We start from the raw sequence: 72,089 nt of genomic DNA on the forward strand, positions 1-72,089 counted from the left end.
GGGTGGACCCTCTTCCAACACACATTACTAAATTGTTATTCACATTGTGTTTGCCCAAATAGTGAATTACATTAGTAGATTAGTAGATGCCATTTATCTTCAGTATTCCCCTGGTGTCCTGCTCTCTTCATCTATCAGTTACTCTTCTTCAGTCCTTCATGTCCACCAAAGTAGTTCTATTAGCAAAGGAATAAAACCACACATGGGAAGTTAAGTAAAATTTGATTTATATAGATACTACCGTCATGTTAGATACTGTCCACTTACCGAAGAGATGGTCTTTTTACGGAATCCTCTAAAACAAGTAAAGAATGCTTTTCAGTTTCACATATATCAGGGAATTATATTCAGTATAGAGAAATGTAAAGCTATATACGTAGGTATGCTACTATGCAGTAGTGCTTATGCATTTACCTGAAACTTCATTATCAAGCATGTACTTTTTAATCATGTAGAGCTTGCTGCCAATAAAACAGATAGCAAAGAAGAGCCCGATCCCTGCCCCAATCCAAGCATATGTGGCATCTGAGAAAAACCAACACACAATGTTAAGAATGTAATATGCAGACTAAGTCATCAACAGCATGTTGTGAAAGCAGCTGCAATCAGTTGCTTGTATTGCTCAAGAGGACAGTTTACACGTGAGAGCTGCCGAATGCAATGTGTTGACTTTTTCTTCAGTCTGATTAAAAGAAAGGTCCAGTTAGGTCCTCAGTCTCTGTATGAACCTGTGTTGATTTGAAATGGTTCGAGTGCATCAGTGCTTCTCAATTGGGATCAGAAGGCCTTGAATTGTAATAGGGGATTGGCTTGTTTGGCATGTCAGTGTTTGTGCTGCATAGGTCACTTACTAAATGGGAGCCTGTTGAATGTTCTCAACTAAAAGTCTACTGACTATAGATATGACTTTTGAGGAAACTTTCTTTCTTACCTGGTTCTTCATTGCTTTCCAGTTCATTTCCTCTCACATTTGTCAACATAGACTCTGAAACACAGGGATAAACTTTGTTATAGAACAAGCTAATGCACTTCTCTAATATCTGTCTCAGACAGTCACCCGTCCTCAACTCTTTGTAAGGATGATACTGATAGCTGAAAACAGGATGTTCATGTAGATAAGACAGATGAGGACAGTGGTATTTAATCCAATGTGAAACAGAGCAGAAAAACACTTTCACAGATTGAACTTGATGATGTTTTTAGTCCATAATAGTAGTAGTAGTGTAGTAGTAGCAGTAGTAGAAGTAGTAGTAGCAGCAGTAGCAGCAGTAGCAGCAGCAGTGCAGTAGGAGTAGTAGTAGTAGTAGCAGTAGTAGTAGTAGCAGTAGTGATAGTAGCATAGTAGTAGCAGTAGTAGTAATAGTAGTAGTAGTAGTAGTAGTAGTAGTAGCAGTAGTGGTCGTAGCATAGTAGTAGCAGTAGTAGTAATAGTAGTAGTAGTAGTAGTAGTAGTAGCAGTAGTGGTCGTAGCATAGTAGTAGCAGTAGTAGTAATAGTAGTAGTAGTAGTAGTAGTATTAGCAGTAGTATTAGTAGTAGTAACAGTAGTAGTAGTAGTAGTAGCCTAATAGTAGCAGTTGCAGAGTAGTAGTAGTAGTAGTAGTAGTAGTAGTTGTAGCAGTAGTAGCCTAGTAGCAGTATTATTAGTAGAGCAGAAAAACACTTTCACAGATTGAACTTGATGTCTTTAGTCCGTAGTAGTAGTGTAGTAGTAGCAGTAGTAGCACCAGTAGTAGTAGCAGTAGTAGTAGTAGTAGCAGCAGCAGTAGTAGTAGTAGTACTACTAGTATTAGTATTATTAGTAGTAGTAGCTTGTACCATGTTTGTACCATGTTTTGTGTTGCTACCATGTTGTTGTTATGTTGTGTTGCTACCATGCTGTGTTGTCATGTGTTGCTGCTTTGCTATGTTGTTGTCTTAGGTCTCTCTTTATGTAGTGTTGTCTCTCTTGTTGTGATGTGTGTTTTGACCTATATTTATATTGTATTTATTTATTTATTTTTATCCCAGGCCCCCGTCCCCGCAGCAGTCCTTTGCCTTTTGTTAGGCCGTCATTGTAAATAAGAATTTGTTCTTAACTGACTTGCCTAGTTAAATAAGGATTAAATAAAACGTTTTAATAAATAAAATAAAAAAAGTAGTAGTAGCCTAGTAGTAGCCAAGTAGCAGTAGTAGCCTAGTAGTAGCCAAGTCGCAGTAGTAGCCTAGTAGTAGTTGTAGCAGTAGTAGCCTAGTAGTAGTTGTAGTAGTAGTAGCCTAGTTGTAGTAGTAGCCTAGAAGCAGCAGTAGTAGTAATAGTAGTAGTAGTAGAAGTAACCAAGTAGCAGTATTATTAGCAGTAGCAGTAGTATTTTAGTAGTAGTGTAGTAGTAGTAGTAGTAGTAGTATTAGTAGTAGTAGTAGAAGTAGTAGTAGATCTTATTAAAAGTTAAACAGTTACAGTTGAAGTCGTAAGTTTACATACACCTTAGCCAAATACCTTCAAACTCAGTTTTTCACAATTCTTGACATTTAATTCTAGTAAAAATTCCCTGTTTAGGTCAGTTAGGATCACCACTTTATTTTAAGAATGTGAAATGTCAGAATAATGGAAGAAAGAAGGATTTATTTCAGCTTTTGTTTCTTTCATCACATTCCCAGTGGGTCAGAAGTGTACATACTGTACACTCAATTAGTATTTGGTAGCATTGCCTTTAAAATGTTTAACTTGGGTAAAATATTTTGGGTAGCCTTCCACAAGCTTCCCACAATAAGTTGGGTGAATGTTGGCCCATTACTCCTGACAGAGCTGGTGTAACTGAGTCAGGTTTGTAGGCCTTCTTGCTCACACACGCTTTTTCAGTTCTGCCCACAAATTGTCTATGGGATTGAGGTCAGGGCTTAGTGATGGCCACTCCAATACCTTGACTTTGTTGTCCTTAAGCCATTTTGCCACAACTTTGGAAGTATGCTTGGGGTCATTGTCCATTTGGAAGACTCACAAGCTTTAACTTCCTGACTGATGTCTTGAGATGTTGCTTCAATATATCCACATAATTTTCCTCCCTCGTGATGCCATCTATTTTGTGAAGTGCACCAGTACCTCCTGCAGCAAAGCACCCCCACAACATGATGCTGCCACCCCCGTGCTTCACGGTTGGGATGGTGTTCTTCGGCTTGCAAGCGTCACCCTTTTTCCTCGAAACACAATGATGGTCATTATGGCCAAACAGTTCTATTTTTGATTCATCAGACCAGAGGACGTTTCTCCAAAAAGTACGATCTTTGTCCCCCATGTGCAGTTGCAAAACGTAGTCTAGCTTTTTTATGGTGGTTTTGGAGCAGTAGCTTCTTCCTTGCTGAGTGGCCTTTCAGGTTATGTTGATATAGGACTCGTTTTAATGTGGATATAGATACTTTTGTACCTGTTTCCTCCAGCATCTTCACAATGTCCTTTGCTGTTGTTCTGGGATTGATTTGCACTTTTCGCACCATCTTTAGGAGACAGAACGCGTCTCCTTCCTGAGCGGTATGATGGCTGTGTGGTCCCATGGTGTTTATACTTGCGTACTATTGTTTGTACAGATGAACGTGGTACCTTCAGGCGTTTGGAAATTGCTCCCGAGGATGAACCAGGCTTGTGGAGGTCTTGGCTGATTTTTTTAGATTCTCCCATAATGTCAAGCAAAGAGGCACTGAGTTTGAAGGTAGGCCTTGAAATACATCCACAGGTACACCTCCAATTGACTCAAATGTCAATCCTGTCCACCGGACGTGCTACCTGTCCCAGACCTGCTGTTTTCAACTCTCTAGCGACCGCAGGAGCGGTAGAGATACTCTTAATGATCGGCTATGAAAAGCCAACTGACATTTACTCCTGATTATTATTTGACCATGCTGGTCATTTATGAACATTTGAACATCTTGGCCATGTTCTGTTATAATCTCCACCCGGCACAGCCAGAAGAGGACTGGCCACCCCTCATAGCCTGGTTCCTCTCAGTTTCTTTCTAGGTTTTGGCCTTTCTATGGAGTTTTTCCTAGCCACCGTGCTTCTACACCTGCATTGCTTGATGTTTGGGGTTTTAGGCTGGGTTTCTGTACAGCACTTCGAGATATTAGCTGATGTACAAAGGGCTATATAAAATAAACTTGATTTGAATTAGCCTATCAGAATTTCTAAAGCCATGACATAATTTTCTGGAATTTTCCAAGCTGCTTAAAGGGACGGTCAACTTAGTGTACGTAAACTTCTAACCCACTGGAATTATGATACAGTGAATTATAAGTGAAATAATCTGTCTGTAAACAATTGTTGGAAAACTTAATTGTGTCATGCACAAAGTAGATGTCCTAACCGACTTGCCAAAACTGTAGTTTGTTAACAAGACATTTGTGGAGTGGTTGAAAAACGAGTTTTAATGACTCCAACCTAAGTGTACGTAAACTTCCGACTTCAACTGTATATTTGAATGGACAGTGCATTTCCTATTCAAGGTCATAGCCTTTCCATACAAGAGCCTTATGGTAACAAAACTAAATATATCTAAGGAACTGCTTCAAGGTGTTACTGAAACACACATAAACAGAGCTCACATATCTATTTTGGAGCCAGTCTTGTTGAGGCCGACTCTGTTGACAGTGTGTGATTGCCAGATAGATTGAACAATAATGTTGCAACATGGGGCACATGACACTAGCACACCACCCAACACCAGACCCCCAGACCCAATACTTTCACTGTCAAACCACTAGCACTGGAGACTGGGTAGTTAACACTGTAAACAGCCGACCCTCCCTAGTCACATTCCATTGGCAGCCATGAGGAGACCATGGTTTGGTCCTTTGTAGCTCAAGTTTGTAAATCACGCGCTTGTAATGCCAGGGTTTAAGGTTTGATTTCCGGGACCACCCATACGTAAAATGGATGCACACAAGTCGCTTTGGATAAAATCGTCTGCTAAATGGCATATGCATATATTATATTACTTCTGACGTAACATGTTCGAGAAGAGTGGTGATTCTTAACTCGCTCTCTGCTCAACAGACATGTAAACGCAAACAGAGTGTCTGCAGCCAATCGATGAGTATAACAACTAAGTGCTCTTTCAAAAAAAATAAGCCCTCTCCAAGCTTGATCATTTAGGCAAATTTACTCGTGAAATATGCAAGACGATCATATTACGAAGTTATTCACAATCAAAAAATTCTGCATGTTTTTTCCGTGACTGGAGATACAAACATACAGTATTTAAATATACAGGAGTCACTCACCAATTGTAAAGATAATTGTTTTGACGGACAAACATAGACCATTGTGAAGCGTCTTCATCTCTTTAGACTTTCTTTACCATTTATTTTGTTCATTCGCTCTGATAGCTGCTTGGAAGGCGCTGTCTCATTGAAAAATAAACATTTCCTGTGTTAGTTTAGAACGTGGTTAATGATGAAATTAGATAATATCCCCGGAGCTCAGCACGTCTTAATGCATCCATTTACGGTGCATTCGGAAAGTATTCAGACCCCTTGACTTTTTCCACATTTTGTTACATTACAGCCTTATTCTAAAATGTATTCAATTTTTTTCTCTCACCAATCTACACACAATAACCCATAATGACAAAGCAAAAACAGGTTTTTATAAATGTATTACAAATGTAAAATTTAAATGTCACATTTACATAAGTACTCAGACCCTTTTTGACCTGCTGTATACATTTTGGAGAGGAGCAGACATGTACAATGGCAAAGGTAGCTTTGTGCGCCCAGCTGCATAGGATGCCTTGGCACGGGCCCAGAGCCCCCCTCACGGCACCTGCCAGACCATTTACTCAGTACTTTGTTGAAGCACCTTTGGCAGCAATTATAGCATAGAGTCTTCTTCGTATGAAACTACAAGTTTGGCACACCTGTATTTGGGGAGTTTCTACTATTCTTCTCTGCAGATCCTCTCAAGCTCTGTCAGGTTGGATAGGGACCGTCACTGCACAGCTATTTTCAGGTCTCTCCAGGAATGTTAAATCGGGTTCAAGTCCGGGCTCTGGTTGGGCCACTCAAGGACACTTAGAGACTTGTCCCAAAGCAACTTGTCTTGGCTGTGTGCTTAGGGTCGTTGTCCTGTTGGAAGGTGAACCTTCGTCCCAGTCTGAGCGCTCTGGAGCAGGTTTTCATCAAGGAACTCTCTGTATTTTGCTCCGTTCATCTTTGCCTCGATCCTGACTTGTCCCCCCGTCCCTGCCGCTGAAAATGATACCCACAGCATGATGCTGCCACCACCATACTTCACCGTAGGGATGGTCAGAGGTTTTCTCCAGATGTGACGCTTGGCATTCAAGCCGAAGAGTTCAATCTCAGTTTCATCAGACCAGAGAATCTTGTTTCTCATGGTCTGAGAGTCCTTTAGGTGCCCTTGGCAAACTCCAAGCGGGCTGTCTTGTGCCCTTTACTGAGGAGTGGCTTCCATCTGGCCACTCTACCATAAAGGCCTGATTGGTGGAGTGCTGCAGAACTCTAGAGCTCAGAGTGACCATTGGGATCTTGGTCACCTCCCTGACCAAGGCCCTCCTCCCTCGATTGCTCAATTTGGCCAGGCGGCCAGCTCTCGGGAAGAATCTTGGTGATTCCAAACTTCTTCCATTTAAGAATGATGGAGGCCATTGTGTTCTTTATTGCTGCACACATTTTGCCTCGACACAATCCTGTCTAGGAACTCTATGGACAATTCCTTCGACCTTATAGCTTGGTTTTTTCTCTGACATGCACTGTCAACTGTGGGACCTTATATAGACAGGTGTGTGCCTTTTCAAATCATGTCCAATCAATTGAATTTACCACAGGTTGACTCCAATCAAGTTGTCGAAACATCTCAAGGATGATCAGTGGAAACAGGATGCACCTGAGCTCAATTTTGAGTCTCATAGCAAAGGGTCTAAATACTTATCTAAATAAGGATTTTTTATTTTTTATTTTTAATACATTTGCTAAAATGTCTAAAAAACAGTTTTCACTTTTTCATTATGGGGTATTGTGTGTAGATTGCAGATTTGTTTATTTTTATTTATTTATGTATTTTTTTATTTTTTATTTAATCAATTTTAGAATAAGAATGTAATGTAACAAAATGTGGAAAAATCAAGGGGTCTGAATACTTTCCGAAGGCACTGTATAAACACTTGGACTAAGTAGGACTAAGTAGGACTAAGTAGTACTAAGTAGTTGAGAGGTTGTTAGGATGTCGGATATCTGTTTTTGCTTCTCATTGTGTGGTGTCTCCAAATAAGCTAGGAATCCCCTGTACCCTCGAGTTTCCCACATCAAGCAGTTACATGATTAAACTGGGAAGTGAATTTCTGGGTCAAGCCAAATGCGTTACTTGTCGTAACTTAATTGTTTCAGAAATGTAGTAGGTTAGTATTAGGCTTGACGAGAAGTTCACTACACTTACAGTGGCAAGAAAAAGTATGTGAACCCTTTGAAATTACCTGGACTTCTGCATAAATTGGTCATCAAATTTGATCTGATATTCATCTGAGTCACAACAATAGACAAACATACTGTGCTTAAACTAATAACACACAAATTATTGTATTTTTCTTGTCTATATTGAATACATCATTTAAACATTCACAGTGTAGGTTGGAAAAAGTATGTGAACCCCTAGGCTAATGATTCTCCAAAAGCTAATTGGAGTCAGTAGTCAGCTAACCTGGAGTCCAATCAATGAGACACGATTGAAGATGTTAGTTAGAGCTGCCTTGGCCAATAAAAAACACACAAAAAATGTGAATTTGCTATTCACAAGAAGCATTGCCTGATGTGAACCATGCCTCGAACAAAAGAGATCTCAGAAGACCTAAGATGAAGAATCGTTGACTTGCATGAAGCTGGAAAGGGTTACAAAAGTATCTCTAAAAGCCTTGATGTTCATCAGTGTATGGTAAGAGAAACTGTCTATAAATGCAGAAAGTTCAGCACTGTTTATAATCTCCGTAGGAGTGGCCGTCCTGCAAAGATGACTGCAAGAGCACAGCGCAGGGCCTGGACAGCTTGCCACCATCGACGGAAAAATGTATTACGTTTATCAAGACATTTTGCAGGAGAATGTTAGGCTGTCCGCCAACGACCCAAAACAGAGAAGTAAAACAACAACAGAATGGCTTCAGCAGAAGAAAATACGCCTTCTGGAGTGGCCCAGTCAGAGTCCTGACCTCAACCTGATTGGGATAATGTGGCATGACCTCAAGAGAGCAGTTCACACCAGACATCCCAAGAATATTGCTGAACTGAAACAGTTTTGTAAAGAGAAATGGTCCAAAATTCCTCCTGACCGTTGTGCAGGTCTGATCCTCAACTACAGAAAATGTTTGGTTGAGGTTATTGCTGCCAAAGGAGGGTCAACCAGTTACTAAATCCAAGGATTCACATACTTTTTCCACCCTGCAATGTGAATGTTTACACAATATGTTCAATAAAGACATGAAAACGTATAATTATTTGTGTGTTATTAGTTTAAGCAGACTGTTTGCATATTATTGTGACCTTGATGCAGATCAGATCAAATGTTATGACAAATTTATGCAGAAATCCAGGTATTTCCAATGGGTTCACATACTTTTTCTTGCCACTGTATGCTTGATAATGGCACGTTTGTTTTTAAATATAATTATAAATATGTATATGATTATGAAAACGGTTGACACGTTCACATTTGTAATTTCTTGGCTAGCCTATGATTTGTAAAGATTTGTAAACTACACAGGGCCATGCAACACAGTAGTCAATGCACAGGGAGTATATTCACTTTGCAAAATGGATCGTTAAGTTATAGATTGTAAAGAAAACATTGGGTCCTACTGGTGTGGTGTATATTACAATAATATGTGTTATTGTTTATCTGGATTGAAATCTACATGTATGAACTTGCACGTAGTGGAATGCTGTTGCTTTTTGATTACACAGCAGTCATTGACACTTGGATGTTGGGTATGTTGGGTACCCAGTACTTGGTATTTTGGAAAGAATTCTGCCTGGCATGTGGGCCAGACGGGCAGAGACATGTTCCACCATAATATACAGCACATAAATCCCAAGGGCAACTGTAGAGCATGCCACCCACCGGCAGACAATCCTCTTTGGCAGTTAACAATTTTCTGAGCTGTTTGTGTTTTGCTCAACAACAACCGGACAGTGACCTTAAGGGGAGTTTACCCCGGCCCCCTCTCAACCCTCCCATTCCCTTCTCCATGACCCAGAGAAGTCTGGTCCTGGAGAGGCCCGGGGTGTCAGGTTCGTAACATGGGTCCTTCAGGGCACACCGAGGTGAGCTTACCCCTTCTCAGTGCTCGGGTCATGGTTGGGTTTAATAGCAGGCAGCAATGTTCAAACTCTCCCAGCTTTCCCTTGTAAAGACACAGTCTACTGCTGCATTAATAGCAACAGCCTGGTCCGTATCACCAGGTATCTCTTGATTATTTTTGACCTGCTGTGTAAATTTTGGAGAGGCGCAGACATGTACAATGGAAAGGGTAGCTTTGTGCGCCTAGCTGCCTAGGATGCCTTGGCACGGGCCCAAAGCACCCCCCATGGCCCCTGCCAGCCAGCCAGCAACGACCAACCCACTAACCTCAACCCCCCACCACTCCACTGCAGCTCCCTACACTGGAGAGGTGTGGGAGATAAGGAGAGAAGACAATATTAACATGAGCTGGGTCTTTGCAGGTTGTTAGTAGGGACAAGGGGGGATTTTGGAAGCCTTGATTAGATGAAGGTAATGAACAAACAAACAGAGGGGTGGGTGTGCCATGTATTGGATAAACTACAGTGATTAGGTGACAAAACAACAAGTATTTTGGTAATGTTTGCAATCATGTTTCCTAGCCTTTCATACCACACAATTCAGTATACAAAATCTGTGCATTATTTTGCTCAAATAAATCCTTGAATTAAACGGAGATGGCAGACAATGCACTGGGACACGTGAATACCTACAGTATTACATGTTATTCTACCCATGTGAATCCTGGCTCCCATGATTACATGCCACTTTATAGGCCAAGCCACATGGTCCTCCTAAACCATGGAGGCCAATGAGGCCTCCTCAGACTGTGACCTTGTGTCGTTGGCATAGTTTAAATACAGTCTGTTGCCTCTCCAGTTTCTTCTGGCTTCCTGGAATTATGATGGCCTCCGGTGTGATTCCAGACCTAGACACATGCCACAGACAGTATCACACTGGAGCCTTGTCTCACGGGAGCCCTGTCTCCACTGCTCCACACACTCTTGAGACCACGGATTGAATGTGGTTGAGTTAAGTATGCATTTTAGTATCTTGATCCATGAAACCAAACAAATGAACAAGGTATCATGGTTTCTATCCCAGGAGGTTGGTGGCACCTTAATTGGGGAGAACGGGCTCATGGTAATGGCTGGAGCGGAATTAGTGCAATGGAATCATATACATCAAACACATAGTTTCTATGGTTTCCATGTGTTTGATGCCATTCCATTCGTGCCGTTCCAGCCATTATTATGTGCCGTCCTCCCCTCAGCAGCCTCCACTGGTTTTTGTGGATTGTACAGTAAGCTTGATAATCAGAGGTTAGTTTTGCTTGTCCTGTTCGAACAGACGCTAATCTATTTTGATATAATGTTTCTCTATAAAGGTTATAAATGTGTTTCTCTGACCAGTTCCAACTTGCTTCATACAGTAATGGTGGCCTCATTCCTAGCTTGTCAAACTATCGATGTCACCTCAGAGGTGTCAGAATGTCTGGGCTGTCCTTGGCTGACCAATTGGTCAGGCTGTTTCAGTAACACACTGCTTTTCTATCTATCTGATCCAGGGAACCATGGGCCTACTGAATGTATCCAAGAGGAGTTGGACAGACTATCAACTAGCTAATCCCAGCTGTGCTAACTGCATCAGCGGACAGGAATGAGGGGCATTCCGCCAGCTGTGCACATCGTCCTCATACCGCTGCCAACCGAACAGAAATGCCTGTTTTTACTGGGCTGCCATGACAGCCAGTCAGTTAGTCATGTGCTTGCTTGCATGGTCCCCAGTGGCTGTGACTGATAACTAGCCCCCCACTGCTGCCCAGCACAGACCCATGTGTGTGTGTCCATCAGATAGGGTCTGGGCCCTGCATCCCTGCCGGCCTGCATGACTATGTCCCTGATTGCCTGACTAACACTCCAGCGGAAAGCAGCCCGCGCCGCTCCAATCTCCTATTTTAGCATTAGCTGGCTGCAGGGAGAAGGGCAGCAAGAGGAACTGACACGAGAGCCCATTTGTATCTGGGTTGGAGGCTGGGTTGCTAGGGGAGACCCTCCTGCTGACACCATGTGACCTGATTCCGGGAAAGGTTGAGTGGCTGGCTACAGATAGTAATAGGGAAATGCACTCGGATTGCACTCTACTTTTAAATCATCCCATCAATCTCTCCAAAACAATGAAGGGAATTTCCCCTCTGAGATAAATTTTCCAGTATATTCCATACACATTTAAAACAGTAAAAAGTGATAGCGCTGACATCATCCATGTTTTCCTATGGAAAACTCCCATAAACCTGGAACTATTTTAATTTGAAGTGCACCATTTTGCATAATGGGGCTGAAAAATTTCTAAGGATCATGGTGAAAGTGGCCATAACTAGCAAAGGATCATGGGTGATGTAGTAATTTTCATCCTGACTGAGAGAGTCAACCTTAATGTCTATGGCATGAGGGCGCAAGCCTCCTCATAGCCTGCCGGCACAAAACGGTAGTCCCTGTTGGCCATTGTGGCGATCGTAATGGGCTTTCTAGGGCAGACTAGGGCTTATGGCACCGCTAGGTTGCTACGCAATAGCCGGCCAGCAGAGCTCGTGAATTCATGCTTTTTTTCCTGTCAAACCATCGAGGTAATGTTAAAATAAAAGTCTGTCACCTTTGCTTGCAAACAGAAAAGTTGTGTAAAATCACACATTTCTCAAATTTTCCTTGAAATCTTGCTTTTTCAAAGATACAGTCCTTCCAATCCCGTGTCTATACTTTCTGCAACAACTCTTCACACTGTATCTCTCAAGTCAGCAAAGGCATTGAAGATACTGTTTCCAGCCCCTGGAATCACATTGGACCTTGCTTGCTGCCAGTAACAGGTGTTGTTGGCCTGACATTTGACTGATTAGCTGAGATATGGAAGGTGTGACAGAACGAGAGGCAGGTTGTTACTCTATGAAATACAACATGACAGAAATAGACCTGCTTAAATAGAGGACCTTGGTACAGTAAGTCAGGAGAAGTTCATGGAAAAACAAACCAAGGAACAAAAACAAAGAAATCAGGTTTGAATAAGTTACTTTTTAAATGTAAATCCATTACAGTTACTAAATACATGTCCAGTAATGTAACTTTTGGATTACCCAAACTCAGTAACTTAATCTGATTACTTTGTTACTTTGGGATTACTTTCCCCTTAAAGCAGCAATCAGCAGTTGAAACAATAACAAATAATTTTTGCCTCCCCTGTTTCAGTGAAAAGCTGAGGGATGGAGCTGCAGAAATGTAACCACTCTCTAATTCATAGATGGGGGTATGGATGCAAGGATTTACCATCCATAATCATTTTAACCATGTTTGTTTAAATGTACTTTGTTTAGAAACATTGGGGAAAAACAAGCTTATATGTTGGGTACTGATTGGGTATGACAGTTGAACTAAGTTCATGGGAAATGTATAAAATATATTCTTAAAGAATCAATGGGTACATATCATTAATTTAAAAGGAAAAAATGGCCTTGCGAGTGGTGCAGCGGTCTAAGGCACTGCATTGAAGTGTAGCGGCATCCCAACAGCCTGGGGTTCGATTCGGCCATGACTGGGAACCCCGTAGGGCGGCACACAATTGGCTCAGCGTCATCCGGGTTACGGGAGGGTTTGGCCGGTGGGGCTTTACATGGCTCATCGCCAAGTAGCTACTCCTTGTGGCGGGCCGGATGCCTGCAAATCAAATGTGATTTGTCACATGCGCTGAATACAACAGGTTACAGTGAAATGCTTACTTACAAGCCCTTAACCAACAATGCAGTTTTAAGACAATGCAGGGGGTACCAGTACAGAGTCAATGTGCGGGGGCACCAGTTACTCGAGGTAATTGAGGTAATATGTACATGTAGGTAGAGTTATTAAAGTGAGATAATAACAGAGAGTAGCAGCAGCATAGAAGAGGGGGGGGGGGGGTTAATGGAAATAATCTGGGTAGCCATTTGATTAGCTGTTCAGGATTCTTATGGCTTGGTTGGTAGAAGCTGTTTAGAAGCCTCTTGGACCTAGACTTGGCGCTCCGGTACCGCTTGCCGTGCGGTATCAGAGAGAACAGTTTATGATTAGGGTGGCTGGAGTCTTTGACAATTTTTAGGGCCTTCTTCTGACACCGCCTGGTATAGAGGTCCTGGATGGCAGGAAGCTTGGCCCTGGTGATGTACAAGGTCATACGCACTACCCTCTGTAGTGCCTTGCGTTCGGAGGCCGAGCAGTTGCCATACCAGGCAGTGATGCAATCCGTCAGGATGCTCTCGATGGAGCAGCTGTAAAACCTTTTGAGGATCTGAGGACCCATGCCAAATATTTCCAGTCTCCAGAGGGGGAATAGTTTTAGTCGTGCCCTCTTTAAGACTATCTCGGTGTGCTTGGATCATGATAGTTTGTTGGTGATGTGGATGCCAAGGAACTTGAAGCTCTCAACCTGCTCCACTACAGCCCCATCATTGAGAATGGGGGCGTGCTCGGTCCTCCTTTTCCTGTAGTCCACAATCATCTCCTTTACCTTGATCATGTTGAGGGAGAGGTTGTTGTCCTTGCACCACACGGTCAGGTCTCTGACCTCCTCCCTATAGTCTGCCTCATCATTGTTGGTGATCAGGCCTGGGATGGGATGGTGTTCTTCCGCTTGCAAGGATCCCCCTTTTTCCTCCAAACATAACGATGGTCATTATGGCCAAACAGTTCTATTTTTGATTCATCAGACCAGAGGACATTTCTCCAAAAAGTACGATCTTTGTCCCCATGTGCAGTAGTCCCAAAACCGTAGTCTGGCATTTTTATGGGGGTTTTGTACCAGTGGATTCTTCCTTGCTGAGTGAGTGGCCTTTCAGGTTCTGTCGATATATGACTCCTTTTACTGTGGATATAGATACGTTTGTACCTGTTTCCTCCAGCACCTTCACAAGGTCCTTTGCTGTTGTTCTGGGATTGATTTGCACTTTTCGCACCAAAGTACGTTCATCTCCAAGAGACAGAATGCATCTCCTTCCTGAGTGGTATGACGGCTGTGTGGTCCCATGGTGTTTATTCTTGCGTACTATTGTTTGTACAGATGAACGTGGTACCTTCATGCGTTTGGAAATTGCTCCAAAGGATGAACCAGACTTGTGGAGGTCTACAATTTTTTTTCTGAGGTCTTGGCTGATTTCTTTTGATTTTCCCTTGATGTCAAGCACTGAGGCACTGAGTTTGAAGGTAGGCCTTGAAATAAATCCAAAGGTACACCTCCAATTGACTCAAATTATGTCAATCAGAAGCTTCTAAAGCCATCACATAATTTTCTGGAATTTTCAAAGACTCAGGTCCTCCGAGAGAGAGAAAGAAAGAAAGAAAGAGAGAAAGAGAGAAAAAGAGAGAAAGAGAGAGAGAATTAGAGAGAGCATAATTACGTTCACACAGGACACCAGATAAGAGAGGAGAAATACTTGAGAATTTAAAGACTGACCCTAGTCCCCCGACACATGAACTACTGCAGCATTAATACTGGAGGCTGAGACAGGAGGGGTCGGGAGACACTGTGGCCCCGTCCGACGATACCCCCGGACAGGGCCAAACAGACAGGATTTAACCCCACCCACGTTGCCAAAGCACAGCCCGCACACCACTAGAGGGATATCTTCAACCACCAACTTACCATCCTGAGACAAGGCCGAGTATAGCCCACGAAGATCTCTGCCACAGCACTACCCAAGGGAAGAACATGTTAGTGACTCAACCCACTCAAGTGACGCACCCCTCCTAGTGACGGAATGGAAGAGCACCAGTAAGCCAGTGACTCAGCCCCTGTAATAGGGTTAGAGGCAGAGAATCCCAGTGGAGAGAGAGGAACTGGCCAGGCAGAGACAGCAAGGGCGGTTCGTTGCTCCAGTGCCTTTCCGTTGACCTTCACACTCCTGGGCCAGACTACACTCAATCATAGGACCTACTGAAGAGATGAGTCTTCAATAAAGACTTAAAGGTTGAGATCGAGTCTGCATCTCTCACATTGATAGGCAGACCATTCCATAAAAATGGTGCTCTATAGGAGAAAGCCCTGCCTCCAGTTGTTTGCTTAGAAATTCTAGGGACAGTAAGGAGGCCTGCGTCTTGTGACCGTAGCGTACGTGTAGGTATGTACGGCAGGACCAAATCGGAAAGATAGGTAGGAGCAAACCCATGTCATGCTTTGTAGGTTAGCAGTAAAACCTTGAAATCAGCCCTTGCTTTAACAGGAAGCCATTGTAGAGGCTAGCACTGGAGTAATATGATAATTTTCTTTGGTTCCATTCAAGATTATAGCAGCCGTGTTGAGCACTAATTTAAGTTTATTTAGTGCTTTATCCGGGTAGCTGGAAAGTAGAGCATTGCAGTAGTCTAACCTAGAAGTGGCAAAAGCATGGATACATTTTTCTACCACATTTTTGGACAGAAAGTTAAGGATTTTTGCAATGTTATATAGATGGAAAAAAGCTGTACTTGAAACAGTCTTGATATGTTTGTCAAAAGAGAGATCAGGGTCCAAAGTAACGCCGAGGTCCTTCACAGTTTTATTTGAGATGACTGTACAACCATCAAGATTAATTGTCAGATTCAACAGAAGATCTCTTTGTTTCTTGGGACCTAGAACAAGCACCTCTGTTTTGCCCGAGTTTAAAAGTAGAACATTTGCCGCTATCCACTTCCTTATGTCTGAAACACAGTTTTCCAGGTAGTGCAATTTTGTGGCTTCACCATGTTTCATTGAAATGTACAGCTCTGTGTCATCCGCATAGCAGTGCTAGTTACCATTATGTTTCCGAATGACATCACCAAGAGATAAAATACATAGTGAAAACAATAGTGGTCCTAAAACGTAGCCTTGAGGAACACCGAAATTTACAGTTGATTTGTCAGAGGACAAACCATCCACAGAGACAAACTGATATCTTTCCGACAGATAAGATTTAAACCAGGCCAGAACTTGTCCTTGTAGACACATTTGGGTTTCCAATTGCTCCAAAAGAATGTGGTGATCGATGATATCAAAAGCAGCACTAAGGTCTAGGAACACGAGGACAGATAGATGACCTGGAGCCAGTGGGTTTGGCAACGAATATGAAGCGAGGGCCAGCCAACGAGAGCATACAGTGGTGGGTAGTATATGTGGCTTTGGTGACAAAACGGTTGGCACTGTGATAGACTGCATCCAATTTGCTGAGTAGAGTGTTGGAGGCTATTTTGTAAATGACATCGCCAAAGTCAAGGATCGGTAGGATAGTCAGTTGTACGAGGGTATGTTTGGCAGCATGAGTGAAGGATGCTTTGTTGCGAAATGGGAAGCCGATTCTAGATTTAATTTTGGATTGGAGATGCTTGATGTGAGTCTGGAAGGAGAGTTTACAGTCTAGCCAGACACCTAGGTATTTGTAGTTGTCCACATATTCTAAGTCAGAACCGTCCAGAGTAGTGATGCTAGACGGGCGGGTGTGTTCAGCGATTGGTTGAAGACCATGCATTTAGTTTTACTTGCATTTAAGAGCAGTTGGAGGCCACAGAAGGAGAGTTGTATGGCATTGAAGCTCGTCTGGAGGTTAGTTAACACAGTATCCAAAGAAGGGCCAGAAGTATACAGAATGGTGTCGTCTGCGTAGAGGTGGATCAGAGAATCACCAGCAGCAAGAGCGACATCATTGATGTATACAGAGAAAAGAGTCGGCCCGAGAGTTGAACCCTGTGGCACCCCATAGAGACTGCCAGAGGTCCGGCCACAGGCCTTCCTATTTGACACACTGAACTCTGTCTAAGAAGCAGTTGGTGAACCAGGCAAGGCAGTCATTTGAGAATGCATAAAATTGCATTGAGTTCATCTGGTAGAAAGGTATTGTTGGGCAGATCCCGGCTGGGTCTTCCTCTGTAATCCGTAGTGAACTTTAGCCCCTGCCACATGCGGAGGGCGTCAGAGAGTAGTAGGATTCCTCCTTATTCCTATTTTGTGCTTTTGCTCATTTGATGAGTCATTTTTTCAATGCTGATTTGAATGTCATTGAGAAAACAGAAAGGTGTCATATTGTTTTCTTTCTTCTCGCAAACATGTTTCTAAATGTAAAAGTAATCCAATAAATAATCTAGTTTTTCAAAAGTATCTATAATCTGATTATAATATTTGTGATGCTAACGTAATTTATTACAGTTAAAAAAAGTTGATAACATGGATTACATGGAATTACATGGAATTGATTACATGCAATCAGCTACTGCTCAAACCTGAATGAAAGTGTGGTATTGACAATAAAAGGGGGAAATGTATTAATTGTAGGAACGATTCAAATCTAAATTTGTCTGAGCTATTGAGAGCTATTGAGCTCAAGAGCTATTGAGCTTTTCACTGGCACCTTTATGTGTGTACTAATCAAGTCCTTATTTTCCTTACCAAAGCAATTATGAAAGTTCCACCAATGTGGTTGAACAATGATTGACTAAATTGAGTAAAAGTTACTAGAAACTAGACGCATCTCACTGAAACAACAGAAGCTTCAAACACACAGACCACACAGCTTATCCCAGTAAACAAAGCACGGACAATGTGTGTGTGTGGGGAAAACCAAACCCGTCATGGTAATCAGATGCCATTTGTCTCTCATTCTCCGCTTTAAGGAGTGTGACACTTGTGTGGATGACGCAATGAGCTATGTTTGATACCTTGTTTGTATGGCGAGACCATGGGAGAGACAAGTGAGTCACAGACTAAAAGCCATCACCCCATGAGTCCATCAGGAGCTAGAGACTATTCCACTCAACCCCTCACGTGAACAGCCACTGTAGTCTTTGAAGGCGCTTAAAGATAAAGCTAGCGTGCTGCTATGGACACATGCTCTTAGATACTAAAATTAGTGTTACTGCTCAGTTTGGCCACACCGTCTTCTGTGTCTATTTCGGTAGCCACTCTTCCATGCTTAGCTTTTAGGGTCCTTTGCCCCGCTGCATTTACCACATGGAACTCAGGACTTGAGTAGGTTCAAGGATTTATCTTTGGTTATTTATTTATTCAAAGTCAACTTTTTTCCTGCTTGTAAACTTGTTACTCACTCCTACGATTTTTTTTGCAGATGCCGTTGATTCATCAGGATTTAAGGATTTTTCCTCATGACCCCCCCCCCCCTGTCTTGATTTGACCCTTACCCCAACCAAACATGGAATACACAATCAAAAGGTAAAGCCGAATTGTATCTTTATTTATGGTAATAACTGTCCAAAGCATGGACATGTGAGGGGATGATTGGATCACACAGTCTGAATCATTTCTTTATGTGTGCGGTGAAGGGCTCACAATCTGAACCTTCTACCCTAATACCCAAACAAACATATGGCACATGTACACGACAAACATGTCAATATTTACTTTGAATTTTTATGATAGCCATATGCAAATATATATATAAAAACTTGGACATGTGAGGGGGGTCGGTATATATATATTGGTATTTATATATATATATATACCAACTGAAGCTTTTGTCCAAATTGTGCACTTTTATGAAAGTCCAAACATTTGATCAAAGTTATGAGGCGAACTTTGAAGACGGTGTTTGTTAAGTTGCTGGCACTAACTACATTTACTGTGTATTACTGTACCTTAACTGTATAATACTGAATAGTTACCCTGGGGTGTGATAGGGTGGATAGATAGCCTCTCTACTCTTATTTCTCCTCTGGTATTAATACACCAACTAGAGGCTGGGAAATCACCCTGTCTCTCTAACTGGTATCACATTATAAGCACTGGAAAATAGCTCAGTGCTGGCCAAATTCTCCTGGAAAGTGAATGTATTCTTTCATCTCAGTTACAGTTACATAATAAAGTATATTGTTAAATATTGAGGGCAAAAGATTGAAAATGCATGTGTGTGACTGGCAAAGTTATGATGACTGTACGCAGAGCTAGGCCTATACATGTCTGGATAACTGTTGTTGATCTTGACATGATCATGAATCTGAATCATGTTTCTTCTTCTGTGCTTTTGAATCAAGTTTTACTCAGAGGGTTAAATTGAATACAATACTATGGCATATTCTATACATTCAGTACTCTCACTATGTTTGTGTGTTAATTGATCTCGATCAGCTGCAGCTACTTTTAAGGAGTGTCCCAGTTTTGTAGGAACAATAACATTGACCAATATGCCAACGGTTAAGCTCCCAGGTCAGAATATTGAAATGGGTTAATGAGCTATTCCAGTCCCTCACCCAGATAGCTAAACTAAGCTAAGCAGCTGCTGTAAAGTGCACTGTGAACAACGCTGTGATTTAAATGCATTCTCAGCGCCCCATGTAAACTTATGCTGCACATAAAATGTTTAAAGAGCATTGTGGTGTGTGATTTGCTTATATAAGCTTGACCATCAATCACATTATGAAAATATACACTGCGTGTACAAAACGTTAGGAACACCTTTACTAATGTTGAGCTGCACCCCCTTTTGCGCTCAAAACATCCTCAATTCGTCAGGAAATGGAATCTATAAGGTGTTGAAAGTGTTCCACAGGGATGCTGGCCCATGTTGACTCCAATGCATCCCACAGTTGTGCTAAGTTGGTTGGATGTTCTTTGGGTGGAGGACCATTCTTGATACACACATGGGAAACTGTTGAGCGTGAAAAACCCAGCAGCGTTGCAGTTCTTGACACAAACCGGTGCGCCTGGTACCTACTACCATACCCCGTTCAAAGACACATACATATCTTATCTTGCCCATTCACCCTCTGAATGGCACACATACACAATCCATGTCTCAATTGTCTCAAGGCTCAAAAATCCTTCTTTAACCTGTCTCCTCCCCTTCATCTACACTGATTAAAGTGGATTGAACAGGTGACATCAATACGGGATCATAGCTTTCACCTGGATTCACCTGGTCAGTCTGTCATGGAAAGTGTTCCTATTGTTCCTAATGTTTTGTACACTCGGGGGAATATAATAAGTAGTGTATATCCGTTGTGAAGGTGTCCACAGGAGGAAAATAATCCTGCAGCAACAGGAAAAGTGAATTATTTTGTGGATTATAATAATGGACATTTTTGTAGAGTGGAAATTACTAACATTTGAAGCCTTTTTAAACCTCAAATACACCACAAGTTTGCATTTCCTGCAATGATAGGGTGATGGAATTTAGATCCTGCACCTGTAGTATGTTCTAACATGCTGTTAACATGCTACCCACTTGGTTGTACACAAACCTATATTGATTTATAGGAATGTTGCAAACAATAACAGTGATTACAATGTGATGGCCTTTTCTGATAATAATGCCTATATTAGTCTATTAGTCTGTTAGTCTATAGTCTGTTAGTCTATAGGCATTATTATCTGACTATACCAGGGTTCTCCAACCCTGTTCCTGAAGAGCTAACACCCTGTACATTTTTACTCCAAACCCAGTTGTATCTAACCTGATTCAGCGTATCAACTAGCTAATTATTAGAATATTGTGTGCTAGATTAGGGTTGGAGCAAAAACGTACAGGACAGTAGCTCTCCAGGAACAGGGTTGGAGAGCCCTGATATAGTCAGATAATAATGCCTATAGACTAACATAGTCATACAGGTGTAGGATCTTAATTTGATCACCCAGGTGCAGGATAACTTTTTTCCAATGCAAGAAATATCACACTTGTGGTGTATTTGAGGGTTAAAAAGGCTTCTGAAGTTTTTAATTTCCACTTTGAAATTTCAGAATTGATTTGCCCTAGCAACAAAAAGATTCACTTACAGAAAATGTATCAACCCCTACAAAAATGTCCAATAATTAGTCCACATTTTCTGTTGGTGCGGGACTATTTTCCTGCTGTAGCAAACTGGCTCAAATTAGGATCCTACATCTGTAGGCAGTACAACAAATACACTGTAGTGCAGGGCATCAAGGACACCAGCTCCTATAAAATCTCAGTATTTATGAGACATGAGGTCAAAAGTTCTTTATTGTCATGCTGCTCATATCCATGGTCATACTTGATGTTTTGGAGACGGTGTAGAAGCATCCTCCTTCCCTTGAAATAGCCTGCGGTATGGTATGTGTTTGTCTGTGGTGTACATAGCGACGAGATAGTTCAGTTCACACATATCATAGACACAAAGGTCAGAGTGAGATACAGTACATGGTCTACCAAACAATTTATTGTGCTATCAAAATGGACACAGCCCTTTCTATCGTGTTAGGAGGAATCACATAAAAAAAACACTAAATCTAGCTTGTAATTTGTAAAAACTATTAGGCTGATGAAAAAACGCTTGCATCTCAGAAATGCATCGACAAAAGCCTGGAACTTTCATTGAGCAGATACTGTACATGCTTCAAAGTCAGTCACTATACAATCTGTATAAAGCAATTAAGTGCTGCTGTTTCCTGATTGTGACACTGTACGTATTTCCTTCTTTCCCAGGAAGATGGTAAGCTGACCCAACTGGGGACGCTATAGACTCAACCATCTAAAATCCATTGTCAACCATCAGCCATCACCATGACCTGTGTGGAGAAGCGCCAACACGTGAGCCACCGGAACACCATGCTCCACCACCGCTTCCCCAACGGCTTCACTGAGATCTTCCTGGACGAGACGGACCGAGAGGTCAGCACGCTCACTGACCGAGCCTTCCGGAGCCTGTGCATCGGAGACGAGGCCGTGTACAACGATGAGTTTTCATATGGATACCCTTTCAGCTGTCACAAGCCCCTAGTGGAGAAGCCCCTGAAAAAGACTAAAGACGCTGGTAAAAAGCACAAACTCAATGGTGCCAAAGACACTCAACCCTGGGGTCAGAAGAAGAGCGTGTCCAACGTATTGATTCAAAATAGTGATTTCAAGGACACTAACGGGGACTCGTGGGATAAGTCGGCCCTCTTCAGCATCGAAAGGGAACTATCAGAATTCTCCTCAGATTACAAGAACCTCACAGCCAAGAAATCAGACAAGGATGCAAAGTCCTCCAAGACAAAAAATGGCCAATCTATTTTCAAGTTGCGGAAGCTGAACATCAAAAACTTTTTCCTCCACAGCGAGTTCAGCCCGTTCCAATCGTGGAGGGATTTTAACCACTTTCCGTTAGGTAAGGACGGCATCACCTCCATTCTCCCGGTGGTGGACAACCTCCCTAAGTGGTATGACTCCCCTCTATACAAACAACTGACTGAGGCACATCGAATAGAAACACTGCATGCGGAGGAGACAGAGCAGCAGTGCCAGAAACCAGTATATCCCCCTCTTCCTCCTCCTCGTCCTCCACCCAAGATTCTGCCAAAACCCTCTGCCCCCGAGAAGAGGTCTGCGTCAGACACCTCTGCTAAGGGTGAAACCAGCGCCCCCTGGAGGAGAAACAGAGCGAGAGCCAAGAGTGCTGTACCTGTCAACCAACTGGGAGTACTTTGCCCCCCCACTGAAACCCCAAAACTGGTGGAGGAGATTCCTCTGCTGTATAAAAAGGAAGTCAAGTCGGTAAAGGTGAAAGAAGTGGAGAAGCCATGCTCTTTGACCAATACTCCATTCAGCATTTCTCAGCTGATGACACCCGTAATACCGTCCAGACAGGCTACAGACACCTCAGAGATCCTGTCAGCAGTGCTCTCTCCCTCTCTCCTCGATCTCCCCCTCCTAGACATAGAGCATGTGTCGCCAGTCATATCAAGGTCGACCTCCGAGGTCGTCAAACGAGACAGCTACAAATCTATTGCGTCCAGTTTGTTGTTCAACCTCAAGGATAACAGGAAGAGGGTCAAGAGCAGGTACAGCCCGCCAAAGTTCAAAACCGAACAGGCGGATCGTAGCACTCTGTCTCCAAAGCTGCTGGAACAGAGACTGCTCAAATATGTACAAGCTCCTTCTGACGGTATAGCCTCTGGCTTCAGTACACCTGCCATTCTAGCCTCCGGTTTAAGCACACCTCCCATTCTATTAGATGGACTGCCTATCTGTAGCCCAGCTGTTTCAGAATCTAGCAATGCTGGTCTTAGGAAATATCTAGATTCGGATATATCAGACGATTACTTGATATCCAACTTATTGCAAACCAAAAGAGAGGCTGCGGGTAGCAGGAGCCCTGGTTCGCCCTTCACACACTCAAAGGTGAACAAGTGCTCCCTGACTACGAAACAAACGTACCCAACTCTGAACTTGTACAAGAGTCTGGCGGGGCCAGAGATTAAACACTTCTCACCGTCAATGAGTAAGGATACTTTGTCCATTGCCTCACCCAACAAAGGACTTTCTCTGAATATTTCAGACAAGACAAAGTACCATCCTAGTGCACAAAAGAAAGGGATTTCTCTGAATATACCAGAAAAGCCAGCAAAAGAGAGGTTGCAGCGAAAGGAGAAAGACATTGGTGACCAGCCTGTACATACAATAACGAATACAGCACAGAACAAAGTGGCATCTCCCAATTTACCTGCAGCGCAAGACAAAGTGTCGTCGCCAAATTTAACAGACAACGCTAAACAACCAACAAAAGACACTGTGGAATTGAAGGAAGAACACATCGGTGAACAGACTGTAAATACAAGAGAAGCCATCACAGCCATTAGGGAGACATTAATCACAGCTCAAAATAAAGTGCTGTTCTCGAAAAGAACAGACCATACCAAAAGGTCAACAAAGGACATGACAGAGTTAAATGTCAAAGATACAATTGAAGAGGTTATGAAAGCCGGTTTGGAAGCAATATCCACCGCCCGAACCAAAATATTCTCTCCCAATAGAACAGAAGCTGTAGAAGAATTAACCATGAATAAGAACAACATCGTCAAAACAGAGGCCCCTCAAGAGAAAGATGACAATGCAATTGTAGTAGAGGATAGACATTCGCTTCATTCACTCTCAGTGCCAATTCCAAGCCACAGACGGATAGAGCGACAGACAACAGGTCCAACTGACAACACACTCACCAACGGATTTATAGAATGTGCGGAAAAAGAGAAAGAAATGATTTTGTCAGAAAAGGAGAAGGAGCCGGTTAAAATGCAAGGCAGGTTTAAACATATATTTTCAGCGAGACAAAACAACTATATTAAAAGCCAAAGATATGCAATGAAGGAGAGTGGCAAGAAAGAGCAGGATGAGGAGGATTTTGAACCTAAAATGGAGGTAAATAATAAGAAAGATGAGGATGAAGAAGTACATTATACAGAGAAGATGGTACACAAAGAAATGAAAGATTGCGAAAATAAAGTAAGTGACTTACATGCACTGAAAGAGCTGGAGCAGGCTAGATTGGGTGAACACCTTATCAAGGACAGTGAGAATTTGAACCCCGAACCAGGGATCGATAGGGAGACAAAGGCGAAAAACAATTTAATTTCCAGGGAGCTTAGGAACATCAAAAGGGGTATGCTTTCTATGCGAGGAAACACATTCGCTAAAAAAGAGGCATTTGTGAACAAAGAGAAGGAGCAAACTAAGCATGATGTATTCTCAAAGATAGACAACAACGTTGTTATTAACAGGTCCTTGATCAACGACAATTATGACAAGGCTAAAATGGCACTCGAGGAAATCATATCAGAAAGAGCAGAGAAACGTAAAAAGAAAGTCTTAAAGAATAAAGAAGAGGATGCCAATACAGTCCCAGGTGAGAACCCTGATGATAGTTATAATGTTAGAGTCCAAGAGCGTAGACAAGCGAGACAGGATTCTATCAGGACAGCAGCAGAGGAGGAACAAAATGAGGTGAGAGAGAGGCTAGGAGATCCGAGGGATCATCATCATCAGACACAAGAAATCATTACCAAGACTGAGACAAAACTTGGTGGAAATCACAGGTTAGGTGCCACAATCTATGCTGAAGAAAATAAACTCGCAACAAGACCTATCAGAGAGGAGCAAGAGAATAGAAACATCAGCAATAATGTCAGTGACAAACAAAAACACAATATTAGATCCAGCAAATACTCAGCAGACGAGAGTGATAGAACTGTTGCTAGACAGTTATCTATTGAAACAAGAGATGACACCTCTAAAAACGATGAGGTCGTCAAAGAGGAGAGTCAACCAGACGCACCCGTTCTCAAACCAGAGGTACCACCGAGGAGCAAGAAAGGGAACACTAAAAAAGAGGACGGCACAGAGGAAGAGAAAGAATGTGGGAATGTTATGAATATAATTGAGGAGGATATAAAGAATAGAGAATTTTTAAGTAGGGATAGTACTAATGACACAATTCGACAGCAAAAGAACACACAGGCAAGAGGCAAGGTCGCAAACAGGGAGGCCCTTGATGCAAAGATAAAAGCAGAGAGGCAAACAGATGCACTTGAAACAGAGACGACGACTGAGCAAGATACGCCAATTACACAAAATAATCCCCATATTGGTTTGGCAGAAGAAGACTATTCTAAACGTTCAACGCATCCCCATGGAACAAATACCTCTTTTTCACTCAACGAAGAGAAGGAAAAGGAAATGAAGGCTTTATTAAATGAAAGCCAAACTAATAAACTTCCAATAAGGGAGCCCAAAGCAGAAGAAACACAACACAATATGGAACAACAGGAACAACCCTGTGTAAGAAGGAAGGCCCCTTTGAAACCAGGCAAAGATCATTCAAAACCTTCAAACCAAGTAAACATCACGACTGAGGATGAATCGATAATGGAAAAAGAGACCATGACAAAGAGTCAAGCAGCTGAAGAGTCAAACAAATCAGTTAAGATTAGTGAAGATATTGCAAATGTTGATGAAGATATTAGAGAATTAGTGTCTCCGTTGTCAAATAGCAGTAGTATAAATCCGGGTCAACAGGATCGAACCAGTATGTCCTCGAAGTCATCATATTTCTCTGTCGCGAGTTCATTGCAAAGAAACAACGAAACTGACTCAAACATCTATCACTCTTTGGAGAATTTGATTGCTGAATTAGAGGAGGTTGAGGAAGGAGTAGAGGATGTAGCAGAACGTGTGAGATGGGATTTGGAGACAAAGATAGAAGTGGGGTATTACTCTGTCAGTGATCATGAAAATGAGGAAGTTGAAGACAAGCCAGTAATCCCTTCCAGGCAAGATAGGGAAACATCCCGGATGGAGGACAACGAGGCAAGAGCCAGAGAGATGGACAAAAGTGGATGGCTCCAGAGCCCCATGGACAACACAAACAATCAAACACCAACATCTCAGTCCAACGCCTCTTCACCAGTTCTGGGGAAACCGGCTCTATTCAAAGTGAAAGACAACACATTCAAGCATCATGTCTCGCCTGTAACCAAGACAGTGAAACAGGTTCTGCACAAGACAAACCATGACCCAGCGGAACGTGCACCGTGGTCACCTAGGGAAAGCTTGAGTGGCTCTGAGAGGAGCGAGGAAGATCCTCTCAATCATCTTAAAGAGTCTATTGAAATACCGTCACCCTATAATGTCGCCACCACACCAGACAAACACTTCAAACCCAAAGAGACGGCATCTCCCCACTCTCCACAGTCACCGCTGTCTCCCTCAAAACTAACCCCCAAACACAGTCTGAAAGACCAACGTGCACCATGGTCACCCAGGGAGTGCTTGAGTGGCTCTGAGAGGGGCGAGAAAGATCATCTTGATATCCCTGAACCCCATGCTGCTGCCACCACACCAGACAAACACCTTAAACCCAAAGAGGCTAAATCTCACCACGCTACACACTCCCCACTGTCTCCCACAAAACTGCCGCCTGAAAAAACCCCTAAAGGCCAACAATATGGGTCTTTCCTCACAGTCCCTCAGGAAGATTCCATACATTCGGGGGTGAGTTCATCGTCAGAAGGGGGGACAAGCACAGTGGGTAGACCTGACAACCCACAGGACTCCAAGGTGCAGTCTGGTTCAGTCTGCAGTGGGAATGACACCCAAGGCCCCGGCAGACCCCCCGTGGTCCCTCCCAAGTCAGAGAAGGCCCTCCTCAAAGCCATGAAGCTGACCACCAGAAGGATCCGAAAGGAAGAGAAGGGAAGTCAACCACATAAGAGCCACAGCAGTAGAAGTGATAAAAACAAGAGTGATAAATCATCGGAGCATAAAAATAGTAGCAGTGATAGTATTGCCAAGCACTGTAGTAGTAAGAAGCAACATCAGGAAAGGACCGAACACATCAGCCATAGCAGTGAGAAGCACAGCCGTGATGAATCGGAGCATCAAGGCCGTAGTAGTGAAAAGCACAGGCAGGATGAATCAGAGCGTCAAGCCTATAAGAGTGAGAAACACCACAATGGTGTACCTGAACATCAGAGCCATGCTAATGAGAAGCCCCCTCAAGAAAATGAAGAGCACATCAGTCATAGAAGTGAGAAACACAGGCAAGGACGCAGCATTGACGAACAGAGGCATGGTGAATCAGAGCATCAAGGCCGTAAGAGTGACAAGCAAAGTCATGGTGATTCCAAGCGTCAGGGCCGTAGTAGTGAGAAACACAGCCGAGGGATGCAAGAAAAGAGATTCCGCAGCAGCGACAGAGCTGTCAGTGAGAATAAAAGGCAAAACAGTGAGCGATCCACAAGTGAGAGAACCCCGCGTCATAGAGCTCAGAGCATGGACGGACACATCGGTGATAAAGTGGAACAGAGAATTCGTAGTAGTGAGACATCTCCTAGGGACAGACCAGGTCCGAGGAGTCAGCGTATTGAGAAGTCCATTAGGGAGGAGCTGTCTCAGAGGGGCCGAGCCCAAGAGAGATCCAACAGAGAGAAACCAGAGAATTGGAACCATAGTGTTGATTCCTATGCCAGTGACGTTATAGACTTGACCTCACCTCACCCTAATCTATCCCGCCAGTCCAGTTACACCAGCCAGTTCTCTCGTCAGTCCAGCATCGAGCACGGTTACGCCTCCTACCCAATGACCCAAAGGAAGTTGCTGCAGGATCCAGACTCGGGGCAGTATTTCGTAGTTGACATGTCCGTCCAGGTCAAAACGAAGACCTTCATTGATCCCAAAACTGGGAATTACGTGCAGTTACCTGTTCAGCCTCCTGAGGGCCCTGTGTCTCAGGCCTCCACCATGGAGGTGATAACCGCACCAATGGTACTCTACCACGGTTCCTTTGTCCCAGTGCCTATCTCATCCATCCCATCACAGAAATCCACTGTCCACGCCTCACAGCTGGACCGGGAAGACTTTGAACAAAGGCTGGAAAGGCAGAGGTATAAACACACAAACGATGGCCATCGCTACCTAGAGCCAGTGAACGGCTCCCAAGATCACATGCTAGGGGAGTTCTTAGGCACTGAGGATCTTTATGACTGTATGAGCTGATAGAGCTTTAATCAACTTTGTGAGAAATGTTTAACAGAGTTGAAGTGGAGTGTTAATTTGCATTTGTGATTTTTTTGGTTTATATGAGCTACTTTAGACTTAATATAAAATTGGCATTTGGGAGTGTCTGACTTCAGGGATTCATGTACGATAAATATATGATTTGTAATGTTATTGATGGAAAATGACAGCTTAAAGAGAAAGGACATGAGGGTTCCATGTTAATATGTATTTTCACACGTAGACATGAAGTTTGGTTATACATTTTTATGTATTATTTTGTTATTTTATTGATATGTAAATTTCTGCTTTTTTAGACTTTTTCCACAAGCAGTTTGCCCTCACATAAACACAATTGAGTCCGATTTTTTAATTAATTTAACATAAAGATACATTGTGTTTTAATCTATGTTTCAGTAGTCAATATCAGTCAAAATGCAACTGAATATTGAAAGTCGCACATTACGTTTCATACTAATATCTAAATGCTTGAAATACCATTAATGTACGTGGCAATGATTTATGTTTTGTAAAATAATTGGAGATACTTGGAAATATGTTTGGCAGTATTTTGCATTGAATGGCTAGAAAAAGCAGGTCTACATTTTGTTTTTGTAAATCATTCCAATAAAAAACAGATCTGAAGAACTAGAGTTATCCTTTGCTGTTGTTTCATAATCTTGAACTTGTTAAAATATTAAGTGATTTTTATCCATTTATAAAAAGGCCTACCTTTTCATAGGTAGGTGTCACGCCCTGACCTTAGAGAGCCTTTTTATTCTCTATTTGGTTTGGTCAGGGTGTGACTAGGGTGGGCAATCTATGTTGTATTTCTATGTTGGCCTGGTATGGTTCCCAATCAGAGGCAGCTGTCTATCACTGTCTCCGATTGGGGATTATACATAGGCAGCCTTTTTTCCACCTTAGTTTGTGGGATCTAGATTTTGTATAGTTGCTGTGTAGCCTGCAGAACTTTGCGTTCGTTTTGTATTTGGTTGTTTTTCGGTGTTCATTTTAATAAAAGTAAGATGTTCGCCTACCATGCTGCACCTTGGTCTCCTCATTCAAACAACGAGTGTAACAGTAGGCCTACCAACACATGATGATTAGGCCTAAACTACATTTATTCATCATATTGTAATGCTTTTTCTTATTTGTTTTTCATTCCAATTCATGGTGAGAGATCATATACAAGTGGTTCCAATTGTTTTTTAAATCGCAACCCCATCATGTAAAAAAAGTGATGTAATCAACGGTCAATGTTCACCTTTTTTAATTGGGGCTATGCCAGTCTATTACAAATCAGTCTGATAGTACTTCTGACAGTATTTTCATCTGAAAGAAATATGGTTTGAAGTGAGGGGCATTGTAGAAGAGTCTTATCTTTCAATGATGGGGTCATAATATTTTGAGGCCTAAACCGTTCAAAAGATAGAATCCCATTTGTAGGAAGAAAACAACCACAGTTTCACTCGCAGCCCCCTTTTCAAATCACACGACCCCTAGTTTGGGAAACGCTGTCTTATACCATGCATGAGATTGACTTTTTTTCATGTGAAACTCAGCCCTCTGGCATCATCTAGTGTGTATTCTTTGTTACACTGAAGAGGGAAATTACAACTGTAGTGTATGATTTAGTGTATGATATTGCAAACAAACAAACAAAAAACAAAGATAAAAACACAAATTATTCATAGGCTTACACGATTTAGTTAATTGGGACATCCGAAATACAGTTGCAGTCGGAAGTTTACATACACCTTGGGCAAATACATTTAAACTCAGTTCTTCACAATTCCTGACATTTAATCCCAGTAAAACCCCCTGTTTTAGGCCAGTTAGGATCACCACTTTATTTTAAGTATGTGAAATGTCAGAATAATAGTAGAGAGAAGGATTTATTTCAGCTTTTATTTCTTTCATCACATTCCCAGTGGGTCAGAAGTTTACATACCCTCAATTAGTATTTGATTGGCATTGCCTTTAAATTGTTTAACTTGGGTCAAACGTTTTGGGTAGCCTTCCACAAGTTTCCCACAATAAGTTGGGTGAATTTTGGCCCATTCCTCCTGACAGAGCTGATGTAACTGAGTTAGGCCTCCTTGCTCGCACACACTTTTCAGTTCTGCCCACAAATGTTCTATAGGAATGAGGTCAGGGTTTTGTGATGGCCACTCCAGTACCTTGACTTTGTTGTCCTTAAGCCATTTTGCCACAACTTTGGAAGTATGCTTGGGGTCATTGTCCATTTGGAAGACCTATTTGTGACCAAGCTATAACTTCTTGACTGATGTCTTGAGATGTTGCTTCAATATATCCACATAATATCTATTTTGTGAAGTGCCCCAGTCCCTCCTGCAGCAAAGCACCCCCGCAACATGATGCTGCCACCCCCGTGCTTCACGGTTGGGATGATGTTCTTCGGCTTGCAAGCCCCCCCTTTCCCTCCAAACATAACGATGGTCATTATGGCCAAACAGTTATTTTTTTGTTTTATCAGACCAGATCATTTCTCCAAAAAGTACGATCTTTGTCCCCATGTGCAGTTGCAAACCATAGTCTGGCTTTTTTATGGCGGTTTTGTAGCAGTGGCTTCCTCCTTGCTGAGCAGCCTTTCAGGTTATGTCGATATAGAACTCGTTTTACTTTGGAGATAGATACGTTTGTACCTGTTTCCTCCAGCATCTTCACAAGGTCCTTTGCTGTTGTTCTGGAATTGATTTGCACTTTTCTCACCAAAGTACGTTCATCTCTAGGAGACAGAACGCGTCTCCTTCCTGAGCGGTATGACGGCTGCATGATCCCATGGTGTTTATACTTGCGTACTATTGTTTGTACAGATGAACATGGTACCTTCAGGCGTTTGGAAATTGCTCCCAAGGATGAACCAGACTTCTGGAGGTCTACAATTTTTTTTCTGAGGTCTTGGTTGATTTCTTTTGATTTTCCCATAATGTCAAGCAAAGAGGCACTGAGTTTGAAGGTAGGACTTGAAATGCATCCACAGGTACACCTCCAATTGACTCAGATGATGTCAATTAGCCTATCAGAAGCTTCTAAAGCCATGACATAATTTTCTGGCATTTTCCAAGCTGTTTAAAGGCACAGTCAACTTAGGAATTGTGATTCAGTGAATTATAAGTGAAATAATCTGTCTGTAAACAATTGTTGTAAAAAGTACTTGTGTCATGCACAAAGTAGATGTCCTAAACGACTTGCCAAAACTATAGTTTGTTAACATGACATTTGTGGAGTGGTTGAAAAATTAGTTTTAATATTTCCATCCTAAGTGTATGTAAACTTCCGACTTCAACTGTATATATATAAAGCCCTATTACTAGGCTATTCAAAAACAAATTCACAAAATTTGAATGCTAGATCTGAATTTGTTTAATTTAGACTAAACCAATTATGTACCATGTATTGTATAACAGCACAATCATTATGTTAATTCAGCAGGTTTTTTCGGGCTTGGGCTCATATATATAGTCCTATGCTTATACATAAGCATTTGAATGAATCATCACCTTAGAAAGCACTCTCCATTTGATTGTTAGGCTTTGAAACAGCATCCACATTGACCATGTTTTCCACTCAGCTTCAACCTGTTGTTGAACTTCTTTCTTCACACTGATCAATCACAAATTGTATTTGTCACAGGTGTAGACCTTACTGTGAAATGCTTACTTACAAGCCCTTAACCAACAACGCAGTTTTAAGAAAATAGAGTTAAGAATATATTCACCAAATAAACTAAAGTAGAAACATGTAATATAAATATAAAAAGTGACACAACAAAATAACAATAATGAGGCTATATACAGGGGTACCGGTACCGAGTCAATGTGCGGGGGTACAGGTTAGTCAAGGTTATTTGTACATGTAGGTAGGGGTAAAGTGACTATGCATAGACAATAAACAATGAGTAGCAGCAGTGTAAAAACAAAGCGGAGGGATCAATGCAAATAGTCCGGGTGGCCATTTGACTAATTGTTTAGCAGTTGCTTGCTGTGCGGTAGCAGAGAGAACAGTTTATGACTTGTGTGGTTGGAATCTTTGAAAGAAATGTGGGCCATCCTCTGACACCTCCTAGTAGATAGGTCCTGGATGGCAGGAAGCTTGGCCCCAGTGATGTACTGGGCTGTACGCACTACCCTCTGTAGCACCTTACGTATGCCAAGCAGCTGCCATACCAGGCGGTAATGCAACCGGTCAGGATGCTCTCGATGGTGCAGCTGTAGAACTTTTGAGGGTCTGGGGACCCGTGCCAAATCTTTTCAGTCTCCTGAGGGGGAAAAGGCATTGCCACGCCTTCTTCACAACTGTGTTTGTGTGTGTTGACCACTTTAAGTCCTTTGGGATTTGGTGTGTGTGTGTGAAAACCATACAGCACGTTCGAACTCATTCCACAGAGGGCCGAGTGTCTGCGGGTTCACTCCTCCCTGGTACTTCATTGACGGATTAAGGTCACTAATTAGTAAAGAACTCCCCTCACCTGCTTAATTGAAAGGAAAAAACTAAAACCCCGGACACTAGGCCCTCCATAGAATGAGGATACTGTTTTGATGAGAAGTGTTTGATGTGATTTTCATTTGCATTGATGCCCTCACCCACCTAGATAAGATAAATACCTAAGTGATAATGATGTTCATTGACTCTTCACCAAGCTTGTGACTCTGGGACTGAACACCTCCCGCCTAGCCTGAACCATGAAAAACAGCTCCAGACCATTATTCCTTCTCCACCAAAATTATAGTGGTCACTTTACATTTGGGCAGGTAGCATTCTCCTGGCATCCACCAAACCCAGATTCATCAGTCGGGTTCATCACTTTTTTCTTTTTTCTATTTCTCTTTTGTTTTTGTTCTACTTTATCATATTTTTACTACTGATATTGATTACTGCATTGTTGGGAAAGAGCTAGCATGAAAGGCCTTTCACTGTAAGTGTGCACGTGACAATAAAACTTGAAACTTGAAAACGTGTAGTTTACCAATAACAACCTCATCTTGTTGACAACCATGACACTAAAATAGTTTGATAATTCATGCGCTTTGTTAGTATTGCCAGCATTTCTGACAATAGCAATACTTTGTATTCATAAAAGGGTTTTCTTTCGCGGCAATTGCACCACACCTACGCTTCATTTCAGCACCTTGGTCAGCGCCACAGGGACTTCCATTACTGCCCGTGCCCGGCCTCAAAGCGTAATGAAATATCAATATAAACATGTTAAATTGCAATGAGAGATTTTTATTTCATTTATACGTCCATTTATACATGAATCACTGGACATACTGTAATTCAGTCAACATTTCTGAAACTCGTTGAAAATGTTCCCGGAGAGCAGCTGGCAATCGCACTGTAGTCAATGACAGCCACAGCTGACTGCCACCATATCGTCATATTGTTTAAGAACCACGTTTTCCTCGTCGTCAAAATAGAGAAGGCTGATGGACTGGAGTTTGTCAGGCACGCAGCATGGTGTATTCACGTCGTTGGAGAGCTTTAGCGCATGCATGATGGACTGCACAGTCGCATGATTCGTGGCGCGGAGACTCTCTCCGAGTGGGAACGGGCAGGAGCCCTTGCAGTGGTAAGCATTGTACCCCCGTGGAGAGATGATCCAGCCTGCCCAGCCGATCTCCTCGAAGTCCACAAAGAGGGAGATACGCTGGCAGGACACGGGGCGGCTGCGGGGATAACTTGGGACTGCGCGCCTCCTTCTGCTCCCGCTGTCTTGACGCAATACCATCGCAGGACTGTCATGTGCGGTGCCGTGGCTGACATGTCCTACAAAAATGTACACGAGAAAGGAATATATCAGTATTTCAATAATCATCGACAGTTAGGCATACAACTGCAAACCTCCACCATTCACAGAATATAATTTGATCATTGACAGCCTAGCAATATGCTTGTAGAAATGTTCGTACTAAACGTTCTATGATGAACAAAGTCCAATTCATGGCCTACAATCGGATAAACGTTTATTTTTAACGTTTAATTCTCTCCGTTTGTTTCTTTCAGTCCTACAAGTAGTCATACTGTTGGCCCATTGTTCGATTTCTCTGAGCAATTGTGGTAGTATAAAATAATATAATGTACCTTTTTATAACATGAGAAAAAAGAAGGAACTCGCACACTGTTCTCGATAGTATCACTGCTCTTTTATTGGCTTCGCGTATCGGCTTCACGGCCTTCGTCAGAGCTTTTTCTCATTTTATTCAACTGTTACCATGCACCTGCAAAAAAGACAGCTCAGATGTGCGAGTGCCTTTTGAATTTTGAATACCTTTTTGAATGTACAATATAGCTCAGTATTTGAGTTATTTATTTTATACAGGCATTTTTGCTCATCTTTATCAAGGGTGTAATTCATGTCGCACTCCACTGTACACCTGGGGCGCCTCAGACGTACTGCCATGCATACAGCTGGAGGAACTACACCGAGTAAACTCTACCGAGGAGCCTATGTCTTAGGGCGAGAGAAGGATAACTATTCATAAGAAGCAACATAAACTATATTCATCAACCTTGTTTTTTCATCCATCATTTTTTGTCTGTTTTTACATGAAACGTAGAAAAATAAAACTTTGAAAAGAGTTCTCTCGATGTCTTTTTGTACAACTATGAGTTTGGAGGTCTGCGTGCCTTGTACACGATTCCACTGTTATTCTGTCTGAATATAAAAAAACAGAAATTCTGACCCTGCTAGTTCACCTTGATTTAGTGATTGATTAGTGGTCGAGCCTCTTCCGTCGTCTGAGAATATAACCAGGAAAGCATTCTCCGCACGTGATTCTCCCTGTCTCTCTGAAGACTGCAGGACTGACTCAATCCATTTCCCCGATGGCACAGTAATAACCACCAGAATAACATTATTCTCCTCACTGTTGCGAATCCAGTTGGACACCTTCCATTTGGGAAAACAAATGACGCGATTAAAATATGGAACGGGTGATGTTGAAATATGATGTGCAGTGATAAGACTTGAACAAATCTTACTGTTTGTGTGACGTTGAAGACTTCCCATCCCTGCGTGTATAAAGGCAACAGTCTTGACGTGATTAGATTCCCTCTCCAAGGTTTCACTCTGTTGTCCAACACCTCATATAGGTCCACCTGCGCGCGCAAAGCATACCTTAGGCTAAACAGTACAATATTATATATCGAGTTATCTCAACACACTTAAAAGTGTTTATTTCCAACTAACCTTGTAGAAATGGGGTCCATATGCCTGCCCAAGGAAAAATCGTTTTTTTTGCCTGAACCAGCGAAATTCTGCTTTGATCATTCTCTCATCTCTGGCAAATGAGGACAAATTGAAGAAATGAAACCTTCCACCGGCATGTCCTGCATAAATATATCAAGAATTGTGTTAAAATAAAAAGTCTGAAAGTTTTCCCTTTAAGATAATATAAATATTTTGTACATTATTTTCAAACATGCTTGGTCACAGAAGTTTGTGCGTATTACGCGCTTGGAGATAACTCACCTCTGTCCTCGAAGCTCCGCACCACATTGCCCTCTAGTTTCTCCGAGTTCTTGGGGATTCCATTGGAGTCCGCCAATGAGTTGAACAAGTCCAGCATAAACTGAGGTGCCTTTCTATGAGGCACTGAAGAGCTCTCAGGCAAATCCTTCGGATTGAGCAATTCGACCATCTTCTTAGCCGACTTTGTTATATCCAAACGGTTCTCTTTCCAAACAGTTTCTTTGGATTCTTCGTCATAAGAGATAGTGAACATGGACACGGTTCTTAGCGGTAATGTGAGGACTAGCCAGACGAGTAGACCCTGTAATATCATGCTAGCGATAGCCTAATGAGCCCGACTGGTTATTGGTCAGTGATTAGGCTATCGCCGCCTTTGATAGGAGCAAGCGCCCCTGTCCTGAGGGTAATGGTCGAATGGACCATTTAAAGGTCTACGAATTCATATAGCGGATTTAAATACGGAAGTAGCACCCCCTCAGACAAACAATTAATCATTTGACCTACAAATTGCAGGTTGGCCCAAATAAGAGGGTCATCTTAGCTATTCGTCTGATCCAAACTGTCTCCCTTCACAAAAGATAGATTATTCAATTGTTATAAATCGAATTTAAATGGTAAACTTAACATGACATTATCGTAAATCACTAGGCCTACTGATATGTCAAATACTACCTTAATCTAAATCTGAAAATATCATATGGTTTAACAGATCATTTGAGTTTTCAAGCATAGATTAAAAAAGACGCTATGCTTAACAAAAATACCAATGACGCACGTCCTCACATCATGAACTAGAAGACAAACGTTTTTCTCAGTTTATCCTCGTTTTTTTTTATCTATAGTGTGTTATCCGTTATCTGCATGAGGCCAGTTGGCCCTCAAAGGAACGCACACACAAACCTATGACGCAAATGAAAACGGAGGTTTACTTGTTGTTACGGGGAGTCTCTGTCTCCGTTGGGCGTTGTTTATTGAATGACTCACAGGATTAAATGCTAATGAATGGAGGTGTCACCAAATCCAATAATTTGTGTATTCGCATTTTAAATTAATCGGGGATTATCTTCAATCAAGGGTGAGAACACATTCCTAAAATCGTCTCATTGATCAATGTGGCTTCAATTTATAATGCACTTAATCAAATGATGATCCCCTCATTTGGTGGCAATTACTCGATCACGGTCTTGCTATTACGCACGTGAGCGCAATGGCCAGATGACATATTACCGTATGCGAATTTATTACATTGTGGACGTGTCCCTCATTTTACTGTGTGCATATTTACCATTATACATATCGATTATAATACCGAGGAGAATATTTGCCAGACACCCACACCATGGACATAAAAGCATTTGAACAGCAGTGAAAGTGGACGGTTGTGCATACAGGGGACCCTGCATGTGCGTCATCCATGGCGCAGGGCATATTGGAACCCCCCTCTGTGGCCAATAAACGCAGTGTGTAAGATCACTTCAAATGTTTGGATTGACCATGTGCGGATTACTGATAAACGTGAAGAGAAGCCATATGACCTGGACCGAATCTCATAGGCCTACCACGTTATTCTGCATTGTATTGTATAACAGCGACCTCGTCTCTGCCTTGGTTCTTGGCTGACTGCAGTAGCCTCATGTATACAGCAGATGGCGGCATTGGCCAAAGCATAAGTTGATACCCACTGCATGTTCCTCTGATGTAATCATTTTGACGTGGAGCCTTGTTGTGACTAGTACGGAGTGGGCAATCACTTGAAAAAACATTGCAATTTTCCCCTCATTAACCAATGGTTAGTGCTATCCGAGATCCTTGAGACGTCCCTACCCTAAACCTTAACCTTTACCTTAACCATACCTTAAATTTCAACTTCTATGGGGTGTAGTCAGAGTTCGGACGGGATCACGTTAATCAATAGGTCTACATTTGACATTTTTGTCATTTAGCAGATGCTCTCTTTGAAGAGGTAGGGTTTTAGATGTTTTCAGAAGCTTCTGTTGTAGAGCATGAACTTGCAGGAGAAGTCACTTCTTTTATGTTTGCAGAGAACGACAGGGTGTTGTCCAAGGTCACGCCAAGGTTCTTTGCTCTCTTGAAGGGGGACACTGTGGAGTTGTCAACCATGATGGAGAGGTCTTTGAGCAGGCAGGTCTTCCCGAGGAGGAAGAGCAGCTCCGTCTAGCCGAGGTTGAGCTTGAGGTGGTGGGCCGACATCCAAGCTGAGATATCTGCCATGCAAGCAGAGATGCGTGTCACCATCTGTGTGTCAGAAGAGGGGAAGGAGAAGAAAAGTAGTTGAGTGTCATCTGAAAGCAATGATAGGAGAGACCATGTGAGGATATGACAGAGACTAGCGACTCTAGCTTCCTAGAGTTAGAGGCAGAAGCTTGACATTTTGGGTGATAGTAAGTGGGTTTAGCATTGGACACAAAGGAAGAGAAGGTAGAGAGGAGGGAGTGAAAGGATGATAGGTCCTCCTGAAGTTTTTTTTTTCTCAGCTGCCCACAGCCCTGTTCTGTAAGCTCGCAATGAGTCACTCAGCCACGGAGCTTGAGGGGAGGGCTGAGCCAGCCGGGAGGAAGGGGACAGTGCAAGTTATAGGGTGTAGAAAGGGAGGAAAGTAAGGACGGAGAGGCATAATCAGGAGACAGGAGGGAGAGGGATTTATCTGAAGGGAGAGCTGATAGGATAGAAGAGGAGAAAGTAGTGGGAGATAGCGATCAAAGATTGCAACGGCGCATGACCATCTGGGTAGGGGCTGAGTGGCTAGGGTAGGAGGAAAGGGAGGCAGAAAAGGAATCAATGTAGTGATCAAAGATCTGGAGGGGGGTTGCAGTGAGATTAGTAGGCAAACAGCCTCTAGTAAAGATGAGGTCAAGCATATTGCCTGTCTTGTGAGTGGGAGGGGACTGCGACAGGGTGAGGTCAAAAGAGGCAAGGAGGGGAAAGAGAGTTGGAAAGAAATTTATCGATGGCATACGTCAGGAGGTTGAAGTCGCCAAGTACGAAGAGCGGTGAGCCATCGTCAGGAAATTAGTTTATCAAAGTGTCTAGCTCCTTGAGAAACTCTCTAAGGACACCTGGTGGGCGATAGAGGACAACAATGTCAAGCTTGAGTGGACAAGTGACAGTGACACTGGAATTCAAATGAGGTGAGAGAGGGAGAGAGAGGGAGAAAAGAGAAAATCTAAATTTAGGAGAAAGGAGTAGCCAGCCCTGTGCCACCACCACGACAACCAGATGTTCTCAGACTACGAGAGAAAACATAGTCAGATGAAGAGAGAGGAGCTGGAGTAGCAGTGTTCTCTGAGGGGATCCATGTCTCCGTAAGGGCCAAAAAGTTAAGGGATGGAAGGTCAGTATAGGCTGAGATGAACTTGGCGTCCTTGCCCGCAGATCGGCTGTTTCAAACGCTGCCAGAGACCAGGAATTCCACATGGTTGTGCGTGCAGGGTCCACTAAATGACAAGGGTTGCAGCCAAGAGGTGGGGAGTATCTGTAAAGCCTACAGGGAGAGGAGCAAACAGGTATAGAAAACACACACAGTTGACAAAGCTATAAAATATCAGAAATGAGATCATCAGAAAATAACTAGGTAAGATACTAAAGTGGGAGAGTGGTGTTGGACCTTCCTCTCTTTCCTTCCTCGAATAACTCAGCAGAACTGTCTTTGTTTCGGCAAAAGTCTTAGTTTTGCAACGAGACTGCTGCGTACAGCTGCTGCTGAGAGAACTGAAGTACGAATACTAGTTTCTAATTTCTTTGCAAAGGTCAAGAGCCCCACCTGTTTAGCACATTTTCTGGGGGGGGGGGGGGGGGGCTTGTGTGTTTTGCATGTTATTTTGGCATTAATACGTACCACATATCAGTTTGAAAACAACATCTAAAATATATTTATCATTGAATTAATAAAGCTGCATACAAATATGGTCTCTTTGTTTTCTTGAGTAAGGCAGCTCCAAAATGCAGGTGCTTCAGCCTAGCTCAGTGCTTTCTGTGGTGGTGCGGCAAGCCAGCAGAAAATACGGAGCGTCGCGCCATGATTGGCTCAGTGTTCTGTCACTCATGGGAACACTCCGTCACCACCAAGTCTAAGGGTAGAGCTAGAAAATTCTATCCCCTTGGGTGCTGTCATAGAGTTACATTAGAAGTGCCCATCCAAGAAGGCTCAAGGTCATTAGCCACAGATAAAATGTCGTCAAATCACGTTATATGTACAGTAGCTTTGATTGGACTGATCATGTCAACATCATACTTTCAAAATCTTAGCTAGCAGTTGTCATCATGAAACCAGTCGATAATCTACTGTCAAATCCTTTTTAATCCTTGCCATATTGTCACGAACCGGCTCAAAGCCCGTAACAAAAAGGGAGACAACGTGGAGATAAGGAATAACAAAAAAATATCTATTAACTGAAGTAACCTATATAAAATAAACAATGGTGTGTGTAGTCAGTAATCAGTAGTGTAAGTGAGTGGTTTTGTGTATAGATGTGATAATGAGGAGTGTTGAAAGATGCCAAAGCAAGCAAACAAAACGGCCACAAAAATGCCACAACCAAAATCAAACAGTGTGTCTGAATGGAGAGAGTCTCCTCAATGAATGGGGAAGAGGTGTATTTTTCCCGGGACACTCCCGGGCCCAGGTGTGTCCCGACCTCCTAATAAGGAAAACAAGAGCAAAGAGAAAGAATTCGGCAGACAGAGTGGGAAGGTCGTCACAATATGAAGAGAAATAATGAAGAGAAATTATAGATTCAACGTATCCGTGCTCATCGGCCATTGGACATAAATATTACACAACAAGTTGGAAATCGCGAATTTCAACAATGAGTGGTTTGGAAGGAATCAGTGACAGTGGCTAACTGCAAGTATACAGTATATTGAAGACGTGAGCGAAAGGCAGGAACACGCTGTGTCAGAAAAGCAGACAGAAGTGGAAAGGGATTGTCGTTTTTTACAGGGCTACTGAGACAGACAGTTACTCTCCTGTCTGACTTTAGCAGCAGACTCTGGGACAGCCATGGAGATTAGCCTTGCCCCCTAATATGGCAATATTTAAGATTTAAGATTGGGACCAGCCACTGACACTTTTATATGATAAAGATGAAGCATATGTATTACGTCTAAACAGCCTGGAAAGGGAAAAGAGGGGGGACAGTGAAATTATTGGCTGAGAGTGAGACAATATGCACCTAGTTTCTCCATTTCAGAAGAGCCCAGGAGTAACCCTTATAACCCTGTTAACCCTTGCCCAACTCTTCTAATTGAAGTGGACAAATGTGGATTGTCAGGACTCGGGAGAGCCTTCTAAAAATGTTGTGGCTGTCTCGTCATCCCTCCCTGCCTCGCCTTCCCTCCCTGTCTCACCTTCCCTCTCTGTCTCGTCTTCATTCCCTGTCTCGTCTTCCCTCCCTGTCTTCTCTCCCTTCCCTGTCTCCTCTTCCCTTCCTGCCTCGTCTTCCCTCCCTGTCTCCTCTTCCCTCCCTGCCTCGTCTTCCCTCCCTGTCTGATCTTCCCTCCCTGTCTCGTCTTCCCTCCCTGTCTCGTCTTCCCTCCCTGTCTCCTCTTCCCTCCCTGTCTCCTCTTGACTCCCTGTCTCCTCTTCCCTCCCTGCCTCATCCTCCCTCTCTGTCTCGTCTTCCCTCCCTGTCTCGTCTTCCCTCCCTGTCTCGTCTTCCCTCCCTGTCTCGTCTTCCCTCTCTGCCTCCTCTTCCCTCCCTGCCTCATCCTCCCTCTCTGTCTCGTCTTCCCTCCCTGTCTCGTCTTCCCTCCCTGTCTCGTCTTCCCTCCCTGTCTCGTCTTCCCTCCCTGTCTCCTCTTCCCTCCCTGTCTCGTCCTCCCATCCTGTCACGTCTTCCCTCCCTGTCTCGTCTTCCTTCCCTCCCTGTCTCCTCTTCCCTCCCTGTCTCGTCTTCCCTCTCTGTCTCCTCTTCCCTCCCTGTCTCGTCTTCCCTTCCTGTCTCATCTTCCCTCCCTGTCTCGTCTTCCCTCCCTGTCTCATCTTCCCTCCCTGTCTCCTCTTCCCTCCCTGTCTCGTCCTCCCTCCCTCTCTCCTCTTCCCTCCCTGCCTCCTTTCCCCCCCCTGTCTCCCCTTCCCTCCCTGTCTCGTCTTCCTTCCCCCCCTGTCTCCCCTTCCCTCCCTGTCTCGTCTTCCCTTCCTGTCTCGTCTTCCCTCCCTGTCTCGTCCTCCCTCCCTGTCTCCTCTGCCCTCCCTGTCTCGTCTTCCCTCCCTGTCTCGTCTTCCCTCCCTGTCTCCTTTTCCCTCCCTGTCTCCTCTTCCCTCCCTGTCTCGTCTTCCCTCCCTGTCTCGTCCTCCCTCCCTGTCTCGTCCTCCCTCCCTGTCTCATCTTCCCTCCCTGTCTCCTCTTCCCTCCCTGTCTCGTCTTCCCTCCGTGTCTCCTCTGCCCTCCCTGTCTCATCTTCTCTCCCTGACTCCGCTTCCCTCCCTGTCTCCTCTTCCCTCCCTGTCTCGTCTTCCCTCCCTGTCTCTTCTTCCCTCCCTGCCTCGTCTTCCCTCCCTGTCTCGTCCTCCATCCCCGTCTCCTCTTCCCTCTCTGTCTCCTCTACCCTCCCTGTCTCCTCTTCCCTCCCTGTCTCCTCGTCCCTCCCTGTCTCCTCTTCCCTCCCTGTCTCGTCTTCTCTCCCTGTCTCCTCTTCCCTCCCTGTCTCATCTTCCCTCCCTGTCTCTTCTTCCCTACCTGCCTCGTCTTCCCTCCCTGTCTCGTCCTCCCTCCCCGTCTCCTCTTCCCTCTCTGTCTCCTCTACCCTCCCTGCCTCCTCTTCCCTCCCTGTCTCCTCGTCCCTCCCTGTCTCATCTTCCCTCCCTGTCTCGTCTTCTCTCCCTGTCTCCTCTTCCCTCCCTGTCTCCTCTTCCCTCACTGTCTCCTCATCCCTCCCTGTCTCCTCTTCCCTCCCTGTCTCGTCTTCCCTCCCTGTCTCGTCTTCCCTCCCTGTCTCCTCTTCCCTCCCTGCCTTGTCTTCCCTCCCTGTCTCGTCTTCCCTCCCTGTCTCGTCTTCCCTCCCTGTCTCCTCTTCCCTCCCTGCCTTGTCTTCCCTCCCGGTCTCCTCTTCCCTCCCTGTCTCCTCTTCCCTCCCTGTCTCCCCTTGACTCCCTGTCTCCTCTTCCCTCCCTGTCTCCTCTTCCCTCCCTGTCTCCTCTTCTCTCCCTGTCTCCTCTTCCCTCCCTGTCTCCTCTTCTCTCCCTGTCTCCTCACCCCTCCCTGTCTCCTCTTCCCTCCCTGTCTCATCTTCTCTCCCTGTCTCCTCTTCCCTCCCTGTCTCATCTTCCCTCCCTGTCTCTTCTTCCCTCCCTGCCTCGTCTCCCCTCCCTGTCTCGTCCTCCCTCCCCGTCTCCTCTTCCCTCCCTGTCTCCTCTTCCCTCCCTGTCTCATCTTCCCTCCCTGTCTCCTCTTGACTCCCTGTCTCCTCTTCCTTCCCTGTCTTCTCTTCCCTCCCTGTCTCCTCTTCCCTCCCTGTCTCCTCTTCCCTCCCTGTCTCCTCTTCTCTCCCTGTGTCCTCATCCCTCCCTGTCTCATCTTCCCTCCCTGTCTCATCTTCCCTCCATGTCTCATCTTCCCTACCCGTCTGTCTGTCTACCCTCCATGTCTCAGTTTGTCTTCCCTCCTCGTCTCAGTCTCTCTCTCTCCCCTCCCCGTCTCAGTCTGTCTTCACTGCCCGTCTGTCTGTCTTCCCTCCCTGTCTCAGTTTGTCTTCCCTCCTCGTCTCAGTCTCTCTTCCCTCCCCTTCTCAGTCTCCCTACCACCATGCTGTGACTAGCTCCTCTGATTTTTGGCAGCCCATTTGCTCCAGTGGGTCTGAGCCACCTTTCAACACCTCATCCCTGGCACAGGAGCAGCTGGGCCCCTGGGTGGAGTGTGGGGCTGGTTGTGTGTTTGTTCGTTAGAGGGGGTACACTCTACACACACACACACACACACACACACACACACACACACACACACACACACACACACACACACACACACACACACACACACACACACACACACACACACACACACACACACACACACACACACACACTTGCTGCTGCCCCGGCCGGTCACTAATAGACACGTTGGCACATGGTTAACAAACAGCCCTAAGCGGTGCTGACAGAGCAGTGCTGGGCCTCTGCCAGGCTGAGCGGGTGGTGAGTCCGGTAAGGCCCGTCCCTACTTCCCTCTGAGGCGTATGCTCACTGCTGCTACTATAGGACATCACTCACATCTCACATCTCACCATTCACTAGAGCCAGCACTGCCATGTCAAAGATACATGGTCCTTATTTATTGACTGTTGGTGAACTGTGGAAGGACAGGGTCTATTTTAGCTGTCTGCTGACTACTGTCTTTGCTGAGGGTTTGCTGTTGTGGATGACACTTCTTCAACCTTCTAGACTTGCCTCCTTGTACCCAGCCATGCTGGGTGTTGAGGAGGATTCTTGTTAGTCCAAACACATGTCTGGCACTGTGTCCTCTCCTCCCTCACTACCTCCAGGGCCTGATTCACAGCGGGGGCCCAATGGACATTTCCAGCCGCCAGTGTGGACGAAGGTCTGCTGACGTCTTTCATTCACGTGCTGTCATATTGTAAGTTCAACGTCCGCCAGCACGCACACACATACACACACGCACGCACGCACGCACGCACGCACACACACACACACACACACACACACACACACACACACACACACACACACACACACACACACACACACACACACACACACACACACACACACACACACACACACACACACACACGATCCTATTACAGGTGCATAAATACTTATTTAATGCCTAAACGGAGACAGCTAGCCCAGACAGAGAAGGAGAGCTGTAAGAGTCTTATCTTCCATGGACAGAGTTCCAGCAGGAGCATTAGCGTAGTACTCACCGCAGCCTTAGCATGAATATCACAGGAAATCAGCTTCAATGGATATGATGACTGCTGTTCCTGGATATGTTACTTTTGACCGTAGCATGACTGACATAAATGACAAATGAGGAGTTTTAGAAGAAGGAAGCCAGCCAGTAAGAAGGGGGATAGGAGTGAGAGAGATACAAATACGTCGAAAATGACTTTTTTCTCTCATAATCGTAGTGCTGGAAGATCCTCATAAACGTACAATCTCTACTTCACCAATAGAGGATTACTCTTGTGCTTATTAGACATAGGAGCTAGTGAGAGGTCACCGGCTAGTGAACACACTTCCAATGACCTTCACCGGCGTTTTAAACCTGGGACGAGAAGGAGAGAGGGGGGTTGAAGGGGCATGAGTGTGTGTTGGTGTGTGCAATTGCTCCTCTGTACAGCTTCCAGCCCCTTAACTATCCCAGCTCCTGCGCAAACACACAACCGCCGTATCAGATACAACTTAATCATATTTATTCCATCCGTTTTCGGATCCCCCTCTCCGCCTCAGAGAAACGAGCAGGACAGCCAGAGGTGTATATGATCTTTGGGTTGGATCCAGGTCTTTGCGTGTCAGGGAGGCTTTAGATTCCCTATGTGGTTACTCACAATGAAAATAATTTGAATGTCCGTTAAGAATTCTCACTTCATTTTTCATTGGTTCAGCAGATAAAACAGTAGGCGGGTTAGTTAGTGTTGGTGCTAAATACCGGTCTGTTCCAGGATAGTGTATATTTTTCCCTTGATGAGTGTGGGCCAGGGCTTGGTGTTGTAAATGACATGAGAGCCAAGGGAAGAGAACCCCTGAACGAATGCACCGAGCCTTCGACTGAGACCTCCGTTACATCTTTCATTTCTATCCTTTAAATCTCGCTCTCTTGCTTTGAAAAAGAGAGAGAACATTTCGTTTTGGGAGCAGAGAGAGGGAAAGAGAGAGAGAGAAAGAAAGAGAGAGAGAGGTACTCATGGCCGTGAACCTGTTTAACTTTTCGTTCCAATTTCTCAAACTTCTGAGTAGCCTCCTCACCTCTGGACCATTCAGAAGGCTAGACGCTACATCATATGGGAAATTGTTGCGGGTTTAGGTGATATTCCCGATTGCCGAAATGTGCAGTGTTCTTTTTTTCTACTGTGTTATTATTTTGTCAATATCAGCAGTAGAGGGGAGTTATTATATTTTCCTGTTTCTAATTACATTGGTAATTACTCTAGCCAGTCAAAAGCAGCCGCTGCCCAGTACACTGACGTGTGAGAGTGCCTGTGTGTGTGTGTGTGTGTGTGTGTGTGTGTGTGTGTGTGTGTGTGTGTGTGTGTGTGTGTGTGTGTGTGTGTGTGTGTGTGTGTGTGTGTGTGTGTGTGTGTGTGTGTGTGTGTGTGTGCACGGACAGCCGGTCTAGTCTATCGGCCTGTGTGCCAGTGGGTTCAAGCTGGTGCCAGTGCTGCAACAGAGGGCTTAGAAGGGGAAGAAGGGTGGCAGGGTGATGGAGGGGTGGAGCAGTGGGCAGACGACTCGTGGTACAGGGTACAGGGCACTGGCGTGCCAACATCCACAGAGCACTGTGGCTCTAGGTCTTCAGCACTGCAGTGATGTGGATTAAAGAAGACTTGGGAAAATATACTGAAGGAGCCTCATTATTCTCTGTGTCCACTGGCTCCTTTGGCTTTAGGCCTTCAGACATATGTAATGGTTAGCTGGTTATGTTTGCTTGTTTTTATGTACTGTAGGCATAGTCATATACGTACAATACTGACTAGTATGTGTGTGTGTGTGTGTGTGTGTTTCAACTGGCACTCGATGCATTTACCTATTATCCAAAGGTCCCTCAACTACAAGCTATCTGACATGCATCGCTTACTCCTTTTGTGAGACTTTTAAATGGCTGTTTACATAAACCGGTCAGAAGTTTGAATGGAAGTATCGTTCAAATGGTGCGAGGAGAGCCTTTGTGGAGAATTTGGAACTGTGCCTATCTGACCGTTCATTTCTTTCTTTCATGATGTTTCTTTTCTCTTTGCTTCTAACAGTACAATTTTCGATTTTCTTTCTTTCAACAAACGCAATGGTTGGAAACGGAACTATATATGAGCGTGGAGTGGGAAATAGAGGGGTTAAACTACTGAGGAAGAGGTGCATCAGAGAGGGATCTCTAAAGTATGCATGCCAATGGGCTGTGTAAGATATAACGTAGTCAGACAGGGGTGTAGAAGAGAGACAGTGGACCCCCCCCCCCCCCCCCCATAATGACATCAGCATCTGTTGACCAATGGCCATGCATCTCCCCTGAGTCCCCCAGTATCCCCCAACTAGGTTCGTCGCTCACGGCCTGGGGGGGGGGGGGGGGGGGGGGTGAGCGCCACTGCATATGGAAGACATTCACCATAAACCTCAATTCCTCATCCCATCCCAGCTGTGTGGACAGCAGCCTTGTGTTCTGTTCTCTTGGATCCTCATCAAGCTCTCCCACCTGCGGATGGGATGTGAAGCGAAGAAAGAATCAGAGTCAATCATTGTACATCCGTGGCCTGCTGCTTCGTGTGCCTTTTGAGAGAGAGAGAGAGAGAGAGAGAGAGAGAGAGAGAGAGAGAGAGAGAGAGAGAGACAGAGAGAGCCAGAGAGAGAGAGCCAGAGAGAGAGAGCCAGAGAGAGAGAGCCAGATAGCCAGAGAGAGAGTGAGATAGCCAGAGAGAGAGGGAGATAGCCAGAGAGAGAGGGAGATAGCCAGAGAGAGAGGGAGATAGCCAGAGAGAGAGACAGAGAGAGAGCCAGAGAGAGAGACAGAGAGAGACAGAGAGACAGAGAGAGAGAGACAGAGAGACAGAGAGAGAGAGAGAGAGACAGAGAGAGAGAGAGAGACAGAGAGAGAGAGAGAGAGAGAGAGAGAGAGAGAGAGAGAGAGAGAGAGAGCTGGGTTGTGTTTGGGCTGGTTATAGTTATGCTGCATTTGGAGTGGCCCAGTGTTTGGGGCTGAATGGGTTGAGTGTTGTACAGGTAGGACATGATTGTCTGAAGGGTGGATTTGTAATTTCCTGCCAAGCGGAGCAGTGATATTCTCTAGCGTTGCCTCTCCTCTCCCTGCTGGCAGCCTCCCCTTTGTCTCTGCCCCCCCCCCCCCCCCCCCAAATGAAACATGGATATTTTTCCAACTGCAGACAAAGGCAATAATTCCAAAAGGCAAATAAAAAAATCGTGATCCAGGCCTTTTTTTTCTCTCTTCGCTCCAGCGGATTGCGGTTTGCTATAAATCCCATGAAACATCTGAGACAGACCCTATTTTAAATAAGCCCATGCAGAGAGAGAGAGATCGCTTCAGGCTGGAGAAACAGGCCTGGGCTAGTACTACCAACTACCTCATACGGAGGATTTTTATTGTGTTTACATAAAGTGTGCTAACACTGGCCTAATTGAGAGGAAGATCTTGAGTTTCATACCGCAGAGCTTGTTTAAGGGCAAGCCGATAACAGCTAGGTTAACTGCAATTAGGCTTTATTAATGATCCAAAAACTCTCTCCGAGTTTCCCCCCACCAGAACATACCTGTACGTGCTGCCAAGACTGATGCTGGCTGGATCGACTATCTTCGCTGTACCTTAAAAAAAACACGGAGTGAAAAATAATCCTGTTTATTTGCTTCCATCGTAACCTCTTTGAGAGGCCGCTGCTTTTTATGAAAGCTAATATAAAGTCAAGTAGCCTGCCTTTCCCTTGGGCAGTTTGGAAGAGGCCGGGCCCTGATACTTGTGATTACCTCAAAACAAACAGTAGTTGGAGTTTGACAGGTGAGGAAGGCTTCGTCGGATTTCTTACACTAAAATATAGGGCTAACGCAGGGCCAAAAGCAATAGAGAACCTGATCTCAACACAACAGTACCACAGCGTACAGCTCACAACAAGCCTGTAAGGGGAGAGGTCACAGAGAGGTCACAGAGGGACCACAGAGAGGGCTCTAGCCGTGCACCATAATTAGCTAGCTAGCTAACCGACAACTGTAACAACCTATTTGAGAGACAACAAGTGCTCATTGTGCAAATGTATTTATGTGTTCGATAAACATTTGGAGACAAAAGTAGTTTACCTGTCGTTAACAGTCTAAGCCAACCATGTCTGTTTTGTCCCATAATTGCACATGCATCAGTTTTGTTGCTAAACAACCAACCCGTCTATGCACCATACGAAGGAATCACCTGTAGTTAGGACTAATCACTTACAGTACAGCAAGTGTGATAAATACACAGAGTGTACAAAACATTAGGAACACCTTTCTAATATTGAGTCGCACCCCCTTTTGCCCTCAGAACAGCCTTAATTTGTCGGGCATGAACTTTACAAGGTGTCGAAGCATCCACAGGGATGCTGGACCATGTTGACTCCAATGCTTCTCACAGTTGTGTCAAGTCGGCTGGATGTCCTTTTGGTGGTGGACCATTGTTGATACACACGGGAAACTGTTAAGCGTGAAAAACCCAACAGCGTTGCAGTTCTTGACACATTCAAATTAGTGCTCCTGGCTCCTACTACCATACCCCGTTCAAAGGCACAATCTTTTGTCTTGCCCATTCACCCTCTGAATGGCACACACACAATCCATCTCTAAATTGTCTCAAGCCTTAAAAATTATTCTTTAAACTGTCTCCTCCCCTTCATCTACACTGATTGAAGTGGGTTTAACAAGTGACACCAATAAGGGATCATATCCTTCACCTGGATTCACCTGGTCAGTCTATGTCATGGACATTTTTTGTACACTCAGTGTATACTGTACTCTGGGTCACCCCAGAGTATACACAAGCTCATATCTGTCACCATCCACTTAGGTGGACCGCCCTTTTCTCACTGAGCTGGATAATCTTGAGGCTATTACGTTTATCTGTAATGGCCCTTGAGAATTGAAGATAAAACATTTGCTACCAGTATATCATGTTAAACTAAGTCTATTTCTCATAAAGGTTATCCCAGTAGGCTCTAACCATGAAACAGTTGTATTTCTGTCTTCCTTGTCTGTTTCTCCCACATGAGAACATTTGCCGGTACAGATATGCCAATATCAGTAAAGCCCCAACGCTTGTAGTATTATCTGCTTGTTTAATACTAATGGCCGTCTAATATTATGTTTGACAGAGTGAAAAAGAGAAGGAAAGAGAAATAGAGAAGGAAAGATCCATTTGGTTTGTTTGTCTTTCCCTCCGATCTTCCATGTGTAGGTCTGTCTGCTCAAATCAAATCAAAGTTTATTTGTCACATGCACTGAATGCAACAGGTGTAGACCTTACAGTGAAATGCTTACTTACCAATAGTGCAAAAAAGGTATTAGATGAACAATAGGTAGGTAAAGAAATAAAACAACAGTAAAAAGACAGGCTATATACAGTAGCGAGGCTATAAAAGTAGCGAGGCTACATACAGACACCGGTTAGTCAGGCTTATTGAGGTAGTATGTACATGTAGATATGGTTAATGTGACTATGCATATATGATGAACAGAGAGTAACAGTAGCGTGAAAGAGGGGTTGGCGGGTGGTGGGTGGGACACAATGCATATAGCCCGGTTAGCCAATGTGCAGGAGCACTGGTTGGTCGGACCAATTGAGGTAGTATGTACACGAATGTATAGTTAAAGTGACTATGCGTATATGATAAACAGAGAGTAGCAACAGCGTAAAAAGAGGGGTGGGGGGGTCACACAATGCAAATAGTTTGGGTAGCCATTTGATTACCTGTTCAGGATTCTTATGGCTTGGGGGTAAAAACTGTTGAGAAGCCTTTTTGTACTAGACTTGGCACTCCGGTACCGCTTGCCATGCGATAGTAGAGAGAGCAGTCTATGACTGGGGAGGCTGGGGTCTTTGACCATTTTTAGGGCCTTCCTCTGACACCGCCTGGTGTAGAAGTCCTGGATGGCAGGCAGCTTAGCCCCAGTGATGTACTGGGTCATACGCACTACCCTCTGTAGTGCCTTGTAGTCAGAGGCCGAGCAGTTGCCGTACCAGGCAGTGATGCAACCGGTCTGGATGCTCTCGATGTTGCAGCTGTAGAACCTTTTGAGAATCTCAGGACCCATGCCAAATCTTTTTAGTTTCCTGAGGGGGAATAGGCTTTGTTGTGTCCTCTTTACGACTGTCTTGGTGTGTTTGGACAATTCTAGTTTGTTGCTGATTTGGACACCAAGGAACTTGAAGATCTCAACCTGCTACACTACAGCCCTGTCGATGAGAATGGGGGCATGCCCGGTCCTCCTTTTCCTGTAGTACACAATAATCTCCTTAGTCTTGGTTACGTTGAGGGATAGGTTGTTTTTCTGGCACCACCCGGCCAGGTCTCTGACTTCCTCCCTGTCGGTGATCAGGCCTACCACTGTTGTGTCGTCTGCAAACTTAATGATGGTGTTGGAGTCGTGCCTGGCCATGCAGTCGTGGGTGAACAGGGAGTACAGGAGGGAACTGAGCACGCACCCCTGGGGAGTTCCAGTGTTGAGGATCAGCATGGCAGATGTGTTGCTACCTACCCTCTCCACCTGGGGGCGGCCCATCAGGAAGTTGAGGATCCAGTTGCAGAGGGAGGTGTTTAGTCCCAGGATCCTTAGCTTATCGATGAGCTTTGAGGGAACTATGGTGTAGCTTTGTTTCACTCAGAGGAGAACGAGAGATATATAGTGTTTTAGGGTATTTTTCCTACTGTTTCTTAGTCTGTTGCTGTGTGTGTGTGTGTGTGTCTGTGTGTGTGTGTGTGTGATCGGGGGGGGGGGGGGGGGGGTATCAGTCCGACATTGAGAAGGGATTTTGGGGGTGCAGGCTCGGAGAGCCTGGGGAGGAAGGACGGATGATCGGAGAGGCGCTGGTAATTATAGGGCGGTGGGACGGGCTGTGAAGTCTATCCGTACCTGTTACCACTCCTGTGAATCAGCCTCAAAATAAACACATTGTCCCTTATAGTGAGTGTACCACCACCAACACCCCATCCAACAATCCATCCACCCTCCTTCTATCTCATACTGCCTCTCTGCCATCACTGGGTTACTCAGGTCACAGAGCAAGGATCTCTGTGTGTGTGTGCTTGTGTTTTTGTGTGTGTAACGGGTGTCTTAGAATATTTGGCGGAATGTTTCTTCCCCTGTAAATTCAATATCCTCAGCACAAAATGATATGCATACATCAATGTGCACTGCGATGCACATGGTGAGTTTTGCAACAATTTCAAAACCCGAGTCGGGATGAATAATTTTGTTTTCACCATTTTCTGAGGGAATCAGTTTTCATCTCAGGTTGTGCAATCTTGTCTTAAACACTGCTAGATGGCTCCATGGTTCAAGATGACACATTGAAAAATTTGATAAATTGCAGCTAAAGAAGCCAATAATGAATCAATGTACCAATGACAGAGAAAAGTCCCAAGAACTGGAATACTTGACTGGAGTACAGAATGTAGGATCTTAATTTAATCACTCGGTTGCAGGATAACTTTTTTTCGATGCAGGTTGTGCAAAACTTGTAGTGTATTTGAGGTTTAAAGAGGCTTCTGAAGTTTGTAATATCCTATTTGAAATTTCGGACTTGATTTTCCCTTACAAACATAGATAAACCCATTCAAAAATGAGCACTAATTCTAATCCACATAATAATTGACATTTCCTGTTGCTCCAGGATTATTTTCCTGCTGTAGCAAACTGGCTCAGATTACCTAATGCATGACTTCTCTACTGTCAAGTCACTGTGTAAAAACACAGAGACAGAGACCCAGGGGATGAAAATCTAATTTCACGCACTTTATGCTCAAAATGAATTTAAAATGATTAGAAATTGATAGATTTCTCTTTTCACTTTTCCTTGGGTCTTTAAACCGAGGTTCAACGAAGAATAAACTGAAAAATAAGTATCTAATTTCCCCTTTGAACGGTTAGAGAGAGAGATGGGGAGTCATGGTCTGACATCATGTGTCCCGATTGCTTTAGCACACCTTGGCGGACCACGCGGGTTAGTTGGCTCCGACCGACCAATAAGCAGACAGTTAGGAATGGTTGCCTGGCTGACAGAGAGATATTTAACACACTCCCAGACTTGACAAGGACTTGCTCCAGCCCTCCCTGTCTGTCTCTCAGTGACAGAGGGAGAGGTGGAGAGGAGAGCAATGGAGGATGGAGTGGGAGATTCATAGACGTCACAAATCTGTGAAATGTGGCACCAAAGGAGTCGTCTGAACTGTTGTCAGTTCCAGAGCAGAACGATGTTACACGACGGGAGGGAGAGAAACAACGAATACGAGTCTCAAAGTCAGTGTGAGAAGATATGAATGCAACTTAAAGAGAGACGGAGATTAACGTGGCACAAATCATATCTGGAAACGTCTGTAGGATGTCATTGGAGTGATATGCGCTCTCTGGCCAAGACAAACTGAACATAAAACCGTTCAGGATGGACCGTGACTAAGAAGGGCCCAGCCGCCAAAAGCCCCTACCATAGACATAAAATATCAAACGAGGCCTCTCTCTCTGGTGGAGCGGGCCAATTTTGTAATCAGAAAAACTTGCAAACGGCCTGTTGACAGTTCATTCTCGCTTTGAGCAGTGCGGGCTTCCATAAAATGATGCAGAACTGCAAAGTTATACAATCAAAGAATTAAACCATTCCATATGAATATGATGTAGGTACATACTAGCTGATACTGTGATACAAGGCTCCCCAATGCTCTGTTCCTGTGGTTAGTCCTATCAAATCCATTAGTGTCCAGTTTGAAGATGCTATCTACTGTATCAGATGGCTGTTGTCATGGCTATGAGGAAATGCACAGTCCAGGAGCCTATCTCACGAGAGATGATGGTTGAGTTCTCTACAGCAGGAACTGATAGGTTGTCAACTGTGTGTTTGTGTGTGAGTGTGCGTGCGGGCGTGTGTCCGTGTGTGTGTGTATAGACCTGTAAGGTCCCCCGTGACACAAGTCAGTATTCAACGTCCATCCATGTCTGAGGATGTCTGGACATGATGTGGAAATCAGCCACTTGGTGGCAACAGTGAGCGAAGTTACCTTTAAGTAAGTTTCTGTTTTGCTAGGGCAGGGGTTGACAAACTTTTTTGGCCTAAGACCCCATTTTGATATCTGAAAATTCTCGCATCCCCAACCATGTGAAAAAAATTATGTAATTAACTGCCATTGTTTACTTTTTTAATGTGGGGCTATGGAAGTCAATAGAAAATTAGACTGACATTGTGTATCTTATCTCACCTCCACTACCGAGATGGGTGTGCTTGATGCATGTCGCGTCGGAGATTCTCAAAGTCAGGGGGCGTGATCGACAGTGCGCACCTCATCTCTGCTGTCACATCCAAATTGGATCGATATTTGGTTTTAATGCAGACGAGCGCACTAAATCCAACTTCACACAGATATGAGCTGGCGAAGGGTACCATGAGTATTATGGTGCTTTCAAGACAACTGAGAACTCTGAAAAATGCAAGGTCAAATCATGACATCAGTGATCTTCAGGTCGGTGATCTTCAGTGATCTTCAGGTCGGAACATTCCCGAGTTGGAATTCCGATTTGGATGACCGTTCAAAACTATTTTTCCCGGTTGGAGGTCTTTTTTTTCAGTTCCCAGTTGTCTTGAACGCACTGAAGTCGGAAGTTTGAGATTTCTGAGTTCCCAGTTCAGAGTTCGCAGTTGTTTTGAACGTGGCATTAATGCTCAGAGGCAGAAGTATTCCCTTTGAGTAAGGAAAAAAATCTCCATCGCTCACATGACAACTCGATCAGCTGTTCGATTGCACTTACCAGCATGTCAACTGAGCCAGGATCACAGTCAAACGGATTTGGAAGTAGGTCCCAAAATGCTCTTCCAAGCATTGGAGGTGAGCAGTCATCACTGGTGTGGGACACCGGCCTGGTCTCATAGCACCCGGGACACTTAATGATGCTGTTTTCTGTTAGATACATGCACAGCTGAGGGAAGATCACACGGTTCGCTTTTGAAAGACTCTCTTTCCTCTGAATCCACTGATTCGGGTCACTCATTTGTAGAATGTTTCTGTATTTTTCCCTGCATGCATGTGTTCAGTCTGTTAAGTTCCCCAAAAATGTATGTTAAATAGGCAAGGAGACACATTTTCTTTTCATTACACAGAAAGTCAACCAACTCTTTTTTTATTTTTTTTTTACATCCATTGTGAATGACAACAGTTACTCTTTTAAATCCAACATTCCCCCTCGATAACCACAAAGCCTAGGTATGATCCAATATCGCCACATACACTATGTACAGTATACAAAAGTATGTGAACACCCCTTCATATTATGAATTCGGCTATTTCAGCCCCACTCGTTATGGCCAGGTGTATAAAATTGAGCACTCAGCCATGCAGTCGCCATAGACAAACATTGGCAGTAGAATGGCCGTATTGAAGAGCTCAGTGACTTTCAACGTGGCACCCTCATAGGAATGCCGCATTTCCGAGTCAGTTGGTCAAATTTCTCCCCGGCTAGTGCTGCCCCGGATGCTGTTATTGTGAAGTGGAAAAGCGAATGTAGTAGGCCACACAAGCTCACAGAATGGGACCGCTGAGTGATGAAGCGCGTAGGGCGTAAAAATCGTCTGTCCTCGTTTGCAACACTCGCTACTGTTTTTCATGCTTCGGGCTAGGCCTCTTAGTTCAAGTGAAGGGAAATCTTAACGCTACCGTGTAGAATGTCATTCTACACAATTCTGTGCTTTCAACTTTGTAGCAACAGTTCAGGGAAGGCACTTTCCTGTTTCAGCATGACAATGCCCCTGTGCACAAAAGGAGGTCCATAGAAATCATGTGTCGAGATCTTGACTGGCCTGTGTGGAAGAACTTGACTGGTCTGCGCAGAGCCCTGACCTCAACCCCATCGAATACCTTTGGGATGATTTGGAACGGTGACTGCGAGCCAGGACTAATCTCCCAACATTGGTGCCCAACCTCACTAATGCCCTTGTGGCTGAATGGAAACAAGTCCCCGCAGCAATGTTTCGACATCTAGTGGAAAGCCTTCCCAGAAGAGTTGCGGCTGTTATAGCAGCAAAGGGGGACCAACTCCATATTAATGCCCATGATTTTGTAATAAGATGTTCGAGAGCAGGTGTGTGTGTGGTCATATAGTGTAGTACTGCGAACAGGCGTGCGCTCAAGTGAATGTAGTTTGATGTAGGTTACAATCGAAGTTATTTGCTGCAGTATATTTCCGAGTTCTGTGCTCAGCTCTTTTGCCGCCAATTGCTCTCAGTGTATTATACAAAGCGTTGATATGGCAGAGGAAGACACAGTCATAACTGGAGTGCAGAGGCCTGCCCACCGCCCTGCCATAGATGGGGCCCCATCTGTGCAAAAGCCCACCATGCCATCTGTTTTCGTCAATATAGCCACACAGCACACTAAACATCCCATGTGTACTTTCATGCTCGGGAATCGTGAGATAGAACAAAATGTCCTCGTGAATAGCATCCCCTGACGTGTATAGCGAACAAAAGCCAATGCATGGGCATCTTGGCACTTACAGCTGACGTCCATTTGGAGTGCATTAGCTGAGGAGTTTTTGACTCGTTCTGTCAGTTTCCTCTTGATTGCTAGGAATAGCATAAATACTTTGTTTAACAGTATTATCTGATAAAGGTATTGATGTGAGTTTCTGTGCCTCTGCCTCCCCACACATTGTTTTCACCATATCAATTGCGGCCGGTAATGTCAAAGTCTCTGCAATAGTGTGTGGTTTCATAGCGTAGCGGGCCTAGCTATTCACATATGTGACACACCACCTGGATTCGGTGTTATGTAGCAACATTTGAAATTGTGTTTTTTTACATTGGATAAAAGTAGAGACTCAGAGCTACAAAATGTTACAGCATACACTGCATGTTTTTAGGAACAATGGGAAAGTAATTCTGCTTTGAAAGTTAATAAACTTGTAAACTCACTTTTGAGAAAATGGCCTTTGAATGTTTTGGTATCTAGTGAAGAGCTCCTCTTTGTCTACACCCATTCAGCATCATTCACACACTCTTAAGCTTTAGCCCCACCCATCTCGTTTCGCTGATTTGTTTACCTATGGATAACATGAAAACAGACGTTTACTGACACCGGCCATATTCAACTGGTGTTGTACACTTTAGCTTAAGACATGTAGCTAGCTAGCTAGCTAGCTAGCTAGGTAAACAATGAAACTAGCTTGGTAAACTAAGTGTAAGATCACACACGTCACATAATGTTAGCTAACGAGTCAACTAGCTAACGTTAGCTAGTTAAACAACAATGAACACAGTGCCAAATCATGTCTTTACTAACCTGCATGAATATGCTGGGAGCTAACCAACCAGGTGCAATGTTAGCTAGCTAACATTAGGCTCTAACTAGAATACCAAGCGGCTCTGGGATACGAATTATAACATTAGCTAGGGAGCCAGCCAGCTAAAGTTAGATAGCTAGCTAACAGTACACTTTAGCTTAAGACATGTAGCTAGCTAGCTAGGTAAACAATGAATCTAGCTAGACAAACTAGTAAGAATCTAGTAAGATCACACACGTCACGTAACGTCAGCTAACTAGCCAGCCAGCTAACGTTAGCTAGTTATTAAACAACAATGAACACAGTGCCAAATCATGTTGTTACTACCCTGCATGAATATGCTGGGAGCTAAGCAATCAGGTTCAATGTTAGCTAGCTAACATTAGGCTCTAACTAGAAAAGCAAAGAAAAGCTCTGGGATACGAATAATAACCTCAGCTAGGGAGCCAGTCAGCTAACGTTAGCTAGCTACTTAACAGTAAACTTTAGCTTGAAATGAAACCACTTTCTGTCAAAATTAGAAACATGTAATATCTGAAAATGTAGCTAGCTAACGCTAGAATGTCTTACATTTATACATCATCATGCATGATGGACATGTCTCCCTGTCACGAATGCCATGCCACGGATGCCCTTAGGTTGAAAATGTAATCCGGAGACAGATGTTTTCTCTTTAGCAATCATACTCTTATTCCACTGATTTCAAAACTTGATCCTCCAGAAAGTGGAGATCAACACTTATGCAGCTCCACTACACAATACATTTTAAAAACAGGATTACAGGATTATCGACAGGATTACAGACTGGCCAGCTCAAATAGACAGAAGCCTTCTATATAGCAGACCAATCTGAACTCCTCTCTTGGCATGTCCAGCCCACTCGTTATCTCAGCCAATCATGGCTAGTGGGAAGGTTGCCCCCTTTTTCTGTGGCTTAACCAACAAGGCTCATAATTTAACAATTTTATTTGTATTTACAGATGGCATACAAGTTTGTTATTAAGGCACATGAAGGTTCACATGCACGAGAATGCATTTCTAACAAAAATGCATTTTCATTAAAAAAAATGTTTTACGTTCAAACGGTTCTCCTGTGAAGTCGTAACTTATGACATACACCTAGTTTCCTGAATCGGGTCAGACACACATACCGTGGGGAGAACAAGTATTTGATACACTGCCGATTTTGCAGGTTTTCCTACTTACAAACCATGTAGAGGTCTGTAATTTTTTATCATAGGTACACTTCAACTGTGAGAGACGGAATCTAAAACAAAAATCCAGAAAATCACATTGTATGATTTTTAAGAAATTCATTTGCATTTTATTGCATGACATAAGTATTTGATACATCAGAAAATCAGAACTTAATATTTGGTACAGAAACCTTTGTTTGCAATTACAGAGATCATTCGTTTCCTGTAGTTCTTGACCAGGTTTGCACACACTGCAGCAGGGATTTTGGCCATACAGACCTTCTCCAGATCCATCAGGTTTTGGGGCTGTCACTGGGCAATACGGAATTTCAGCTCCCGCCAAAGATTTTCTATTGGGTTCAGGTCTGGAGACTGGCTAGGCCACTCCAGGACCTTGAGATGCTTCTTACGGAGCCACTCCTTAGTTGCCCTGGCTGTGTGTTTCGGGTTGTTGTCATGCTGGAAGACCCAGCCACGACCCATCTTCAATGCTCTTACTGAGGGAAGGAGGTTGTTGGCCAAGATCTCGTCCCATCCATCCTCCCCTCAGTACGGTGCAGTCGTCCTGTCCTCTTTGCAGAAAAGCATCCCCAAAGAATGATGTTTCCACCTCCATGCTTCACGGTTGGGATGGTTTTCTTGAGGTTGTACTCATCCTTCTTCTTCCTCCAAACACAGCGAGTGGAGTTTAGACCAAAAAGCTCTATTTTTGTCTCATCAGACCACATGACCTTCTCCCATTCCTCCTTTGGACCATCCAGATGGTCATTGGCAAACTTCAGACGGGCCTGGACATGCGCTGGCTTGAGCAGGGGGACCTTGCGTGCGCTGCAGGATTTTAATCCATGACGGCGTAGTGTGTTACTAATGGTTTTCTTTGAGATTGTGGTCCCAGCTCTCTTCAGGTCATTGACCAGGTCCTGCCGTGTAGTTCTGGGCTGATCCCTCACCTTCCTCATGATCATTGATGCCCCACGAGGTGAGATCTTGCATGGAGCCCCAGACCGAGGATGATTGACCGCCATCTTGAACTTCTTCCATTTTTTTTATAATTTTGCCTACAGTTGTTGCCTTCTCACCAAGCTGCTTGCCTATTGTCCTGTAGCCCATCCCAGCCTTGTGCAGGTCTACAATTCTATCCCTGATGTCCTTACACAGCTCTCTGGTCTTGGCCATTGTGGAGAGGTTGGAGTCTGTTTGATTGAGTGTGTGGACTGGTGTCTTTTATACAGGTAACGAGTTCAAACAGGTGCAGTTAATACAGGTAATGAGTGGAGAACAGGATAACTTCTTAAAGAAAAACTAACATGTCTGTGAGAGCCGGAATTCTTACTGGTTGGTAGGTGATCAAATACTTATGTCATGCAATAAAATGCAAATTAATTTCTTAAAAATCATACAATGTGATTTTCTGGATTTTTCTTTTAGATTCCGTCTCTCACAGTTGAAGTGTACCTATGATACAAATTACAGACCTCTACATGCTTCGTAAGTAGGAAAACCTGCAAAATCGGCAGTGTATCAAATACTTGTTCTCCCCACTGTATATATATAAATATATATACATACACTACCGTTCAAAAGTTTGGCTTCACTTTGAAATGTCCTTGTTTTTGACACCATTCTCAATGTCAACAGTGAAGCGACAACTCCGGGATGCTGGCCTTCTAGGCAGAGTTGCAAAGAAAAAGCCATATCTCAGACTGGCCAATAAAAAGAAAAGATTAAGATGGGCAAAAGAACACAGACACTGGACAGAGGAACTCTGCCTAGAAGGCCAGCATCCCGGAGTCGCCTCTTCACTGTTGACGTTGAGACTGGTGTTTTGCGGGTAGTATTTAATAAAGTTACAAATTGAGGACTTGTGAGGCATCTGTTTCTCAAATGAGACACTCTAATGTACTTGTCCTCGTGTTCAGTTGTGCACCTGGGCCTCCCACTCCTCTTTCTATTCTAGTTAGAGCCAGTTAGCGCTGTTCTGTGAAGGGAGTAGTACACAGCGTTGTTCGCGATCTTCAGTTTCTTGGCAATTTCTCGCATGGAATAACCTTCATTTCTCAGAACAAGAATAGACTGACGAGTTTCAGAAGAAAGGTCTTTGTTTCTGGACCTTTTGAGCCTGTAATCGAACCCACAAATGTTGATGCTCCAGATACTCAACTCAAGGATCCCCAGCATTACGCGCTCAAGCCACCATCAGTACGCACACCTGCCTTCCCTCCCGTCACGGGCATTAGCAATCATTGGACTCTCATGGACTCAATTACTTGTGTCATTACCTTCCCTATATCTGTCTGTTCCCAAGCTCTGTTCCCTGCTTCGGGATTGATTGTCATATGTCCGTGTTACCTGTGTTCTGACGCTGTTCCTGTCTTGTTCTATGTCTGTTCCCTATTAAAATGTTTGACTCCCCGTACCTGCTTCTCCTCTCTAGCTTCACTCCTTACACATAGAGGGATAGATCACTCCCACAAGAAAAACAACTCATGGATAGAGGCTGCAACACTGAGGGACGGATGGAGGCAAGACAAAACAACACTAAGAGTATTGTTATGAGGAGATATTTGCAACCGACTGCAAAATGACAGTAAATTAAAAACTTTATAGGTCGGTTTTATTGATAAAACACTACTGAATTTCTTGTAAAGGTTCTAGATGTTAGTGTCTCCATAGAGAACGAAACGTGAACTTGCGAAGCTTTTGGCTTTCAGTTGGTAAAGAGACACAAGAGGGAACTGATATGGGAGAGGGGAGACTGTGAGAGGGGGAACAGTTTTACTGTAGCACATCCTAGACTTCTACAACCTCCCGCGGGGCGAATTTCACGCCTGTCCGACGATTCTTCATCTCTCACTGCAGTCCTACGTGGCCACCAACCAACAACCGACTCAAGAGCAAAGGCTCATGGGATACATGTCCAGAGGCCTAGCTGTCAAAATCAAATCAATTTGTATTTATCACATACGCATATTTATCAGATGTTATTGCGAGTGTGGCGAAATGCTTGTGTTCCTAGCACCAACAGTGCAGTAGTATCTAACAGTTCACAACAATACACAAATCCAAAAGTAAAATAATGGAATTAATAAATATTAGGACGTGCAATGTCAGGGTGGAATTGACTAAAATACTGTAGAATAGAATAGAGTATATACATACGAGAGGAGTAAAGCAGCATGTAAACATTATTAAAGTGACTAGTGTTCCATTATTAAAGTGTCCAGTGATTCCATGTCAGGCCCCCTCCCACCGCCTCCACTAGCCCCATAAACCCAACTGTAAAAGCTAGTTAGGCATGACAGTGGCCACCTCATCGCCTGTTGTTTGAGTTCTCTCCCTCCTCCTTCCTCCCCTCCTCCATCCTCTGTGCAGTCCAATGGCACTTCAGACCCGAACTTCATTGGACTGTAAGTTCTGTAAGTTCACAGGGGTCATCCATTTGTTTTGCGGCTCCTGTAGACCGTCCAAGTCAAACAGAGGAGTACGGGGCTTGACACTGTGCTCGGTCGTGGCGAGAAGACTTCAGGCGTGTTATTCTAGCGTACACGACACTTGTATTTATGACATGTGGTTATGCATGTGTTCATAGAATAGTGAAGGGATGGCGGTAGCACGGCGAGCGGTGGTGACACGTTTATGCCTGAGAATGACATTATGTTCTCTATACGAACAGTAGCCTATAGTTGTCTACATGATACAATGCTGTGTTCTTCCAAACAACATAGGGAGATTTAGGGAGAAACAGTTTCTCAACCCCTGTCGTTTTTTGATGCATCACCAAAGACAGAAAAAATGATGACATGTTGATTGAGAATGCATTTCTCCGAAAAGAAGGACCATGATGCCAGAGGAGTCTCGTCCAAGGGATCAACGTAGGATAGCCAACAGATCTGACATGCTAGTTCTTCACAGTGAGCTCTGCCAAGAGATACAGTATGTACTTTAGTGATGCACACTGGAGATTTGGGTACAGACCCAGCTTGATTTCATCTAGCAGTCATCATCGCTGGTCTTTTGGGAGTTGAAGGGAGTGTGACACTAGGCCCCGTGGACATTTGATCCTTCTCCAAAGATTCCAATGAACCCAACTTTCCAAACCTGTGAAATTACATCCAGCTACAGAACAGCATACCATCCAAACATGTGAAATGACATCCAGCTACAGAACAGCATACCATCCAAACCTGTGAAATGACATCCAGCTACAGAACAGCATACCATCTAAACCTGTAAAATGACATCCAGCTACAGAACAGCATACCATCCAAACCTGTAAAATGACACCCGGCTACAGAACAGCATACCATCTAAACCTGTAAAATGACATCCAGCTACAGAACAGCATACCATCCAAACCTGTGAAATGACATCCAGCTACAGAACAGCATACCATCTAAACCTGTAAAATGACATCCAGCTACAGAACAGCATACCATCCAAACCTGTGACATGACATCCAGCTACAGAACAGCATACCATCTAAATCTGTAAAATGACATCCAGCTACAGAACAGCATACCATCCAAACCTGTGAAATGACATCCAGCTACAGAACAGCATACCATCTAAACCTGTAAAATGACATCTAGCTACAGATCAGCATACCATCCACACCTGTAAAATGACATCCAGCTACAGATCAGCATACCATCCACACCTGTAAAATGACATCCAGCTACAGAACAGCATATCATCCAAACCTGTAAAATGACATCCAGCTACTGATCATCCAAACTTGGCCATACGGGTACAGTAGAGACAAAAGGTTCCATGAAGATAAACTCAAACAAAAGAGATCCAGATAGGAGGATGTTGCCAGTTGATGAAGAAAACACATCCAGAAAGGAATTAGAAAATGAGACCCCTCCCTCTGGTCATGGTTTCCTGCTTGCCTTGTCCCTCTCTTTGTTTACAGAGTGATTTAGAGTGATTGGCGAATCCATTGAACAGCAGGGGGTGTAGGCCTGAGGCTGTTGCTTGTAGGATGAGTTCAATGGACCTTTGAGAGGTCTTGGGAGGGAAGGAGTGTTTGGCGCAAGACTTGGGCGCTGACTCCCCCCTTTTCTCCCCTTTCTACCCATTTCTCCCCCTTTCTCCCCGTCTCTCCTCTTTCTCTCTTCTCTCTCATTTTTCACACGTATCCAAGGCCAAGAAGTTAGATTTCACCGGGAGTAGCAGTTTTATCCCCTTGTGACCTCACCGCCACATTGGCAACACTGCGTCTCAAGAGTAACCAAGTTGCCCAAGCCAATAGGAGATTGATCAATGTTTTCAGAAGCAGCATGGGACACTATGAGGTCAGATATGCTTGATTGAGCTCTTCCCTCCAATCCCAATCTTTAAGGGTTTGGCAATGACCACTGACAGATCATGTCATTGGATGACATAGGTCTCTTTTTAGGGGGGTGCCGTGTTTCACAGGCTTCTCTGACAATCTTCTGAGGCAGTATTTAGTTTGACTCTTTGTGTATGGTAAAACTTCACAGATCACAGGATTCAATTCTCGGGCCAACTCTTTCCTCTGTATATATTAATGATGTCACTCTTGCTTCTGGTGATTCCTTGATCCACCTCTACGCTGACGACACCATGCTGTATACATCTGGCCCTTCTTTGGACACTGTGTTAACAAACCTCCAAATGAGCTTCAACGCCATACAACTCTCCTTCCGTGGCCTCCAACTGCTCTTAAATGCTAGTAAAACGAAATGCATGTTCTTCAAACAATCGCTGCCCGCACCCGCCCGCCCGACTAGCACCACTACTCTGGACGGTTCAGACTTAGAATATGTGGACAACTATAAATACCTAGGTGTCTGGTTAGACAGTAAACTCTCCCTCCAGACTCACATTAAGCATCTCCAATCCAAAGTTAAATCTAGAATCGCAACAAAGCCTCCTTCACTCATGCTGCCAAACATACCCTCGTAAAATTGACTATCTTACCGATCCTTGACCTCGGCGATGTCATTTACAAAATAGCCTCCAACACTCTACTCAGCAAATTGGATGCAGTCTATCACAGTGCCATCCGTTTTGTCACCAAAGCCCCATATACTACCCACCACTGCGACCTACCTGTATGCTCTCGTTGGCTGGCCCTCGCTTCATATTCGTCGCCAAACTCACTGGCTCCAGGTGATCTATAAGTTTTTGCTAGGTATAGCTCAGCCTTATCTCAGCTCACTGGTCACCATAGCAACACCCACCCGTAGCACGCGCTCCAGCAGGTATATCTCACTGGTCATCCTTAATGCCAACACCACTTTGGCCGCCTTTCCTTCCAGTTCTCTTCTGCCAGTGACTGGAACAAATTGCAAAAATCACTGATGTTAGAGACTTATATCTCCCTCACTAACTTTAAGCGTCAGCTGTCAGAGCAGCTTACCTATCGCTGCAGCTGTACACAGCCCATCTGTAAATATCCCATCCAACCAAATACCTACCTCATCCCCATATTTGTTTTTGTTTTTCTGCTCTTTTGCACACCAGTATTTCTACTTTCACATGCTCATCTGCACATATATCACTCCAGAGTAAATTGCTAAATTGTAATTACTTCGCTACTACGGCCTATTTATTGCCTTACCTCCTTAATCCATTTGCACACACTATACAGATTTTTCTATTGCGTTATTGACTGTACGTTTGTTTATCCCATGTGTAACTCTGTGTTGTGGTATTTGTCGCACTGCTTTGTTTTATCTTGGCCAGGTCGCAGTTGTAAATGAGAACTTGTTCTCAACTGGCCTACCTGGTTAAATAAAGGTGAAATAAAAATCACAGACAAAACCTAACACACTTATCATTAGTAACACAAGTCTGTGAAGGCTTTTGAAGTTGGCAGTTGAGGCCATTTTTCATAGATCATTTTGTTTAAATCACACTGGTAGGAAAGAGGGAGAGAATCTTACTTCAAATAGTGGTGGTCAGAGCTGTGTGTTATAATAACATTCAACCTTTCCATACGTTATCTCTAAACACACAATCATCACATATGTGGCTTGTGGAGACCCAGTTGAAAGGATTTAAATGTGTCACATTAGCCTGTGAATGGGGCACAATTCACCCTGGTTTAGGCCAGTGGGTCAGTGTACCAGTACTTTAGAAGCCATACTGTTTTGTGAGGCATTATAAGAATCCTGGACAAGCGTCTTTGTTTAGTCTCCTACTGGATGAGGCTCCGGTTGAGAGATGAGCACCTATAGACTACACAAACGATCAACAACGCCATGCCTAGCATCACATCATCAGCAATCCATATGTTACCACCTCCATGAGCCTTGTCAGCAGTTGATGTTACTCTTCAATAACACAAACACTGAAGCAAATCAGGGGGAGGAAAATAGGTTTATTCCAAGAGAACAAATCATGCGGGGAGGTAGATGGTAGATGTTCATGCTCCCCTGTACTCAGTGATTCTCTCCTGAGTGATTCTCTCCTGTGATTCTCTCCTGTGTGTTACGCTCATCGTTGATTGAATGAGACGAAAGCGCAGCGTGGAAAGTGTTCATGATAATTTAATACTGAACCACCGACAAAACAACAAAATATAAACCAACGTAAAGTTCTGCAGGGCTATACAGCAACTGTGCAAATACAAGATCCCACAAACTAGGGTGGAAAACAGGCTGCCTAAGTATGATTCCCAATCAGAGACAACAATAGACAGCTGCCTCTGATTGGGAACCATACCCGGCCAACAAAGAAATAGAAAACAGGAATGCCCACCCAAATCACACCCCGACCTGACCAAATCGAGAAATAAAAAGGCTCTCTAAGGTCAGGGCGTGACACTGTGATTCTCTCCACAGAACAAAGGGACAGGATGTAGTTTTATAACCCAGCCCAAGCCTGTGGTTGACCAATTAGAATTCTTTGCAATAAAACTGGACAGTGGCCAAATAACAAGTATCCTGTTTCAAGATTCAATGTATAAACAATTTGGACCAATGACAACTTGTCATGTAGCTATGAGTCCCGGACTGAAACTCCTCCCATGTCTTTGACCCATTGATATTACAGAAAAAAACACTATTTCCATTGATCGTTAGTACTCTATTGACCTCTCGTCCTCTGCATTGTGTATTTACCTTCAAAATATTCTTACACTCTTACTTAAAATGTATTTTTAGAAAACAATGAAAACATGAAAAAAATAGACAGCATAAAAACATTAGCAGTAAGCATAAAATCATTCACATGAAACCTCTTGCATTTCTATATGACACAAAGGGCATATTTTACTTGCTGTTACAATAAGAAATAGATTTCAAACAAAGATAGAGAATAAGTATTAACAGGTGTAAAACTCACCCCAAAAAATAATTGTATACAAGACAATAATATTCAATCGTCCTATTGGCAAGGTAATCATTCACCAAGTCCTTTAAAAGTGATCAGCTCTTCCACACTGGTATCAGTCCCACATACTGTAGATAACCACTAGAAATGATCTGACAGTCTGCCGGTAGTGAGGAATTCTTGTTCCGTTCAACTGGTTGATAAGGACTTCTCTAATGAACACTTCACCGATGATCTTGTATCATTTCAGGTACAGTCCTTGGGTCAAGGGATATTTCTACAGCTTCAGAAGATAGATTCTCATGACCTGTAACAAAGGAAACAAAAAAGTGAAAGTAACATGTCCTGGTTTTCAGGAAAACGTTGGACATTCCACCTAGATATCCCCAATATGATGACTGCCGTGTACAACATAGAAGCTTATCAGGTTCTGATCATTTTACTATGCTTCTTCACCCGAGATTGACCCCCGATTGCTAATCAATCAGTTCTTTATTCTCCAGGCTCCGATTTGTCATCAACATGGACAACCTTGTAATGAGTGACATGTATCCATCATGATCTTCCCTGGACTTTTACTACTGATCTCGTTATGAGCAAAACTTGATAAAGACCTTCCCATTTATTTATTTATATATATTTTTGAATTTTACCCCCTTTTTCTCCCCAATTTCGTGGTGTCCAATTGTTAGTAGTTACTATCTTGTCTCATCGCTACAACTCCCGTACGGGCTCGGGAGAGACAAAGGTCGAAGGCCATGCGTCCTCCGAAACACAAGCCAACCGAAACACAACCCTGCTTCTTAACACAGCGCACCTCCAACCCGGAAGCCAGCCGCACCAATGTGTCGGAGGAAACACCATGCACCTGGCGACCTTGGTTAGCGCGCACTGCGCCCGGCACGCCACAGGAGTCGCTGGTGCGCGATGAGACAAGGATATCCCTACCGGCCAAACCCTCCCTAACCCGAACGATGCTAGGCCAATTGGGCGTTGCCCCACGGACCTCCCGGTCGCGGCCGGCTGCGACAGAGCCTGGGCGCGAACCCAGAGTCTCTGGTGGCACAGCTAGCGCTGCGATGCAGTGCCCTAGACCACTGCGCCACCCGGGAGGCCAAGACCTTCCCATTTTGACCCTAATGTGTCTGTTACATATTTTTTTTTACCATCAGCCACTGTCCTGGCACTACGTCATGTCCCCCGTCGGGAGTTATTCCCCCATGCCTCTTTTACTTGTCTGTCTATGATTTCTCCATGTGCTTTCATTTTCAAAATTGGAACTTGTTCAGGTAACTGGAGAGCATTCAGTAGAGCCATCACCTCTGGTCCATTCTTCACAGGAGCTCCCAGGGATGTCACGAATCCTCTGTTTTCACGTATTTTTCCAAAATCATGGGTAACGCTGAAAGCATACCTTGAGTCTGCGTAGATATTAGCCGTTTTTTTCTTCAGCTTGTTTACATGCTTCTGTCAAAGCCACCAATTCCGCCATCTGTGCTGATTGTTCCTGCAGGTAACGTGCCTGTCACTATCACATTGTCTAATGTAGTAACTGCCCAGCCTGCCTTCCTCACACCGCCCTCCACAATGCTTGAACCATCTGTGTATAAGATAAACTCAGGGTTTTCCAACAAATGACTCTTAATAAACCCATCAGAGAGCTGATCCAAAACCAACTCACAACAGTCATGTTCAAGTCATGTGGTATCTGGAGGAAGCATCAGAGTATCTGGATAACATGGTGTGCCATGTTGTATGATGATGTTAGGAGCCTCTACTACTTTAGTAGCAGCCATAGCTTCTTTGCTAATGGGATATTGTTTTGTGCAAGGTGGGGCAACACCTTTCAAGCCCACTGGTTCCATATTCAAAGTTCCACACAAATTTTTCTTTGTTTTCCAAATAGGATGGTTCTGAACTGTAGATCCCTGCAGTTGTCTAATTTGCCACGTCACCTTCCCTTCAGAAATGTCCATTGTAAAGTCAAGTTGCATAATAACATCAAGGCATTAAATAGGTTGTTCAAATGAGCCTATCCACACCCCTGCATCAATCTTCATTTGACCAACAGAAATTGATAATGGTTTGGTTTGTTTCATATCTGTCTCTGTATTTATCTTTGAAATATTCTTACAGACTCTTCATGGACTACTGCCCTGCCCAAACCGCCCAGAACCAGCCTGATTATTAAACCAGACTGCATTCTCTACTCAACATTGTTTCAAGTGTCAAGTTTCAAGGTGTTTTGTAACGTGCACAAGTACAGTGAAATGCCTTTCTTGCAAGCTCTTTCCCAACAAAGCAGTAATCAATGTCATTAGTAAAAATACTATACTATAAAACAAATTGAAAATGTAAAAAAGCCACCAGAAATAGAAATAATAAAAAGATGAGAAGTAAGTAAACTATACACAGGGTCAGTGCCAGTACCATATTTACAATGTGCAGGGATACTGGAGTGATAGAGGCAGATACAGTGCTTTCGGAAAGTATTCAGACCCCTTGACTTTTTAAGGGTACAGCCTTAATTTAAAATTGATTAAGTCTTTTTCCCCCCTCAGCAATCTACACACAATAGATTGCAGGTTTTTCGAAATTTTAGCAATTGTATTAAAAATAAAAAACAGAAATACCTTTACTTAAGTATTCAGACCCTTTGCTATGAGACTCGAAATTGAGCTCAGGTGCATCCTGTTTCCATTGATCATCCTTGAGAAATTTCTACAACTTAATTGGAGTCCATTTGTGGTAAATTCGATTGATTGGACATGATTTGGAAAGGCACACACCTGTCTATATTTGGTCCCACGGAATTGTCCGTAGAGCTCCAAGACAGGAGCAGGGACTAGAAGAATAGTCAGGATTGAGGGAAAGATGGACGGAGCAAAGTACAGAGAGATCTTTGATTGAAACCTGCTCAGAGCGCTCTAGGACCTCAGACTGGGGCAAAGGTTCACCTTCCAACAGGACAACGACCCTAAGCACACAGCGAAGACGACGCAGGCGTGGCTTCGGGATAAGTCTCTGAATGTCCTTGAGTGGCCCAGCCAGAGCCTAGACTTGAACCCGATCAAACATCTCTGAAGAGACCTGAAAATAGCTGTGCAGCGACACTCCCCATACAACCTGACCGAGCTTGAGACAATCTGTAGAGAAAGTGGGAGCAATTCCCCAAATACAGGTGTGCCAAGCTTGTAGCGTCATATCCAAGAAGACTCGAGGTTGTAATCACTGCCAAAGTGCTTCAACAAAGTACTGAGTAAAGGATCTGAATATTATGCAAATGTGATATTTCCGTTTTTATTTGTTTATTTTTTTGGCAAAAAAAATCTAAAAACCTGTTTCTGCTTTGTCATTATGGGGTATATATTCATTAATTTTAGAATAAGGCTGTAATGTAACAAAATGTGGAAAAAGTAAAGGGGTCTGAATACTTTCCGAATGCACTGTATGTATCGGTGTCAGGCGACTAGGCATCAGGATGTATGATAAATTGAGTAGCATCACAGTATATGATGATTGTATGTGAGTGTGAGTGTGAGTGTGAGTGTGAGTGTGAGTGTGTGTGTGTCTGTGTGCTTGTGTGTAGAGTAAGTGTGAATATGAGTGCATGTTAAGTGTGTGTTGGAGCAAATTAAGTGTGTGTGTGTGTGTGTGTGTTGGAGTGTCAGTTTGTGTGAGTGAGTGTGCTTAGAGTCAGTGCAATGGCTTGGGGACAGTTTCACGGGCATTTATATCACCTGATATAGAAGTCCTGGATAGCAGGGAGCTCGGCCACAGTGATGTACTGGGCTGTCCACACTACCCTCTGTAGCGCCATGCGATCGAGGGCGGTGCAGTTGCCACACCAAGCGGTGATACAGCCAGTCAAGACGCTCTCAATGGTGCAGCTGTAGAATCTTTTCAACCTCCTGCGGGGGAAGAGGCACTGCATTGTTCCACTTGATGAGTGTATCATTCATTCTGGTTTAACCAGGCTAAGCCAGAGCACATCTTTTGAACAACAGCATCAGAGAGAAAACAGATCAGAGGAAGGCATCGTCTGGGATGACCTGTCATCCGTGGATTGAGCTTTCATCACATGGTCAGGGTCCTGAGCGTGGGTTTTCTCATTACTGTGTTCCGCCTGTCTCCTTCACTTGGTGAAATTCCCAAGAGCACTGGCAAAATAAGCAAAATTCCTTCTTCCTCGGACATCTGCTACAGTTTTCCTTGGAAAACGAGAGCTGGCTGGACATTCCACCATTGTTTTTTCTTTGTTCAACTCTTCAGAGAGAAAATAAAGATATAACAAACACGGTCTACCCGGCTAACAGCTGCCTGAGTAAAATAACCCAACCCTCCATATCGTAAGGAAACAGCACAGTCAAACACATCAAATTTTATTAAAAGTTTCGACAATTACTGATATAGTCATTAGAAACGTTCTACTTGCTTCATGTCAATCTAACAATGATATTCTTATTCTGGCAAATAAAAAGTTCGGAAGAAAAACCCCCAAGTTGGATGGAAGTTCAGAGTGACGCCTTAGTTAAACATCAAAAAACATTGTTACAGAAACGCACCGCCTGCTGTTACTAAAACATAGTGTTCTTCCCCTCAGTGTTATTTCAATTGCAGCCAAACTACTACAACAATCACACAGAGGCAATCGTTTCTCGATTAGTAGCGGCGAGAGCAAGGTTTGTTCAAACCCTCGGTTTGTTGGGGCAACACAGTAGGGGAGAGAGGGGTAAGTTGAGCCAAAGGGGTAAGTTGAGCCGCTCTTGTTTCTAGAAAACCATACATAAAATGTATAATTTCACCAGAATCTAAGGAAGAGGTCATCATTTCATGGAGTCTTTGAAGGAAGAAACCACATGGAAAAAGTTAGGTAAAATTTTTTGATTTTCATCAAGTCTATGTACTACAATATGAGATCCTAAACCTAGTATGAAAGTGCATACTTGTAGCTGTGTGGGCTAATACAATCAAAATGTTTGCCTTGTGGTAAGTTCAGCCAGAGGCCATGGGGTACGTTTAGCCAAAGGCAAGTTGAGCAAACGGTGTTCTTCCCAAGTGTAATGCAATGGGATATGAAGTAGCAACAGTGCTTGTTGGGTGTTAACCCAGAAAATCGAAATGGTTTCTGTTAAAGTTCCAATAATATTTGTTCGGTTGCGGCAGATGTTCCCAAAACACAAAACCTGTCCAGTTGGGATGACATTCAGATTATGTTTGTATCAAGGTGAACATAGCATTTATTTGATGTTGCAAGAATGCTGACAGAACAGTCTTTCTGAGTTCTTTAAAGGTTCCCAGAACATTTAATTAGGTTGTGGGAACAGTGTGAATATATTACAAGAGATAGGTTCTCAAAACACAAATTATACTCAGTTGTGATGACATTCA

The 72,089-nt window shown here is 43.8% G+C and overlaps 2 protein-coding genes across 2 annotated transcripts; one reads left to right on the forward strand and one right to left on the reverse strand.

The window, feature by feature from the left end:
- The first annotated feature begins 18,035 nt into the window (after positions 1-18,035).
- Positions 18,036-29,520, forward strand: LOC129836013 (uncharacterized). Its single transcript, XM_055901773.1, has 3 exons — positions 18,036-18,246; positions 18,344-18,447; positions 21,674-29,520. Exon 3 carries the CDS (start codon positions 21,752-21,754, stop codon positions 28,496-28,498), a length of 6,747 nt encoding a protein of 2,248 aa, XP_055757748.1. The 5' UTR covers positions 18,036-18,246; positions 18,344-18,447; positions 21,674-21,751; the 3' UTR covers positions 28,499-29,520.
- Positions 29,521-33,730: 4,210 nt separating this feature from the next.
- Positions 33,731-36,652, reverse strand: LOC129851555 (bone morphogenetic protein 2-like). Its single transcript, XM_055918197.1, has 5 exons — positions 35,997-36,652; positions 35,715-35,854; positions 35,507-35,623; positions 35,222-35,414; positions 33,731-34,291 (listed from the first exon to the last, which is right to left on the reverse strand). The coding sequence occupies exons 1-5, from the start codon at positions 36,307-36,309 to the stop codon at positions 33,867-33,869; spliced, it is 1,188 nt and encodes a 395-aa protein (XP_055774172.1). The 5' UTR covers positions 36,310-36,652; the 3' UTR covers positions 33,731-33,866.
- Positions 36,653-72,089: the final 35,437 nt, after the last annotated feature.

Source organism: Salvelinus fontinalis, chromosome 1, assembly GCF_029448725.1.
Source record: "Salvelinus fontinalis isolate EN_2023a chromosome 1, ASM2944872v1, whole genome shotgun sequence".
Lineage (NCBI taxonomy): Eukaryota > Metazoa > Chordata > Actinopteri > Salmoniformes > Salmonidae > Salvelinus > Salvelinus fontinalis.

Excerpts from the sequence above, each read along its gene's own strand:
- LOC129836013 (XM_055901773.1), top strand. The coding sequence starts at position 21,752 with ATGACCTGTGTGGAGAAGCGCCAACACGTGAGCCACCGGAACACCATG.
- LOC129851555 (XM_055918197.1), bottom strand. The coding sequence starts at position 36,309 with ATGATATTACAGGGTCTACTCGTCTGGCTAGTCCTCACATTACCGCTA. Across the intron at positions 35,855-35,996 it reads GCGGAGCTTCGAGGACAGAG|GACATGCCGGTGGAAGGTTT; the intron begins GTGAGTTATCTC and ends ATATTTATGCAG. Across the intron at positions 35,624-35,714 it reads ATGGACCCCATTTCTACAAG|GTGGACCTATATGAGGTGTT; the intron begins GTTAGTTGGAAA and ends TTGCGCGCGCAG.